The sequence below is a fragment of the Salmo salar genome, chromosome 14, assembly GCF_965601325.2.
Source record: "Salmo salar chromosome 14, fSalSal1, whole genome shotgun sequence".
NCBI lineage: Eukaryota > Metazoa > Chordata > Actinopteri > Salmoniformes > Salmonidae > Salmo > Salmo salar.
The window spans coordinates 56,225,762-56,291,271 of record NC_138304.1 but is presented as its reverse complement, the minus strand read 5'-3'; the positions used below and the strand labels follow the sequence as shown (position 1 = coordinate 56,291,271).

Below are 65,510 nucleotides of genomic sequence, written 5' to 3'. Positions count from 1 at the left end.
TAAGTTGCAGTAGGATGCAGAGCATTTTCTTGCTTATAAACTACAATCCTTTGCTGTGATTCATTCTTTTCTCACTTTTGTCTTCCATGATCTATTCAGCTGTCCTCTCCTGTGTCCTGATCCCAGAGACCAACCAGGTGCTATTCAGCAAGCATGGGCTCAGCTGATTCCCTCACCTGTGAGGAGAACCATCCTACTGCAGTTTGAACAAGCCCAGCCATCACTGTTAGACATTGAGACCACATATGGCCTTGGCCTGTTGTCTTTTCTTTGTGGGTTTTGTCTTGCACTAGACTGTGAAGAATGTGTATTTTAGAGTGCCAACTACAGAGAGGGAAAGGGAAAGGGGGATACCTCTTCAGTTGTACAACTGAATGCATTCAACTGAAATGTGTCTTCCGCATTTAACCCAACCCCAGAGAGTTGATAAAGGGGGGGGGGGGGGGGGGGGCTGAATCGACATCCACGTCTTCGGCGTGATGGGAACAGTGGGTTAACTGCCTTGCTCAGGGGCAGAACGAAAGATTTTGACCTTGTCAGCTAGGGGATTGGATCCAGCAACCTTCTGGTTACATACACATGTTCGTTACAGCATCTCGAAGACTAAATTCAATATAAAATAAATTTGACGAGGTGAAACACAGATAATTTTACTACTGTAACATGCAGTGGGTAGAATTCTGCTAAGGCACTTATCTCTCCCTGCATCGGTCAGCTACACTGGTGACCAGGGTGGGATCCTTTCGATACACCTACAGTTGAAGTCGGAAGTTTACATACACCTCAGCCAAATACATTTAAACTCAGTTTTTTTTATCGCAATCCCTGACATTTAATCCTAGTAAAAATTCCCTGTCTTTAGGTCAGTTTCAGGATCACCACTTTATTTTAAGAATGTGAAATGTCAGAATAAAAGTAGAGAGTGATTTATTTCAGCTTTAATTTCTTTCATCACATTCCCAGTGGGTTAGAAATTCACATACACACAATTAGTATTTGGTAATTTCGTTTCGTGTAGCCTTCCACAAGCTTCCCACAATACACCAGCTCGGGGTCATTGTCCATTTGGAAGACCAATTTGCGACCAAGCTTTAACTTCCTGACTGATGTCTTGAGATGTTGCTTCAATATATCCACAATTTTCCTCCCTCATGATGCCATCTATTTTGTGAAGTGCACCAGTCCCTCCTGCAGCAAAGCACCCCCACAACATGATGCTGCCACCCCCGTGCTTCACGGTTGGGATGGTATTCTTCGGATTGCAAGGCTTCCCCTTTTTCCTCCAAACATAACAATGGTCATTATTGCCAAACAGTTCTATTTTTGTTTCATGAGACCAGAGGACATTTCTCCAAAAAGTACGATCTTTGTCCCCATGTGCAGTTGCAAACCGTAGTCTGGCTTTTTTATGGCGGTTTTGGAGCAGTGGCTTCTTCCTTGCTGAGCGGCCTTTCAGGTTATGTCGATATAGGACTCGTTTCACTGTGGATATAGGTACTTTTGTACCTGTTTCCTCCAGCATCTTCACAAGGTCCTTCGCTGTTGTTCTGGGATTGATTTGCACTTTTCACACCAAAGTACATTCATCTCTAGGAGACAGAATGCGTCTCCTTCCTGAGCGTTATGACGGCTGCGTGGTCCCATGGTGTTTATACTTGCGTACTATTGTTTGTACAGATGAACGTGGTACCTTCAGGCATTTGGAAATTGCTCCCAAGGATGAACCAGACTTGTGGAGGTCTACAAAGGTCTTGGCTGATTTCTTTTGATTTTCCCTTGATGTCAAGCAAAGAGGCACTGAGCTTGAAGGTAGGCCTTGAAATACATCCACAAGGAACACCTCGAATTGACTAAAATGATGTGAATTTGCCTATCAGAAGCTTCTAAAGCCATGACATCATTTTCTGGAATTTTCCAAGCTGTTTAAAGGCACAGTCAACTTAGTGTATGTAAACTTCTGACCCACTGGAATTGTGATACAGTGAATTATAAGTGAAATAATCTGTCTGGCAACAGTTCTTGGCAAAATGACTTGTGTCATGCACAAAGTAGATGTCCTAACCGACTTGCCAAAACTATAGTTTGTTAACAAGACATTTGTGGAGTGGTTGAAAAAGGAGTTTTATTGACTCCAACCTAACTGTATGTAAACTTCTGACTTCAACTGTATGTCGCCTGGGCACACGAATGCTCCTAGAGAGAAGGGGGAATACTGAAGCATGGGTTGATGACAGTTCTACAGTCTCCATTAGCGGTCCAGCCTTTTGGCATAGATGGTAAAGCTGTCATATCTGGACAGCAACATTGTAAAGATTGTGCCTCCCGCAGCACTTCTCTCTCTATAAACTGCCTGAGACACCTTTACAATTTGTCCCCGTACTCAATAAATAGTGAAACATTAAATGTGTTTGTGTGTATATGTATGAAATGTACATTATGTTAAACAATTCTCACACTCAGTCATAGTCAGTAGAACAATGAATTGATTGGAAAGAATTTAGAAAGTCAGGATCTTTATCATTCTCGTTACCTTATAGTTCAATACATCCAGCATTATCCATTCTCACCATGGTATTGGATTATCATTATCTTTACCTTATAGTTCAATACATCCAGCATTATCCATTCCCACCATGGTATTGGATTATCATTCTCTTTACCTTATAGTTCAATACATCCAGCATTATCCATGCCCACCATGGTATTGGATTATCATTCTCTTTACCTTATAGTTCAATACATCCAGCATTATCCATTCCCACCATGGTATTGGATTATCATTCTCTTTACCTTATAGTTCAATACATCCAGCATTATCCATGCCCACCATGGAATTGGATTATCATTCTCTTTACCTTATAGTTCAATACATCCAGCATTATCCATGCCCACCATGGAATTGGGCAGCTGCTATTTGAGAACTCATCTGGTTTAGAAATCAAACTCTGGTTTTCTTTTTGCAGAGCACATTGTACAACTGTTTTTAGACAAGATTGTATTGCAAGGTATGGTTTATGTGTAGGTTATGATTTGTTGGCTAATACGCAAATGTTACTGTAGTTTTTAACCTCCATTCTAACATACACGAGACACATCATTCTATCTACATGCTTTTATTTAGGTTTCTATGCAAAGTATATGATTTAATGTTTATTTAAGCCTGCAACTAGTTACTTAAAATGAGACATATAATTATGCCAAAACATGATTCAACAATGTAATTCACTGACAGCGAGACAGCTAATGAAACACGAGCCTCCTGGGCAGGCAAATTGACATTTACAGTAGCTGGCTTGGCTAGTCAAACTAACATTGGTTAGCTTTTAATAAATTGGCTATGGCAGTGGTTTAAAGTACTTAAGTAAAAATTATTTAAAGCACTACTTAAGTCGTTTTTTGGGGGGTATCTGTAATTTACTTTACTATTTATATTTTTGACAACTTTTACTTTTACTTCACTGCATTCCTAAATAAAATAATGTATTTTATCACTCCATACATTTTCCTTGACACCCAAAAGTTCTCGTTACATTTTGAATGCTTAGCAGGACAGAAAATAGTCCAATTCACACACTTATCAAGAGAACATCCCTGGTCATCTCTGAAGAGGAAACACCGTTGACTTGTGGTGTAAAATGTCTCCAATTGTGATACTTGAGTGAAAGTATAGATACCATAATAGAAAGTTACTCAAGTAAAAGTGAAAGTCACCCAGTAAAATACTACTAAAGTAAAAGTCTAAAAGGATTTGATTGTAAATATACTTAAGTAGCAAAATAAAATGTAATTGATATAATATATTTAAGCATCCAAAGTAAAAGTATAAATAATTTCTAATTCCTTATATTAAACAAAGCAAACGGCACCATTTTCGTGTTTTTTATGGATAGCCAGGGGCACACTCCAACACTCAGACATAATTTACAAACGATGCATTTGTGTTTAGTTAGTTCGCCAGATCAGAGGCAGTAGGGCAATTCCTGTTGCATTTCACTCCAAAACAGATCTAATTTCCATCTCTGCGCACACTTACACGCACGTACAGGAAGCAGCTCGAGTTTTCATTGGAGGCTGTGTTTACATCCTACAGCCATTGGCTGTCTTCATCACGAGGGGTATGTACGAAAGATCCTATTGGTTCCAAGTTTAGCATTTTGCAAATTTGCCTGAGTAGAAAGGGTGTTGAAATATATTTTTTTATGACAAGTTAAGGTGCCAACAAATTTTTATAGTCATTATAAGAATGTTGTACTGTTATATACAAAAGATCAGGTCCTCCCTCGATGGGGATCGATCAACTTCACGTTTTTTCGGCATCGGCCCACCACCTAATTTCTATGTGACAGACCACAGAGTTTCTAAACCCAGAGACGCAACATCACGACCCTTCTGGGGACGCTTCCCGAAACGGACCAAACAGACCGGAGTTTAGGGGGTTTGAGAAGTCAATGAGAGAAGTGAAAAAAAAAAAAAAAAATTATTGTTAATTTTCTCGAAATCTAAAAGCAGAACCAAGATTCGAGCCAATGTCTTAAGTAGTTGAACATGTTATTACTCCAACGTCGTGAAAGTGACATGTTTTCATTTTTCATCAAAAACAACTTTATATCGATGGAGAAGTCCTTTGAGTTTGACGGACTGCACATGCGCAGTTGGGGCGGCGGCGAGACCCTATGACGGACTGCACATGCGCAGTAGGGGCGGCGAGACCCCGATCGGACTGCACATGCGCTGTTGGGGTGGCGAGACCCAATGACGGACTGCACATGCGCAGTTGGGGGCGCCGCATGAGTTGAATTCGCCGTCGTCACCATGACATCGCTTTTACAGACTGTGAGATTTGTCTTGGAGAAGCGGTTTTAGTCTCTCTTCATGCTGTAATCTCTTTGGACAGACTGTGAAAGGGGTCCTGACATGTCCTTTGAATGCATGTGCCGCGCTATATGTGAAACTGCACAAGAATGAGATATTGTCGAGGAGTTTGACGACTAGCGAGCACATGAGGCACATTTTATCAACACTTTATTTTTTTTTGCAAGTCGGATCAAAAAAAATCTTTATCGAAACAAAATGTTTTCAGCGGATCAAAGTTGTTGGTTCGTTCGTAAGGTAAGCACTGCCCTATTTTAAACAACTAAACCACAGTTAGCTGGTTTGCTAGTTACCCGTGGTTGTTATCCAATTACAGTAGCTAGTTAGCTAGTTACCCGTGGTTGTTATCCAATTACAGTAGCTAGCTTGCTATTAACTAACTAGTTAGCTAGTAACAGTAGCTACATTTCATTGCTAGTATAACAACAACAACAACACTAGTTGTTGCTGGCTGTCTGTAATTGTAGAAAAGCTAGCTTGATGTTCAAGTTTCACATAAGTTAGGTAACTTAGTAGTTTAACGTAGCATTCAGCTTTGACCAGAGGGTCTGGCTCCGAGCTACTATTTCTAGCCCAAACATACTACTCAAAACCCGCACAAAAGGCCTGGAAAACCAGCCCAATAGTTAGTTTCTTTTCACAGCAAGAGTGGAGTTGCCATATTTATACAATAAACCCTTTTCCATAATGTTATCGATCCAATTAGAAGGAATAACATAGTAACTTGTAACGACATTAGAAGTGTAATTCGTGTTATTCTCAAAATAATAGTTATTGCAAGCTATGACATGACTGAATATGTGGCAAGACATAAAATTATTCACCCTAATTAAACTCGCCAGATCATTTTCCATCAATGGATGGCGATTTAACTCGTTTGACTGCTATGATTAAGCAATAAGGCACAAGGGGGTATGGTGTATGACCAATATACCACTGCTAAGGGCTGTTCCTGTGCATGATGCAAAGCTGAGTGCCTGGATACAGCTCTTAGTCGTGGTATATTGACCACAAACCCCCGGGGTGCCTTATTGCTGTAATAAACTGTGTACCAACATAATTAAAAGGAAAGCTTTCTCATAGCCCATGGTATTTGGTCTGATATACCGCTGCTTTCAGTCAGTCAGCATTCAGGGCTTAAACCATGTTTATAATTGTAAATAAATCCCCTTTGCATATGTCCATAACATAGATGAATCCAACAGGAGAGTTTGAGTGATGAAAGTTGGGACAGAGGATCTCAATCTCTAAAGCAAGAACCACTTGGACTAACGTAATTTTTTTTAATGTTAGGCTATTTTCTGGCAATTTCTGTTATTATATGCCTGATGTTAATCATATAAGCTGTTATAAATGGCCCATTTCCTGAGAATGACTTGTCATTTCAATAGGTGTTTAAGCTACAGACTAAAATCTAGGTTGATGATTGTGATTCAGTTTTGCCATGGTTTGCTTTGATAAAAGCAGGTAGCCCTATAGCCCTAGATGTAAAATGAACGATTTAGCAGCTTGCTTAGTTCAAATTAAGACTAATTTATTCAACATAAATAGCAAGGCAATTTTTTGAGGTAAGAAGTGCTTGTGTTTCCCAATAGCCTGCATGAATAGGCTACTGAGGAATTGGTCATAATTTCAGTCAAAGGTTTGAACACACCTACTCATTCAAGGCTTTTTTTCTTTTATTCTTGACAATTTTATAAATTGTAGAATAATAGTGAAGACATCAAAACTATGAAATAACACATGGAATCATGTAGTAAGCAAAAATATATTTTAGATTTTTCAAAGTAGCCACCCTTTGCCTTGATGATAGCTTTGCACACTCTTCGCATTCCCTCAACCAGCTTGACGAGGAATGCTTTTCCAACAGTCTTGAAGGAGTTCCCACATATGCTGAGCACTTGTTGGCTGCTTTTCCTTCACTGCATCCCAAACCATCTCAAATTGTGTTGAGGTCGGGTGATTGTGGATGCCAGGACTACATCACTCTCCTTCTTGGTCAAATAGCCCTTACACAGGCTGGAGGTGTGTTTGGTCATTGTCCTGTTGAAAAACAAATGATAGCCCCATTAAGCGCAAACCAGATGGGATGGCGTATCGCTGCAGAATGCTGTGGTAGCCATGCTGGTTAAGTGTTCCTTGAATTCTAAATAAATCACAGACAGTGTCACCACTAGGGTTGCATGTTTTGGGGATTACTCAGAGGTGGAAAACTTCCGTGGGAATTAATGTGAATTAACAGGAATGTATGCAAATTAATATTAATGGCAATTAAATGTAGATGTTTTTTGCATTGGATATTTACCATATCGTATGGAGAAAAAACATTTTACCTTATCATAAGTAGACATAACTGCAAATGATTAAATCCTTCCAATAGAAATAAAAAAATAACCAATTTAGTTACGAATTTAACTTTAATTAAATTAGTTGACCCTTCACATGGGATGATTTCACTGAACAACAAAAGAAAGGGAATATTGAATGATCCCCAATGATCCATCACATCTCCCAGAAACGTTTAACATAAATCTGTAAAATGATAGTCTAGAAACTAAAGCTTTGGTTGTCTTCCTCTCAGGCTTCCATGTCTTCTCCCTGGACCTCCTCAATGTCCACCTCTTGAACATTAGACTCTGAGGCCTCATCTTCACTGTCACTTTCCAACCTTGTTGAGGATGGCTCGTTGTCAGGCTCAAAAAGCCTCATTTGCCCAGATGGCCACCAATTTTTCAACCCTTGTATTGGTCAGCCTGTTGTGTGCTTTGGTGTGTGTGTTCCCAAACAAGGACCAATTGCGCTCTGAGGCGGCTGATGTTGGTGGGATTTGGAGGATGATGGAGGAAACAGGGGAAAGAGCCTCAGATCCACAAAGTCCCTTCCACCAGGTGGCTGATGAGATATGTTTGGCACGACTACCATATTGTATCTCCATCCTAAAGCCCTTGCTTGGAAGTGTACTTTGCCAGACTGCCAAGAACCTTGCCCTCATCCAGGCCAAGGTGGTGAGACACGGTAGTGATGACACCCTAGGCCTTGTTGATCTATGTGCCAGACAGAATGCGCTTGCCAGCATACTTGGGATCCAACATGTACGCTGCAGCGTGTATGGGCTTCAGGCAGAAGTCTTCACACTTTTTGATGTATTTCAGAACTGCAGTTTCCTCTGCTTGGAGCAACAGTGAAGTGGGCAGGGCAGTACGGATTTCTTCTCTTAAATCTGCAAGCAGTCTGAACATCAGACAGGATGGCATTGTCTCCCTCAATCTGTGCATTGGCTACTGCTATAGGTTTCAGGCTGCTTACCACTCTCTCCCAAAATACATCATCCAGGAGGATCCTCTTGATGAGGCTGTCCATATCGGCAGACTGTGGTATGGCCATTTCTTGGAGAGACTCCTTCCCCTCCAGGAGACTGTTAAACATGATGACAACACCACCCCAACGGGTGTTGCTGGGCAGCTTCAATGTGGTGCTCTTATTCTTCTCACTTTGCTTGGTGAGGTAGATTGCTGCTATAACTTGATGACCCTTCACATTCCCAACCATTTCCTTGGCTCTCTTGTAGTGTGTATCCATTGTTTTCAGTGCCATGATGTCCTTGAGGAGCAGATTCAATGCATGAGCAGCACAGCCAATGGGTGTAATGTGAGGGTAGGACTCCTCCACTTTAGACCAAGCAGACTTCATGTTCACAGCATTGTCTGGCACCAGTGCAAATACCGTCTGTGGTCCAAGGTCATTGACTGCCTTCAGCTCATCTGCAATGTAGAGACCGGTGTGTCTGTTGTCCCTTGTGTCTGTGCTCTTGTAGAATACTGGTTGAGGGGTGGCGATGATGTAGTTAATTATTCCTTGCCCACGAACTTTCGACCACCCATCAGAGATGATTGCAATACAGTCTCCTTTCTCTATGATTTGCTTGACCTTCACTTGAACTCTGTTGAACTCTGCATCCAGTAAATGAGTAGATAAAGCATGTCTGGTTGGAGGGGTGTATGCTGGGCGAAGAACATTCAGAAATCTCTTCCAATACACATTGCCTGTGAGCATCAGAGGTGAACCAGTTGCATACACAGCTCGAGCAAGACATTCATCAGCATTTCTCTGACTACGTTCCTCTATTGAGTCAAAAAAACTTCTGATTCCAGGAGGACCATGAGCTGTTGCTATCGATAAGGTGCCTGATTCATCATTTTCACCTCCAATAGAAGTAGAGGGACTTTAGTCAGACGTTACTTGTTGTGAGCGCTGAGGGAACTTTATGCACATGGACAAATTATTCTGCATCTTTGTTGCATTGTTCACATATGATTTGTCGCGGTATTTGCAAATGTACACAGCTTTTCCTTCTACATTAGCTGCAGTGAAATGTCTCCACACATCAGATGGTGTCCGTGGCATTTTCCTGTGAAGATTAGGAATAAAATTTGTACAAAAAAAACATACAATTCCATGTACAGATAAATAGTTAAGCAGTTAGATTAAACAACTCCTCTTGTAAGATGTTTTAAAATGAAACATGTATGGAAACAGGTGAATTAACACTCCTCAGTTAGCAGGCTCAAGCAAGCTAAAACCAACATGGTAGCAAAAACTAACTAGCAGAAAGTGTTAAGAAATTAGAAATGATTTAAACACACTTTGCTGTAGGCTACTATTTACTAGCTAACAAAAAATCATATGTCATATAAAATATATTCACCCCACCCAGTATTGTAATCAACTTACCAGAAAGAATGTAGTCCTTGGCTCAGACAGTGTAGTAGTGTGGGCTCAATAGCATCTCATTAGTGTGCCAGATCTTGAGAATCAGCTGTACATGTGATGGAATAGTGCACTGCATGCAGAGTGTTGCAATTCCATTGAATAGGGGATAGTTTAACCAAAATATGCCACAAGACCTAGAATTGCCTTATGTGTATCCCACAAAAAAAAAGTTCACTGTTATAAGCTAACTTGTTTTGATGAATTTAAGCTAAATTCTCCAAATTCCCGGGCGCTTAACTTCCCATGGAATAATTCTGGAACTTTACTGGAAAGTTTCCGACCCTTTGCAACTCTAGTAGAGGGATGGGTTTATTCTAACTGAAGAACACTCAACTCTGTTCTCTTATATCGAGGTGGAGTGTAATTTACTTGCAACAACATTGAGGCACTGTCAGTCGACGCTTGTAAAAATGTCTATTTTGAAAACCCTTACCTGTACCTATGTTTGTCCTGTACGACTATGTGCCATTCACTGAGTTGCGCAACACAAAGGAGGAAAAAGTCAGTGGTTGTATTCGCAATGTTTTTAAATATATATATATTTTTTTCAGGTATGAATTTCAGCTCCCTATGGGAGGAATGTGATTGTACAGAAGAAACATAGTTACAGGTAATTGTTTTCAGAATTGGCGTTAAAAAAAAATGTATTTTTACAAGCATCAACTGATGGTGCCTCAATGTTGTCGCTAGCAAGTCACGCGACCGATGATCAGAACTCAACTCCACCTCGATGTAAGAGAACAGAGTTCAGCGTTCCTCAGCTAGGCTTATTCAGGCTAACATTTTTTTTCAGGGAACACAATTATGGCATAAGAGTCACTTCCCAATGTGATGTATGAATGGTGGTGTTTCCAGGTGATTTGTTGGAGAGCAGTAGCCAGTATGGCGTGGTCTGTCCTGCTGCTGCTTCCCACCACAGCCCTGTTTGTCGTTCTCAGCAGATTCAGCCTGTTTCACCCGATACTCTGGATCTCCGGTAAGAGAACTTTTCATACGCCAATACGCTCACCTTGAACACAATGTCAAAATGTATTAGCTTACTGTAGCCAGTCAGACTAACTTAGCTTACTGTAGTCGTTCTCTGGCTGTGTAGCCAGTCAGACTAACTTACTGTAGTCGTTCTCTGGCTGTGTAGCCAGTCAGACTAACTTACTGTAGTCGTTCTCTGGCTGTGTAGCCAGTCAGACTAACTTAGCTTACTGTAGTCGTTCTCTGGCTGTGTAGCCAGTCAGACTAACTTAGCTTACTGTAGTCGTTCTCTGGCTGTGTAGCCAGTCAGACTAACTTAGCTTACTGTAGTCGTTCTCTGGCTGTGTAGCCAGTCAGACTAACTTAGCTTACTGTAGTCGTTCTCTGGCTGTGTAGCCAGTCAGACTAACTTAGCTTACTGTAGTCGTTCTCTGGCTGTGTAGCCAGTCAGATTAACTTAGCTTACTGTAGTCGTTCTCTGGCTGTGTAGCCAGTCAGACTAACTTACCTTACTGTAGTCGTTCTCTGGCTGTGTAGCCAGCTAAGACAGTTATGTCGGAGACTGCTTGTAAGCACATTATTGTAATGTCTCGTTCCAGAATGCTTGGCCTTGTTGACCAGTGCCAGTAGGTGGGTATATATAGGTATTCAGCAGCCTATTCATTATTGTAATGTCTGCTTCCAGAATGCCTGTCCCTATTAACCAGTACCAGTGCAATCTTCTCCTTCATTCTGCTCTGTGGAGTGGTGCTGCTGGTGGGCTTCTTCAACCTGGAGTATTGTACAGGTGAGCCAGTCCATGAAGGGTTCTCCCAGGGGATCGCACTTCTGAGTGGAAGGATCCAGAGGGGATTGCTGCATGTCATCTCTTGAGAGTCAATCAGGGTCCGTGGGTGGAACCAAGACAATACAATTACTGGAGAGAAGAAAATAGATATAAATGATGCTTTCACTGTTTACACAGTCCCAACATTCACCCTGTTTATGGAGGTGCCAATGTCCTGGGACAACACAGTCCCAACATTCACCCTGTTTATGGAGGTGCCAATGTCCTGGGACAACACAGTCCCAACATTCACCCTGTTTATGGAGGTGCCAATGTCCTGGGACAACACAGTCCCAGCATTCACCCTGTATATGGAGGTGCCAATGTCCTGGGACAACACAGTCCCAGCATTCACCCTGTTTTATTTATTTATTGTTTGATTGATTCCCACCAGTCGTCCCATCCATCGCCTGTTCCAAGATCGCCCTACTGGGTCAGGTGCTCCACCCCCGTCAGTTCGTCCACTCACTGGTGCACTGCATCATGGGTGTTGTAGTAGCTTGGTGTTGTGCCTTCACCATCGGAGGGCGCTACCGGTCCTTGGGGCACCCCTGTACACAGGATGAGAGGTGAGACACCACACAACATGTTTTAGGTTTACCTGGTATACACACAGGGATGGAAATGAAGATGGTGCCAGGCTAGTACTTTTCAGACTGGGCTAGTAGAACGTGTCAAACTAGCTACCGGCTAGGGAAGTGTTGTACTTTTCAGACTGGGCTAGTAGAACGTGTCAAACTAGCTACCGGCTAGGGAAGTGTTGTACTTTTCAGACTGGGCTAGTAGAACGAGTCAAGCTATCTACCGGCTAGGGAAGTGTTGTACTTTTCAATAACAAGTAGCACATGTTGGACACGGTAAAACTTCCAGCCTGGTTGGCCAGTTCCTGCATAGATCTTTATAGCTGTAGAGTAGTAATTCCTTATTTATGAAAGAATACTTTTATTCATAATTGCCTTGGCGCTGTTTATTTGATCAATATTTTGGTTGAGGTTGGGGACCTTCAGTTAACTTAAGTGAAACATACTTGTTTTTCCCCCCTGTATGAGTGAAAAATACTATCCTCATAAGTTGAGGGTTTAGTTGCAACTTTCCTTTTATCTCAATTTCATTCAAATCAATTTAAGGGAAACATAAGTTAACTTTGCCAAAGCAAGTGAAATAGATGATAATAAACTAAAAGGAAATAAACAATAAAAAATGTACAGTAAACATTACACTCACAAAAGTTCGAGAAGAATAATGACATTTCAATTGTCATTATGTGTGTGTGTATATATACAGTGTTATGATGTGCAAATAGTTAAAGTACAAAATTGAAAATAAATAAACATAAATATGGGTTGTATTTACAATGGTGTTTGTTCTTCACTGGTTGCCCTTTTCTTGTGGCAACAGGTCACAAATCTTGCTGCTGTGATGTCACACTGTGGTATTTAATTTTAATTTAACCTTTTATTTAACTAGGCAAGTCAGTTAAGAACAAATTCTTATTTACAATGACGGCCTACAGGGGAACAGTGGGTTAACTGCCTTGTTCAGGGGCAGAACGACAGATGTTTACCTTGTCAGCAACTTTTCGGTGACTGGCCCGATGCTCTAACCACTAGGCTACCTACCTATTTTACCCAGTAGATATGGGAGTTTGTCAAAATTTATTTTCAAATTCTTTGTCGGTGTGTGTATTCTGGGGGGAAATATGTGATACTAATATGGTCATACGTTTGACCGGAGGTTAAGCTTTCCTTAAGTTTGGGTCAGTCACAGCGGTCAGGTATTCTGCCACTGTCTACTCTCTGTTTAGGGCCAAATAGCATTCTAGTTTGCTCTGTTTTTTTGTTAATTCTTTCCAATGTGTCAAGTAATTATCTTTTTGTTTTCTCATGATTTGGTTGGATCTAATTGTGTTGCTGTCCTGGGGTGTTTGTGAACGGCGCCCCAGGACCAGCTTGCTTAGGGGACTCTTCTCCAGGTTCATCTCTCTGTAGGTGATGGCTTTGTTATGGAAGGTTTGAGAATCACTTCCTTTTAGGTGGTTGTAGAATTTATTTTCTGAATTTTGATAATTACTGGGTATCGGCCTTATTCTGCTCTGGATGCATTATTTGGTGGTTTACGTTGTACACGTTCTACTCGCAGAATTCTGCAGAGTCTCAATTTGGTATTTGTCTCATTTTGTCAATTCTTGGTTTGTGAGCGGACCCCAGACCTCACTACCATAAAGGGCAATGGGTCCTATAACTGACTCAATTATTTTCGCCAGATCCTAATTGGTATGTCGATTTGATGTTCCTTTTGATGGCGTAGAAGGCCCTTCTTGTCTCAGATCATTCACAGCTTTGTGGAAGTTACCTGTGGTGCTGATGTTTAGGCCAAGGTATTTATTGTTTTTTGTGTGCTCTAGGGCAACGGTGTCTAGATGGTATTTGTGGTCCTGGCAACTGGACCTTTTTTTGGAACACCGTTGTTTGTGTCTTACTGAGATTTACTGTCAGGGCCCAGGTCTATCAGAATCTGTGCAGAAGAGCTAGGTGCTGCTGTAGGCCCTCCTTGGTTGGGGAGAGAAGAACCAAATCATCAGCAAACAGTAGACTTTTGATTTCCGTGTCTAGCAGGGTGAAGCCGGGTGCTGCAGACTGTTCTAGTGCCCTCGCCAATATTTTGATATACATGTTGAAGAGGGTTGGGCTTAAGCTGCATCCCTGTCTCACCCCACGGCCCTGTGGAAAGATGTTTTGCCTATTTTAACCTCACACTTGTTTGTGTTGTAACGGTTTTGACTTGAGGTTATCGTTTATAGGGGTGCCAGGTAGGTTGTGCCTACCAGAGAAAATATTGGTTTCTCCTTTTGGTTTGGGAGGGAATGAGTCCCATCTGGTCCGTCAAGTCTACACCAATACAAAGTACTCATGTAAAAGTCAGGATGGAAATACACTTTTCATAAACCCTTAAAACATTGGAAAGAACTTACAACCACGCAACAGAATACAGTTGTTTTGTATTACTAACAAATGATCACACACACACACACACACATAACAATATACAATAATGTGCTTTAAACAGCTCTAGTTCCTCCAGAAATGTCCTGTACCTCGGGCCTAAAAAGAGTCCAGCCCGGTAAACAAGTTCAGGGAACTCAAGTGAACTTAGTCACGCAATGTTTGTCCGTTCATCCCAGTGTAGCGTAAATCCAGTATCAATCATACAATCAAAATAACAAATATTTACCACACATCTCAATAAGTCCTCAACTACAACTAACTACATAAATCATTACCGTATACATCACACCAAAACAAATGAAATACCGTATACAAAAAGGTTGTAGTTAGTCGGTCAGTCAGACAAGCCAATCCACCGACAGATCTCCAGCGGAGAAAGGCCACGAAGAACAACGGAGAGGTGTAGTCCACGGACGCAAAGAGTGGATCCGATCCTGGGTAAAACTTGCTATTAGGCTACACAAAGCACACTTTTAAAACAACACAACAAACGGAAGAGAGACGCTTCAGAACTGAGGGTTGAACACATCCTCACGTTTCCATCACAACCCCACTTTTGCGCAGCTGATGCTGGCTATTTAATTGGGAATTAAAGGGGAAGCACCCTATTGGAAGGAGAAGCACTGAGACGGTTCAGAAACATTCAGGGCCGTCACAGTGTACATGGATTTTTTAATGTCGTATGTTTTTCCCCCAACACCACTTTCCATCAATTTCTATAGCAGGCCCTCGTGCCAAATTAAGTAGTAGGCTTTTTTGAAATCAACGAAGCATGACAAGACTTTTAGCCTTTTTTGCTTGTTTGTTTCTTCAATTACATTGAGCTGATTTCTGACGTGCTGTTCCTTCTTTCTCCGTAGTGTATTTCTGTATTGTTTTAGTGATTCACCATAGTGAAGGCGTAGACTCAGGTTTTCTTGGTCTCTGTTTTTTTCTTTCTTAGGTTTTTGCATTCTTCAACAAACCAATTGTCATTGTTAATTTTGTTGACATTTTTAGATTTCATAGGGAAGCTGAGAAGTCAAATATACTGTTTGTTTTCTACTGCCAAGTTTACACCTTCACTATTACAGTGAAACATTTTGTCCAGGAATTTGTCTAGAAGGTATTGAATTTGTTGCGAAATAGTTTTTTGGTTGATTTCTTTTTTTCCTTCCTTCCTTCCTTCCTTCCTTCCTTCCTTCCTTCCTTCCTTCCTTCCTTCCTTCCTTCCTTCCTTCCTTCCTTCCTTCCTTCCTTCCTTCCTTCCTTCCTTCCTTCCTTCCTTCCTTCCTTCCTTCCTTCCTTCCTTCCTCCTTCCTAACTTCTTTCTTCTTCGATGCCTCATCATTGAGCAAAGCTCCGTTCAAATATATATCTGTCTGTTGTTGTGTTGGTTACAGTAGTAGTGGTCCTGAGATGTGCCTGAATGAATACCACCTGGTGCTGCTGCTGGTGGGGGCCTTCATTGGCTATAGCCACAGCCTGGTGGGAGTGGTCTACAACATGAACTACGTTTCCTTCCACACCATGCAGGTACGTACTGTCTCTTTACTTCCTATCTGTTTTTATCCTGGGTCCGGTGTCCCAAAAAGCATCTTACATTTAAAGTCTACCCAAAACCACTAATTCCTGTGATTTTAGTGTTAACTTCTTGGGGCTATGTGGGACGCTAGCGTGCCACCCGTGGTGCACCCTATCAACAGCAGGTGCATTTCAAGAGCGGCAAATTTGAAACCAAATAAATGTCAAAATTCAAATTTTTCAAACATACAACTATCTTACACCCTTTGAAAGATAAACATCTCCTTAATCTAACCACGTTTTACGATTTCAAAAAGGTTTTACGGCGAAAGCATAAAGTTAGATTATGTTAGGAGAGTACATTGACAATAACTGTGTAATGTTTTGTCAATTCAAAGACAGGGTCACCAAAACCATAAAACCAGCTAAAATGATGCACTAACCTTTTACAATCTCCATCAGATGACACTCCTAGGACATTATGTTAGACAATAAATGCATTTTTAGTTCTATCAAGTTCATATTTATATCCAAAAACAGCGGTTTACTATGGCGTTGATGTTCAGGAAATCGTTTCCCTCCAATAACCGGCAATCAAGTCAGCACCACAAACTAAATAATTAGAAAACATTGGTAAAATATTATATTGTCATTGAAAGAATTATAGATTTACATCTCTTGAACGCAATCAACTTGCCAGATTTAAAAATAACCTTACTGGGAAATCACACTTTGCAATAATCTAAGCACTGCGCCCAGAAAAATACGCTTTGCTATACAGACTAGACGTCATGTTGGGGAGATCTAAAATCGAAAATACTATGTAAATAATCCATTACCTTTGATTCTCTTCATCAGATGTCACTTCCAGGTATCACAGGTCCATAACGAATGTAGTTTTGTTCAAAAAAGCTCATCATTTATGTCCAAAAAGCTCCGTGTTGTTAGCACATGATCTAAGCCAGCCGGACTTCTCGTCATGAACGAGGGGAAAAAATATATTTACGTTCGTTCAAACATGTCAAACGTTGTATAGCATAAATCATTAGTGCCTTTTTTAACCAGAACATGAATAATATTCAAGGTGGACGACTGCATTCTCTTTTATAACGTATTGGAACGAGGGTACCCAACATGAACTCGCGCGCCAGAGTCTAATCGGCCATCACCGTTCCAAGGCTCTTGTTTGGTCAGATCTCACAGTAAAAGACTCAAAACACTTTGTAAAAGCTGGTGACATCTAGTGGAAGCAATAGGAAGTGCCAAAACATTAATCAACCCCTGTGTGTTTCAATGGCATAGGCTTAAAGGTAATTCAACACATCAGGTATCCACTTCCTGTCAGAAAATGTCTCAGGGTTTTGCCTGCCAAATGAGTTCTGTTATACTCACAGACACCATTCAAACAGTTTTAGAAACTTTAGGGTGTTTTCTATCCATATATAATAAGTATATGCATATTCTAGTTACTGGGTAGGATTAGTAACCAGATTAAATCGGGTACGTTTTTTTATCCAGCCGTGAAAATACTGCCCCCTAGCCCCAACAGGTTAAATACCACTATGTGAGAACAATATTTTTTTGTGAACAGATGTTTCATTATGTCGTTTATAATAAGGTTAGTAACAATTTGTGGAAATCTGTTGCAGCTCAAGTCGTTTACAAAACCTTGAATGCTGGCTGGCTGGCTGGTTGGCTGGCTGCCTGGCTGGCTGGCTAGGTTGATAAAGTTGCTCGTTATTAATTGACTGGTTCAGACCAGCTGATTATGTCGTTAGATGCTTTTTTTTGCCCTTCAGAAGATCTCCGCTAAACATATAAACATGTACAGAAAGTATTCAGACCCCTTCACTTTTTCCACATTTTGTTACGTTACACAGCCTCATTCTAAAATTGATTAAATAAAAAATTGTCCTCGTCAATCTACACCCAATACCCCATAATGACATCACAATACCCCATAATAACAAAGCGAAAACAGTTTATTTATTTTTATTACAAATAAAAAAACATGCATTATTTACGTAAGTATTCAGACTCTTTGCTATGAGACTTGAAATTGAGCTCAGGTGCATCCTGTTCCATTGATCATCCTTGAGATGTTTCTACAACTTGATTGGAGTCCACCTGTGGTAAATTCAATTGATTGGACATGATTTGGAAAGGCACACACCTGTTTATAGAAGGTCCCACAGTTGACAGTGCATGTCAGAGCAAAAACCAAGCCATGAGGTCGAAGGAATTGTCCGTTACAACTCCAGGACAGGATTGTGTCAAGAAACAGATTTGGGGAAGGGTACAGACCTTTTTTTCCTGCAACATTGAAGATCCCCAAGAACACAGTGGCCTCCATCATCCTTAAATGGAAGAAGTTTGGAACCACCAAGACTCTTCCTAGAGCTGGCCGTCCAGCCAAACTGAGCAATCGGGGGAGAAGGGCCTTGGTCAGGGAGGTCACCAAGAACCCGATGGTCACTCTGACAGAGCTCCAGAATTCCTCTATGAAGAGGGGAGAACCTTCCAGAAGGACAACCATCTTGGCAGCACTCTACCATTAATGCCTTTATGGTAGAGTGGCCAGAAGGAAGCCACTCCTCAGTAAAAGGCACGTGACAGCCCGCTTGGAGTTTGCCAAAAGGCACCAAAAGGAATCAGACCATGAGAAACAAGGTTCTTTAGTCTGATGAAACCAAGATTGAACTCTTTGACCTGACGTCTGGAGGAAACCAGGTACCGCTCATCACCTGGACAATACCATCCCTACGGTGAAGCATGGTAGTGGCAGCATCATGCTGTGGGGATGTTTTTCAGGGGCAGGGACTGGGAGACTAGTCAGGATAGAGGGAAAGATGGACGGAGCAAAGTACAGAGATCCTTGATGAAAATCTGCTCAGGACAACACAGGAGTGGCTTCGGGACAAGTCTCTGCATGTCCTTGAGTGGCCCAGCCAGAGCTCGGACATGAACCCGATCGAATATCTCTGGAGAGACCTGAAAATAGCTGTGCAGCGACGCTCCCCATCCAACCTGACAGAGCTTGAGAGGATCTGCAGAGAAGAATGGGAGAAACTCCCCAAATACAGGTGTGCCTAGCTTGTAGCGTCATACCCAAGAAGACTTGAGGCTGTAATCGCTGCCAAAAGGTGCTTCAACAAGGTACTGAGTGAAGGGTCTGAATACTTATGTAAATGTTATATTTCAGTTTTGTATTTTTAGTACATTTGCAACGTTTTAAACCTGTTTTTGCTTTGTCATTACGGGGTAGTGTGTGTGTGTGTGTAGACTGAGGGGAGGGGAACACAATGTAATCCATTTTAGAATAAGGCTGTAACTTAACAAAATGTGGAAAAAGTGAAGGGTCTGAGTACTTCCCGACTGCATGCTGTTTATCTGTCTGTGACCGCCGATAACTTGGGAACAAAGTTGCCAATGTCTTTGCAATTGAACAGGCAAAGGATTAAAAATACGCATTATAAGAATGTATGCAGTAGACCTATAGGCCGATATATTTCCTTCATATTGAAGTAAGTGTTATGCTGAGATCTATTTGTAGGCTACTAATATCTCTGTAATATCTCTCTAGGAGCTGATCTGGCATCAGTATTGCAGCCCATTAGGTGGTAATATCTCTCTGGGAGCTGATCTGGCGTCAGTATTGCAGCCCATTAGGTGGTAATATCTCTCTGGGAGCTGATCTGGCATCAGTATTGAAACATGGCGAACGTTCTCTGCGTGTTGTTTTGGGGAAACGCACGCTACATATTCGTCCGTTGTAGGAACGCTGCATCGTTAAAAACACTCGTAAGCTTAAGCTCTATCGGGAAACTGGACCCAGGTAGGTAGAACTCCTGTCCCCTCTTCCCAGAGAAACGCCCGGTGTCTAAAACTACAAGATAATGGATGACTGTTACACTGCTGGGTTGTGTTCAGTAGATACAAAATGTTGAAAGATCTAACAGAGGTGCTACCGGAACCTGTCCAATAACAACGTGGCATATTGTTTTCAGTTGCGTAATGTTTTCCTACAGTGCGCTCTACTGAACATAACCCATCAATGTCTACTACTACTGTTGGGTATTGTAGTTTTTGTTACCTTTTTGATAGCACTATGTTGTTATGAGACATCAGGAAGTGCCATGTTCTCCTCCAAGCTGCTGAGGGGAGAACGGCTCATAATAAGGTCTGGAATGGAGTCAATGGCACGGAATTAACCACATGGGGAGAAAAAAAACACGTCTTTGTTTGCTACCATTCCATTACTCCTTTCCAGACCTTATTATCAGCCCTCCTCCCCTCAGCTGCCTCCACTGCTCTGCTTTCATGTTTCAGCAATACAAGTACCTCCGCTTCAAGGGAGCTCTGCCCCTAGTGGTGAAGGCCAGTGCTGTTCAGGCTCTTTACTGTCTCAGGAACTTCCTTCTCCTGTATTTCTTCATGGGTAAGGAACACATGGCTTTGTGTGTATGAGCATATTCAGTGGGGTGTCTCCCAACCGTTCTGTAGTCAACAGATAGTGATGTCTTTATCTCCCTGTCTTTAAGGATATGCACCACGAGCCTGGATCTGTAGAACACTAGACCTCAACATCAACAGGTTAACCTCCATAATATTATTTAAATCTGACCCCCTCGACTGCTAGGCTGCTGACAACCCCCCCCCCCCCCCCTGCCACCTGGTCTGCTAGGCTGCTGACCCCCCCGTCTGCCCCCTGGTCTGCTAGGCTGCTGACCCCGTCTACCCCCCCGTCTACCCCCTGGTCTGCTAGGCTGCTGACCCCCCCCCTACCCCTCGACTGCTAGGCTGCTGACCCCCCCCCCCCCCCCCCCCCCCCCCCCCCGTCTACCCCCCTCGACTGCTAGGCTGCTGACCCCCGTCTACCCCCTCGACTGCTAGGCTGCTGACCCCCGTCTACCCCCTCGACTGCTAGGCTGCTGACCCCCTGTCTACCCCCTCGACTGCTAGGCTGCTGACCCCCTGTCTACCCCCTCGACTGCTAGGCTGCTGACCCCCCCCTACCCCTCGACTGCTAGGCTGCTGACCCCCCCGTCTACCCCCCCCGTCTACCCCCCTCGACTGCTAGGCTGCTGACCCCCTGTCTACCCCCTCGACTGCTAGGCTGCTCTCTTTAGCCTCCTCATATTCCTTTCCTAATGTATTTTAAGTCCTACATTGATTTTCCATGTGGAAACTGGACATGTCAACAGTCCACTGGAATGGACTGGTACATGCATCAAGACAGACTAAACAGATGACAGAAGTGTTCTGGTCTTTCCCCTTTTCCCAGTTCAATCCATTCCCTGGACAGTGTGTCTAGTCTATTGGACTTGTCCCTCCTGTACCACCTGTGGATAAGTGGGACCTTCCTCCTCCTCACCTGGTACATCACAGTACTCCTCTTCAGGATCTTTGTTACCGAGGTACGTATAACTCCCATGACCCCCCCCCGTAACACCTCGATCAGACCGACGAGTCGTTGCGTTTGCCTTGCAGCGTAGCGTTGTAGAGTCAGTTGCTGTGCGTTCTGTGTGCTGCGTACGTTGGATTTATCTCGTCGTAGACATCAAATCGTATGAGTAGACTTGACAGAATTTAGTAGGAAAAAGGGTGAATGTTGAACTGTTGTCGCTCACACATCCAGTCAAAATGTTGGATTAGATAATGAAATGAGTTTGACTGCAGATTGTATTACGTAGAATTGATGCAATGACGCTGTCGGTCTGATCGGAGTGTAACCTTCACTGTACTGCTCCTCAGGACCCTAACCTCTAACCCTCCTAACCTTCACCTGGTACTATACATCACTGTACTGCTCCTCAGGACCCTAACCCTAACCTCTAATCCTCCTCCTAACCTTCACCTGGTACTATACATCACTGTACTGCTCCTCAGGACCCTAACCCTAACCTCTAACCCTCCTAACCTTCACCTGGTACTATACATCAATGTACTGCTCCTCAGGACCCTAACCTCTAACCCTCCTAACCTTCACCTGGTACTATACATCACTGTACTGCTCCTCAGGACCCTAACCTCTAATCCTCCTCCTAACCTTCACCTGGTACTATACATCACTGTACTGCTCCTCAGGACCCTAACCTTAATCTCTAACCCTCCTCCTAACCTTCACCTGGTACTATACATCACTGTACTGCTCCTCAGGACCCTAACCTCTAACCCTCCTCCTCCTAACCTTCACCTGGTACTATACATCACTGTACTGCTCCTCAGGACCCTAACCCTCCCCCTCCTAACCTTCACCTGGTACAATACATCACTGTACTGCTCCTCAGGACCCTAACCCTAACCTCTAACCCTCCTAACCTTCACCTAGTACTATATATCACTGTACTGCTCCTCAGGACCCTAACCCTAACCTCTAATCCTCCTCCTAACCTTCACCTGGTACTATACATCGGTACTATACATCACTGTACTGCTCCTCAGGACCCTAACCTCTAACCCTCACCTGGTACTATACATCACTGTACTGCTCCTCAGGACCCTAACCCTAACCTCTAATCCTCCTCCTAACCTTCACCTGGTACTATACATCGGTACTATACATCACTGTACTGCTCCTCAGGACCCTAACCTCTAACCGTTACCTGGTACTATACATCACTGTACTGCTCCTCAGGACCCTAACCCTAACCTCTGACCCTCCTAACCTTCACCTGGTACTATACATCACTGTACTGCTCCTCAGGACCCTAACCCTAACCTCTAACCCTCCTCCTAACCTTCACCTGGTACTATACATCACTGTACTGCTCCTCAGGACCCTAACCCTAACCTCTAACCCTCCTCCTAACCTTCACCTGGTACTATACATCACTGTACTGCTCCTCAGGACCCTAACCCTAACCTCTAACCCTCCTAACCTTCACCTGGTACTATACATCACTGCACTGCTCCTCAGGACCCTAACCTCTAACCTTCACCTGGTACTATACATCACTGTACTGCTCCTCAGGACCCTAACTCTAACCCTCCTAACCTTCACCTGGTACTATACATCACCGTACTGCTCCTCAGGACCCTAACCCTAACCTCTAACCCTCCTAACCTTCACCTGGTACTATACATCACCGTACTGCTCCTCAGGACCCTAACCTCTAACCCTCCTAACCTTCACCTGATACTATACATCAATGTACTGCTCCTCAGGACCCTAACCCTAACCTCTAACCCTCCTAACCTTCACCTGGTACTATACATCACTGTACTGCTCCTCAGGACCCTAACCCTAACCTCTAACCCTCCTAACCTTCACCTGGTACTATACATCACTGTACTGCTCCTCCGTGTGGAGGTGGGGGACAGACTCATATCAAACATCTCCAATCCAAAGTTAAATCTAGAATTGGCTTCCTATTTCACAACAAAGCATCCTTCACTCATGCTGCCAAACACACCCTCGTAAAACTGACCATCCTACCGATCCTCGACTTCGGCGATGTCATTTACAAAATAGCTTCCAATACGCTACTCAGACTGCATCCAATTTGCTATCACAGTGCCATCCGTTTTGTCACCAAAGCCCCATATACTACCCACCACTGCGACCTGTACGCTCTCGTTGGCTGGCCCTCACTTCATACTCGTCGCCAAACCCACTGGCTCCAGGTCATCTATAAGTCTCTGCTAGGTAAAGTCCCCCCTTATCTCCGCTCACTGGTCACCATAGCAGCACCCACCTGTAGCACGCGCTCCAGCAGGTATATCTCTCTGGTCACCCCTAAAGCCAATTCCTCCTTTGGCCGGCTTGCCTTCCAGTTCTCTGCTGCCAATGACTGGAACGAACTGCAAAAATCACTGAAGCTGGAGACTCATATCTCCCTCACTAGCTTTAAGCACCAGCTGTCAGAGCAGCTCACAGATCACTGCACCTGTACATAGCCCATCTAGAATTTAGCTCAAACAACTACCTACCTCATCCCATATTTGTTTTTCTGCTCTTTTGCACACCAGTGTTTCTACTTGCACATCCTCACCTGCACATCTATCACTCCAGTGTAAATTGCTAAATTGTAATTACTTCGCCACTATGGCCTATTTATTGCCTTACCTCTTTACTTCATTTACTTCACACACTATATACAGATTTTTCTATTGTGTTATTGACTGTGTTTGTTTATTCCATGTGTAACTCTGTGTTGTTGTTTGTGTCGAACTGCTTTGCTTTATCTTGGCCAGGTTGCAGTTGTATATAAGGACTTGTTCTCAACTGGCCTACCTGGTTAAATAAAGGTGAAATAAAATGCATAAATATCTGAGTATAGAGAGAAACCAACCTGTAGAATAAAACTTGGTCCAGCATGGCCATTTTTCTTTGGCATCACCTTCCATTAAAAGAATCGCGTACATTCTCACATCTTAAACATTTAAACCAGTCAGTCCATCATGTTACATACTAACAACACAGAGGACACGACTACGTTCGCTGACAACGCGGAGGACACGACTACGTTCGCTGACAACGCGGAGGACACGACTACGTTCGCTGACAACGCGGAGGACACGACTACGTTCGCTGACAACGCGGAGGACACGACTACGTTCGCTGACAACGCGGAGGACACGACTACGTTCGCTGACAACGCGGAGGACACGACTACGTTCGCTGACAACGCGGAGGACACGACTACGTTCGCTGACAACGCGGAGGACACGACTACGTTCGCTGACAACGCGGAGGACACGACTACGTTCGCTGACAATGACCACTGTCCCAACTGGACTAGATGGTTAAGTACATATACTGATACGATGTACTTTTTGTTTTTAGTAGTCCCAACAGCACAAGGAACGAATGAATGTTTGAACATGTTGTTCTTGGCCATGGTCATTCTGAAGCGCCGGCCAGAGGGAAGCCTCCATCTGAGGGTGTAGAGGGTGGGAGGGGTCGCCAACGATAGGTTTCAGACTGGTTGCCTTGTGGAACAGAATGCTCAAATGTGCCTGTGGTCGACCAATTACTTTGTTGGTTTTGTTTTACTATTCTGGTCAGTGTGCTTTCACTCAGATTACCAGACTGTCATATTGAACATGAGGATGTCCTGGACTGACTCGCTGCTCCTCTACCAGTCTGTTCCTGGACTGACTCGCTGCTTCTCTACCAGTCTGTTCCTGGACTGACTCGCTGCTTCTCTACCAGTCTGGTCCTGGACTGACTCGCTGCTTCTCTACCAGTCTGGTCCTAGACTGACTGGCTGCTTCTCTACCAGTCTCTGCTAATCATTTCCTCTCTCTGGCTGCAGTTCGATTCTCAACCGTTGTTCTCTGGGAAGTGTGCGCTTCTAACCTATCTGCTTAGTACCGTAGACAAGATCATTCCACGAGGAGTCTGATTTGATAATCATCATTTCTTGCAGGTTTACAGTTTTCCCGTCCAGTCCACGTTCACAGAGGAGTCTCACCAGTGTCTGCCCAAAGTTATCACTGGCATGCAACCAATGATACTGAAGGTAAGCATTTTACACCATACCCTCTGTTCTGTAGCCGTCCAGTTAGCTGTTCTGTGTTCTGTCAGATCCTAGCCCTCCGGTTAACCCTACTACCTCTGTCCTGTCAGATCCTAGCCCTCCGGTTAACCCTACTACCTCTGTCCTGTCAGATCCTAGCCCTCCGGTTAACCCTACTACCTCTGTCCTGTAAGATCCTAGCCCTCCGGTTAACCCTACTACCCCTGTCCTGTCAGATCCTAGCCCTCAGGTTAACCCTACTACCTCTGTCCTGTCAGATCCTAGCCCTCCGGTTAACCCTACTACCCCTGTCCTGTCAGATCCTAGCCCTCCGGTTAACCCTACTACCCCTGTCCTGTCAGATCCTAGCCCTCCGGTTAACCCTACTACCTCTGTCCTGTCAGATCCTAGCCCTCCGGTTAACCCTACTACCCCTGTCCTGTCAGATCCTAGCCCTCCGGTTAACCCTACTACCCCTGTCCTGTCAGATCCTAGCCCTCCGGTTAACCCTACTACCTCTGTCCTGTCAGATCCTAGCCCTCCGGTTAACCCTACTACCCCTGTCCTGTCAGATCCTAGCCCTCCGGTTAACCCTACTACCTCTGTCCTGTCACATCCTAGCCCTCCGGTTAACCCTACTACCCCTGTCCTGTCAGATCCTAGCCCTCCGGTTAACCCTACTACCTCTGTCCTGTCAGTTCCTAGCCCTCCGGTTAACCCTACTACCTCTGTCCTGTCAGTTTCTAGCCCTCCAGGACCTGGCTCTACTGTCTCAACACTCTCCTTCTAGACGTCTGGAGGTGTTCAGTCTCAGCCAACCAGGTGACCCCCGCTGCTCTGCCTGCATAAATACAACTAATGGATATTTATACTTTCACATTACAGAATGACTTCCTGTGTCTCATTACTGACAGTAAAACAATAAGAGCACTGTCTACACTCATCGACTGACTCTGCAGTATGCATAATGTTCCCTCGCCCCAGGAGGTGCCAGGGTAATGTTCCCTCCCCCCGGTAGTCCCAGGGTAATGTTCCCTCCCCCCGGTAGTCCCAGGGTAATGTTCCCTCCCCCCGGTAGTCCCAGGGTAATGTTCCCTCCCCCCGGTAGTCCCAGGGTAATGTTCCCTCCCCCCGGTAGTCCCAGGGTAATGTTCCCTCCCCCCGGTAGTCCCAGGGTAATGTAAAGGGAACATCTGGTTAAAAATGTGGTTAAGCTATAGATACAGTGCCTTCAGAAAGTATTCCTACCCCTCGACTTATTCCCCATTTTTCTTGTTACAGCCTGAATTCAAAATGGATTAAATCGGGTTTTTTTCCTACACGCAATTCCCCATAATGACAAGGTGAAAACATGTTTTTAGAAATGTTGGCGCGTTTATTGAAAATGAAATACAGAAACCTTATTTATGTAAGTATTCACAACCCTGAGTCAATACTTTGTAGAAGCACCTTTTTGGCGGCGATTACAGCTTTGAGTCGTCTTGGAATTTGTCTATCAGCTTTGTACATCCGGATTTTCTCCCATTCTTCCCTGCAGATCTTCTCAAGCAATATATATAATTTGAGTTGTTTATGAATTTTTACGATATAGCCAATTTTGACTTTAGGGATGAGGGATCTAGAGATGTTTCCCTTTCTGTATGTAGTTCCCAGAAGGTAACTTTTCTTTGTCGTTCTCTTGTTTTCCCCAGGCGGTCACCCTCACATCTGGACGGCCCTGAGTAAGGAGTGTCTCTCTCTGTTGTCTGACCTGACTGAGCGGCTGGTAGCCCACCATGACACTGTAGCTACTAACGGACGGGCCAAGTCCCAGTCTACAGGAAGCAACAAGCGGTCCACCACCTCCTCGGAAAGCTCCGGTAGCTACACCACTGCTCTGTCACTCTCTCTGAAGAACATTACACTGCATTCAGAAAGTATTCAGACCCCCTTGACTTTTTCCATATGTCGTTACAGCCTTATTCTAAAATGGAATGAAGTTGTTTTTTTTCCCCCTCTCAATCTACTCACAATACCCCATAGTGACATCACAATACCCCATAGTGACCAACAAAAACAGGTTTATAGAAATGTTTAACTTTATTATTATAATTTTTTTACATAAGTATTTGGTCCCTTTACTCAGTACTTTGTTGAAGCAACTTTTCAACTTTTGGCAGTGATTACAGCCTTGAGTCTTCTTAGATATGACGCTACAAGCTTGACACACCTGTATTTGGGGAGTTTCTCCAATTCTTCTCTGCAGATCCTCTCAAGCTCCGTCAGGTTGGATGGGAGGGTCGCTGCACAGCTATTTTCAGGTCTCTCCAGAGATGTTCGATCGGGTTCAAGTCCGGGCTCTGGCTGGACCACTCAAGGGCATTCAGAGACTTGTCCCGAAGCCACTCCTGCGTTGTCTTGACTGTGTGCTTAGGGTCGTTGTCCTGTTGGAAGGTAAACCTTCACCCCAATCTGAGGTCAGGAGCAGGTTTTCATCAAGGATCTCTGTACTTTGCTCCGTTCATCTTTCCCTCGATCCTGACTAGTCTCCCAGTCCCTGCCGCTGAAAAACATCCCCACAACATGATGCTGCCACTACCATGCTTCACCATGGGGATGGTCCCAGGTTTCCTCCATTGCTCAGTTTGGCCGGGCAGCCAGCTCTAGGAAGAGTCTTGGTGGTTCCAAACCTCTTCCATTTAAGAATGATGGAGGCTAATGTTACCTTGGGGACCTTCAATGCTGCAGATTTTTTGGTACCCTTCCCCAGATCTGTGCCTCGACCAAATCATGTCTCGGAGCTTTACGGACAATTCCTTCGACCTCATGGGTTGGTTTTTGTTGCGACATGCACTGTCAACTGTGGGACCTTTTATAGACAGGTGTGTGTCTTTCCAAATCATGTCCAATCAATTGAATTTACCACAGGTGGACTCCAATCAAGCTGTAGAAACATCTCAAGGATGATCAATGGAAACAGGATGCACCTGTGCTCAATTTCGAGTCTCATAGCAAAGTGTCTGAATACTTGAATTTATTTACATCGCTTTTATTTTTAGTAGATTTGAAAAAAATTCTAAACCTGTTTTTGCTTTGTCATTTTGGAGTGTTGTGTGTAAATTGAGTATTTTTTTATATTTTATGTAATCCATTTTATAATAATGCTGTAATGTTACATAATGTGTAAAAAGTAAAGGACTGAATAGACTGTGGTATCTGTGTATAGGGCGAGTGCATTATGTTAAAATTTTCCCAGGTTGGTAAACCCCATTCAGTAGATTCATCAAAACATATATACAGTAAAAAATTAAATTAAAAAATATTATTCTATATTTAAGCAATAAGTCACCTTTGGGGTTTGTGGTATATGGCCAATATACCACAGCTAAGGGCTGTTCTTAAGCACGACGCAACACGGAGTGCCTGGTTACAGCCCTTAGCTTTGGTATATTGGCCATATATACCACAAACCCCCGAGGTGCCTTATTGCTATTATAAACTAGTTACCAACGTAATTAGAGCAGTAAAAATAAATGTTGTCATACGGTCTGGTATACCACGCCTGTCAGCCAATCAGCATTCAGTGCTCGATCCACCCAGTTTTTATAATCATGTTTACATTCTAGAGAACATTCTGAACCAACGTCAAACCGTGGTCAGCCAATCAGCATTCAAGGCTCTAATCACGGTCAGTGGTCAGCTAATCATGGAATGTGGAACTTTTTGTTTTACAGCCTTGGATGAACACAGTCCTCTAATCAACTGCTCATCAAGACCTTGATTAGTCAGCGGTGTTAGTGCTGGGCCTGCTCACTCTATCTCCCCAGAACCAGGGTTGCGGCCAGATCACCTTTTTTTAAAATAGTATTTTAGTCCTTTAAAAAACACCCCTCTGACTCCCTCTCCTCCTCCAGTAGGTATGGACGATATGAAGACTCCTCGGCCCAGCGCCCTGATCAGAACCCCTGGCTCAGTGTTCTTGCGTTCCTCTGGGCTGCGAACTCCCCTGACCACCCCTTTTACCCCGGACCAAGACAGCCCTTTCTCCTCCCCCGCCCTGCGGCGCCTCACTGGCCCTCTGGAGCCTCAGGGGCCCCTGTCCCCCGGCTTCAGCTCCATCCAGAGCCCTCACGTCATGAGGAGGGGCCCCAAACTCTGGTCTGCTTCTACAGGTGAGGGCCAGCCCAGGGGCCACATATGGCTGATTTTTACTAATGGACTAGTGTAGTATTTCACTAGCAATACTACTATTACTACTATGAGCCAATGGAGTGTATAGTATGAGTGGTATCATATTTAAGCACTTTAATTATTTGTAAATATTGCATCACCCATCTCATATGTATGTACTGTTTTCTGTACTATGCCACTATCTTAGTCCAATGCCGCTCTGAGATATATATATATATATATATATATATACAGACAGACACACAGACAGACAGTCATGGCCAAAAGTTTTTTGAGAATGACACAAATATTTATTTTCAAAGTCTGCTGCCTCAGTTTGTATGATGGCAATTTGCATATACTCCAGAATGTTATGAAGAGTGATCAGATGAATTGCAATTAATTGCAAAGTCCCTCTTTGCCATACAAATGAACTGAATCCCCCAAAAACATTTCCACTGCATTTTAGCCCTGCCTCAAAAGGACCAGCTGACATCATGTCAGTGATGCTCTCGTTAACACAGGTGTGAGTGTTGACGAGGACAAGGCTGGAGATCACTCTGTCATGCTGATTGAGTTCAAATAACAGACTGGAAGCTTCAAAAGGAGGGTGGTGCTTGGAATCATTGTTCTTCCTCTGTCAACCATGGTTACCTGCAAGGAAACACGTGCCGTCATCATACTTTGCACAAAAAGGGCTTCACAGGTAAGGATATTGCTGCCAGTAAGATTGCACCTAAATCAGACATTTTATCGGATCATCAAGAACTTCAAGGAGAGCGGTTCAATTGTTGTGAAGAAGGCTTCAGGGCGCTCAAGAAAGTCCAGCAAGCGCCAGGACCGTCTCCTAAAGTTGATTTCAGCTGCGGGATCGGGGCACCACCAGTACAGAGCTTGCTCAGGAATGGCAGCAGGAAGGTGTGAGTGCATCTGCACGCACAGTGAGGTGAAGACTTTTGGAGGATGGCCTGGTGTCAAGAAGGGCAGCAAAGAAGCCACTTCTCTCCAGGAAAAACATCAGGGACAGACTGATATTCTGCAAAAGGTACAGGGATTGGACTGCAGAGGACTGGTGTAAAGTCATTTTCTCTGATGAAGGCACTGTCAGATTGTTTGGGGCATCTGGAAAAAAGCTTGTCCGGAGAAGACAAGGTGAGCGCTACCATCAGTCCTGTGTCATGCCAACAGTAAAGCATCCTGAGACCATTCATGTGTGGAGTTGCTTCTCAGCCAAGGGAGTGGGCTCACTCACAATTTTGCCTAAGAACACAACCATGAATAAAGAACGGTACCAACACATTCTCCGAGAGCGACTTCTCCCAACCATCCAGGAACAGTTTGGTGACGAACAATGCCTTTTCCAGCATGATGGAGCACCTTGCCATAAGGCAAAAGGTGATAACTAAGTGGCTCGGAACAAAACATCGATATTTTGGGTCCATGGCCAGGAAACTCCCCAGACCTTAATCCCATTGAGAACTTGTGGTCAATCCTCAAGAGGCGGGTGGACAAACAAAAACACACAAATTCTGACAAACTCCAAGCATTGATTATGCAATGGGCTGCCATCAGTCAGGATGTGGCCCAGAAGTTAACTGACAGCATGCCAGGGCAGATTGCAGAGGTCTTGAAAAAGAAGTCAACACTGCAAATATTGACTCTTTGCATCAACTTCATGTAATTGTCAATAAAAGCCTTCGACACTTATGAAATGCTTGTAATTATACTTCAGTATTCCATAGTAACATCTGACAAAAATATCTAAAGACACTGAAGCAGCAAACTTTGTGGAAATTAATATTTGTGTCATTCTCAACTTTTGGCCACGACTGTATATAGTAATTCTTAATCTCACTTACTTAGATTTATGTGTATTTTGGGTATATGTTGTGAAACTGTTACACGGAACCTCTACTCAGACAATTAATCCACATAAAACGGTCAACTGAATCGTTTCTAGTCATCTCTCCTCCTTCCAGGCTTTTTCTTCTCTGGACTTTATATTGCGATTGGCAACTTTCATAAATTAGGTGCATTTCCGCCACCGACCTCGTTCGTCTTTCAGTCACCCACGTGGGTATAACCAATGAGGAGATGGCACGTGGGTACCTGCTTCTATAAACCAATGAGGAGATGGGAGAGGCAGGACTTGCAGCGCTATCTGCGTCACAAATAGAAAGGAGTTCTATTTTAGCCCTTGGCAATGCAGACGCTCGTTGGCGCACTCGCGAGCAGTGTGGGTACAATAATTGAATAATATAGATTTCTAAATGTATTTTGCAGCGCTCGGGATGCGAGCGGTGTAGTCAGCCTGTTAGATATTTCTTGTTAGATATTACTGCACTGTCGGAGCTAGAAACTCAATCATTTCTCTACACCCGCAATAACATCTGCTAAACACGTGACCAATAAAATGTGATTTAGATATTATCATTCACCTTTCAGCATGGATTTGTTTTCATATTGACGAGTTAACAACAGCGATGTTTATTGACCTATGAATTCAGACCATTCTCTGTTTTATGGCTGTCTAGACTCCCAGCTGAACGGCAGTCCATCTCCTGGTCCCGCCACCAGCCTGTCCCAGGCCCAACTCAAACCCTCCTTCCTTGTTACCTTCCTACAGAACAGGAAGGACCAGGTACTGTCTTGTTTCTAAAAGTGTTCTCCCATTTGGGAGCTACTGACTAATGGTGTATTATTTTAGCTATTATAAAACTTCGGTCCTTTTTTTATTATCTTTGTAATTGTCCCATTCAGGTTAAACAATTCTTGGCAAAGCGGGTGCTGATAATGTATCTGTTTAACAAGGTAAGGGTGTGTGTACCTGCACGCTGTCTCTGGGTTGTGGGGCTAGGACGCCGTCTCTGGGTTGTGGGGCTAGGACGCCGTCTCTGGGTTGTGGGGCTAGGACGCCGTCTCTGGGTTGTGGGGCTAGGACGCCGTCTCTGGGTTGTGGGGCTAGGGCGCCGTCTCTGGGTTGTGGGGCTAGGGCGCCGTCTCTGGGTTGTGGGGCTAGGGCACCGTCTCTGGGTTGTGGGGCTCACTGCATGCTCTTCCCCAAATCATCCTTAACAAATCATCTACTTAAGGCTGGAAGTTACCTGGTCTAATTCAACTGAGAGAAGAGCTCTATCATTCAGGCATACAACATATCTGGGTTGTGCCAAAAGACCACTTTGTGGAGAAGCTATGTTTTCAAAATTGTTTACATTAATTCTGATTATTTCCAGGGATACACAACATCCTGAAATATATGTAGATGTCTTTGTTAGAAAGAATACTATATTTCCCTTGACAGAATGATGCTGAATGTAAAAAAAAATATGCTTAATTTACCCACCCTCCCCTACTAATTGAGCTGTTAGCCCCGCAGTAGGAAGTGTTAGCCCCGCAGTAGGAAGTGTTAGCCCCGCAGTAGGTAGCACCGCAGTAGGAAGTGTTAGCGCAGCTAATCAGGTCAATAGTATGCTGTTCATGGTTGTGGTTATTTGAATCACTTCCAACTGAAGCAAACCGGTCATCTTCTCCACCTTCCTCTGTCCTGTCTGTCCCAGCATGCTGTCATTATGTGTGGTGTTAATAGGGCTGTGATTGGCCAGGGACCTCCCCATAACATATCACCATACGTAGGCGCTGATACCATATGTATTGCGATTCTATATGTACTGCGATTTTGTTGTGAATATATTGGCAAATTATAACGTCCCAGTTAGCCGTGTGATTGCTGCCGTCCCAGTTAGCCGTGTGATTGCTGCCGTCCCAGTTAGCCGTGTTATTGCTGCCGTCCCAGTTTGCCGTGGCTAACGCCGTATGATTGCTGCCGTCCCAGTTTGCCGTGGCTAATGCCGTATGATTCCTGCCGTCCCAGTTAGCCGTGGCTAATACCGTGTGATTCCTGCCGTCCCAGTTAGCCGTGGCTAACGCCGTGTGATTGCTGCCGTCCCAGTTAGCCGTGGCTAACGCCGTGTGATTGCTGCCGTCCCAGTTAGCCGTGGCTAACGCCGTGTGATTGCTGCCGTCCCAGTTAGCCGTGGCTAACGCCTTGTGATTCCTGTAATGTAACTTGAGTTTCCTCACTCATTGTTATCTCTCCCTGCAGCTGCCAGAAGCCTCCAGTCAGGCCCTGTTCGCTGACAGCCAGGTTCACATATGGGCTCTGCAAGGTATTTTCATTCATAAACTCAGAATTCTTTGTAGAAAACAACAGATTTTCACATTTTGTCAAGATTGAGATTTTATCCTAATTTCCTCCCTCCTTACTGTAGGTCTGTCTCACCTGGTGGCAGCGTCGTTCTCTGAGGACCAGTATGGAATAGTTCAGACCACCCTGCCTACCATCCTCAGTACCATGCTGGTGTTACAGGAGGTAGGAAATACACCAGTACCACGCTGGTGTTACAGGAGGTAGGAAATACACCAGTACCACGCTGGTGTTACAGGAGGTAGGAAATACACCAGTACCACGCTGGTGTTACAGGAGGTAGGAAATACACCAGTACCACGCTGGTGTTACAGGAGGTAGGAAATGCACCCTGCCTACCATCCTCAGTACCATGCTGGTGTTACAGGAGGTAGGAAATACACCAGTACCATGCTGGTGTTACAGGAGGTTAGACATGGGTGAAGCATGTGCAGTTAATTTTACAGCTTCAGACCTGCGTACGTCTCACTTTAAAGTAAATCTGTTTTAATCTAATAATGGTCCAGTATCTGCTGCTTCCCGCTGACCTCACCTTAGCTTGTAATGTTTCACTAAGTCGTTTGATCGACTATGGGGGGAAAATCAACATGTTAGTTAGCACAAACCCATCCATACCAAGGCTGCTTAGTGCCTAACTGTCTTCCTTCCTTAATTCCTTCCCTCTCTTCACCCCCTTCCCCCTCTCCTCACCCCCTCCCTCTCCTCCAGGCTGTGGATCGTCACTTCAAGCTACCCCATACCTCCTCTAAACCAGGTCACTGTTCCTGCGGTATGGGAGATGACAGTTACAAGACGCTCCGCTTCGCTCTGCGATCCACCCTCAAGACCGCCGTCTACAGGATCACAGCCACCTTCGGAGGACACCTCCAGTAAGAATTGCAGATGTAGTTAAACACCACTTTAATGCGGTCCTGGACCTGAAAGATATGGTAATATGGGATGGGGGGGCTGGACCTGAAAGATACGGTAATATGGGATGGGGGGGCTGGACCTGAAAGATACGGTAATATGGGGGGCTGGCAGTTGAGCACACTGAAGTAGAGGCTAAACACTCAATTGCTCCAACACATTACTTTAATGTTCTGGTCCCACAATGAATCATCTACTACTGCTATAGAATAGGTGTATCATGTTTTGCCATTGTGAAGGTTAGTTTATCTTTGTCCTACTCCTGTGAACACTGATCTGATTGGTGTGTCCCTGGTGTCCAGCGCTGTCCAGATGTCAGCAGAACATCGGAAGAGACTGCAGCACTTCCTGGAGTATAAAGAGTGAAGGCGTGAGCGAGATGGCCCAGGAGTGCGTCTGTCACTTAGCTGATGACAATGGTAGTGTGACTGAGTTGATATTAGCTCTGTGTGTGTGGCTGTGTGTGTGTGTGTGTGTGTGTGTGTGTGTGTGTGTGTGTGTGTGTGTGTGTGTGTGTGTGTGTGTGTGTGTGTGTGTGTGGCTGGGTGTGTGTGTGTGTGTGTGTGTGTGTGTGTGTGGCTGGGTGTGTGTGTGTGTGTGGCTGGGTGTGTGTGTGTGTGTGGCTGGGTGTGTGTGTGTGTGTGGCTGGGTGTGTGTGTGTGTGTGGCTGGGTGTGTGTGTGTGTGTGGCTGGGTGTGTGTGTGTGTGTGGCTGGGTGTGTGTGTGTGTGTGGCTGGGTGTGTGTGTGTGTGTGGCTGGGTGTGTGTGTGTGTGTGGCTGGGTGTGTGTGTGTGTGTGGCTGGGTGTGTGTGTGTGGCTGGGTGTGTGTGTGTGTGTGGCTGGGTGTGTGTGTGTGTGGCTGGGTGGGTGGGTGTGTGTGTGTGGCTGGGTGGGTGGGTGTGTGTGTGTGGCTGGGTGGGTGTGTGGGTGGGTGTGTGGCTGGGTGGGTGGGTGTGTGTGTGTGGCTGGGTGGGTGGGTGTGTGGGTGTGTGGCTGGGTGGCTGGGTGGGTGGGTGTGTGTGTGTGTGGCTGGGTGGGTGGGTGTGTGTGTGTGTGGCTGGGTGGGTGTGTGTGTGTGGCTGGGTGGGTGGGTGTGGGTGGGTGGGTGTGGCTGGCTGGGTGGGTGGGTGGGTGTGGCTGGGTGGGTGTGGCTGGGTGTGTGTGTGTGGCTGTGTGGCTGGCTGTGTGTGTGTGTGGCTGGCTGTGTGTGTGTGTGGCTGGGTGTGTGGCTGGGTGTGTGGCTGGGTGTGTGGCTGGGTGTGTGGCTGGGGGTGTGGGTGTGTGTGTGTGTGTGTGTGTGTGGCTGGGTGTGTGTGTGTGTGGCTGGGTGTGTGTGTGTGTGGCTGGGTGTGTGTGTGTGTGGCTGGGTGTGTGTGTGTGGCTGGGTGTGTGTGTGTGGCTGGGTGTGTGTGTGTTGCTGGGTGTGTGTGTGTGTGGCTGGGTGTGTGTGTGTGTGGCTGGGTGTGTGTGTGTGGCTGGGTGTGTGTGTGTGGCTGGGTGTGTGTGTGTGTGGCTGGGTGGGTGTGTGTGTGTGTGGCTGGGTGTGTGTGTGTGTGTGTGTGGCTGGGTGTGTGTGGCTGGGTGTGTGTGGCTGGGTGTGTGTGGCTGTGTGTGTGTGTGGCTGGGTGTGTGTGTGGCTGGGTGTGTGTGGCTGTGTGTGTGTGTGGCTGTGGGTGTGTGTGTGGCTGGGTGTGTGTGTGGCTGGGTGTGTGTGTGGCTGGGTGTGTGTGTGGCTGGGTGTGTGTGTGGCTGGGTGTGTGTGTGGCTGGGTGTGTGTGTGGCTGGGTGTGTGTGTGTGGCTGGGTGTGTGTGTGTGGCTGGGTGTGTGTGTGTGGCTGGGTGTGTGTGTGTGGCTGGGTGTGTGTGTGTGGCTGGGTGTGTGTGTGTGGCTGGGTGTGTGTGTGTGGCTGGGTGTGTGTGTGTGGCTGGGTGTGTGTGTGTGGCTGGGTGTGTGTGTGTGGCTGGGTGTGTGTGTGTGGCTGGGTGTGTGTGTGTGGCTGGGTGTGTGTGTGTGGCTGGGTGTGTGGCTGGGTGTGTGTGTGTGGCTGGGTGTGTGGCTGGGTGTGTGTGTGGCTGGGTGTGGCTGGGTGTGTGTGTGTGTGTGTGGCTGGGTGTGTGTGTGTGTGTGTGGCTGGGTGTGTGTGTGTGTGTGTGGCTGGGTGTGTGTGTGTGGCTGGGTGTGTGTGTGTGGCTGGGTGTGTGTGTGTGGCTGGGTGTGTGTGTGTGGCTGGGTGTGTGTGTGTGGCTGGGTGTGTGTGTGTGGCTGGGTGTGTGGCTGGGTGTGTGTGTGTGTGTGTGTGTGGCTGGGTGTGTGGCTGTGTGTGTGTGTGGCTGGGTGTGTGTGTGGCTGGGTGTGTGTGTGTGTGTGTGTGGCTGGGTGTGTGTGTGTGTGTGGCTGGTTGTGTGTGTGGCTGTGGCTGGTTGTGTGTGTGGCTGTGGCTGGCTGGGTGTGTGTGGCTGTGGCTGGCTGGGTGTGTGTGGCTGTGGCTGGCTGGGTGTGTGTGTGTGTGGCTGGCTGGGTGTGTGTGTGTGTGGCTGGCTGGGTGTGTGTGTGGCTGTGGCTGGCTGGGTGTGTGTGTGGCTGTGGCTGGCTGGCTGTGTGTGTGGCTGGCTGGCTGTGTGTGTGTGTGGCTGGCTGTGTGTGTGTGTGTGTGGCTGGCTGTGTGTGTGGCTGGCTGGGTGTGTGTGTGTGTGTGGCTGGCTGTGTGTGTGTGTGTGTGTGGCTGGCTGTGGTGTGTGGCTGGCTGGCTGGCTGGCTGGCTATGTGTCTGGCTGGCTGGCTGTGTGTGTGTGTGTGGCTGGCTGTGGTGTGTGGCTGGCTGGCTGGCTGGCTATGTGTCTGGCTGGCTCTGGGTGGCTGTGTGTGTGGCTGGCTGTGTGTGGCTGTGCTTCCTATTGAAAGATCTTAAAAGTGCCAAATTCGAATTGGATGCCTAGACTACTGTTCGTAGGAAACGAGGTTGCTGCCAAGTTCTTGTTTGTTGGTTTTTGTTTGTAATAGACATTTATTTGTAATCAGCTTGTCAATAATGTTTTGTCCATCTGACAAATTGCTTCAAAAGATGCTTGTGAATGTTGTTTTCTGCTTTAACTCAAATTAACGGGATTGTGACATACGTCTAGGAAGTCTTTTGAAATGTCGCCTCCAGCAACTTGAGTTCACGTATGATCGATGACTACGTAGTGAATGAATAAAATGTTTTGTAAAAATGCTTTGGTCTCATTTTGGTTGATGCGTATACATCTGTAGAGACGTGTTTTGCCCAGCAGAGGGCGCTGCCACACAGACCACACCAGGTACAGGCCAGTGTTATCCTCAACACCACCTGTGAGGTTTCCACTGCTGTAGTAGATTATTATTGGCGCATGTCGCAGGAGAGAACCCAACTCTGAAATATGTGGAAGTCTTATTCCTTGAAGGGATATTAAACTCGACAAGAGAACAATACTTTAATAAACAAATAACTTTCTTTTTTTTATTCTATGCTGAGTGACTATCCTATTCTACAGTCGTGGCCAAAAGTTTTGAGAATGACACAAATATTAAGTTTGCTGCTTCAGTGTCTAGATATTTTTGTCAGATGTTACTATGGAATACTGAAGTATAATTACAAGCATTTCATAAGTGTCGAAGGCTTTTATTGACAATTACATGAAGTTGATGCAAAGAGTCAATATTTGCAGTGTTGACTTCTTTTTCAAGACCTCTGCAATCTGCCCTGGCATGCTGTCAGTTAACTTCTGGGCCACATCCTGACTGATGGCAGCCCATTGCATAATCAATGCTTGGAGTTTGTCAGAATTTGTGTGTTTTTGTTTGTCCACCCGCCTCTTGAGGATTGACCACAAGTTCTCAATGGGATTAAGGTCTGGGGAGTTTCCTGGCCATGGACCCAAAATATCGATGTTTTGTTCCGAGCCACTTAGTTATCACCTTTTGCCTTATGGCAAGGTGCTCCATCATGCTGGAAAAGGCATTGTTCGTCACCAAACTGTTCCTGGATGGTTGGGAGAAGTCGCTCTCGGAGAATGTGTTGGTACCGTTCTTTATTCATGGTTGTGTTCTTAGGCAAAATTGTGAGTGAGCCCACTCCCTTGGCTGAGAAGCAACTCCACACATGAATGGTCTCAGGATGCTTTACTGTTGGCATGACACAGGACTGATGGTAGCGCTCACCTTGTCTTCTCCGGACAAGCTTTTTTCCAGATGCCCCAAACAATCTGACAGTGCCTTCATCAGAGAAAATGACTTTACACCAGTCCTCTGCAGTCCAATCCCTGTACCTTTTGCAGAATATCAGTCTGTCCCTGATGTTTTTCCTGGAGAGAAGTGGCTTCTTTGCTGCCCTTCTTGACACCAGGCCATCCTCCAAAAGTCTTCACCTCACTGTGCGTGCAGATGCACTCACACCTTCCTGCTGCCATTCCTGAGCAAGCTCTGTACTGGTGGTGCCCCGATCCCGCAGCTGAAATCAACTTTAGGAGACGGTCCTGGCGCTTGCTGGACTTTCTTGAGCGCCCTGAAGCCTTCTTCACAACAATTGAACCGCTCTCCTTGAAGTTCTTGATGATCCGATAAAATGTCTGATTTAGGTGCAATCTTACTGGCAGCAATATCCTTACCTGTGAAGCCCTTTTTGTGCAAAGTATGATGACGGCACGTGTTTCCTTGCAGGTAACCATGGTTGACAGAGGAAGAACAATGATTCCAAGCACCACCCTCCTTTTGAAGCTTCCAGTCTGTTATTTGAACTCAATCAGCATGACAGAGTGATCTCCAGCCTTGTCCTCGTCAACACTCACACCTGTGTTAACGAGAGCATCACTGACATGATGTCAGCTGGTCCTTTTGAGGCAGGGCTAAAATGCAGTGGAAATGTTTTGGGGGGGGATTCAGTAAATTTGCATGGCAAAGAGGGACTTTGATCAGATGAATTGCAATTCATCATCACTCTTCATAACATTCTGGAGTATATGCAAATTGCCATTATACAAACTGAGGCGGCAGACTTTGAAAATTAATATTTGTGGTGTTCTCAAAACTTATGGCCACGACTGTACATTGTCGAACATAACATTTTAACAATAATTTAATGACTACTGAAAAACGGACGTTTTAAAACATTTTCTTATCACTACACCAGGTTACTACTAACTGCTTCATCATTAATGTAGGTACCATGTTAGTTTCCCTCATAACATCTAAGTGGGGCACCTCAACACATATGCGTGTTTCATAATAGCCTACATTAAGTTTGTCAACAATCTACAGTATGTTTAGGTTACATGGTCTACATGACAAACCATGCAGAAAGGTCGCAAAGATCTCCCAGGTGACTACAGGTGTCTTCCCAGGTGACTACAGGTGTCTTCCCAGGTGACTACAGGTGTCTTCCCAGGTGACTACAGGTGTCTTCCCAGGTGACCCCCTTTAGATCTATTCTCTAAAAAAATGTCTGGGGTTCACCTGTAATGGGTTCTAACCATAGGAACCCTTGTTAAAGCTACCGCTAGATCTAGAACAAACTTGAATAGATTAACTTTCATACACAGACATTCTCAGGCATCAATATGTTTGATAGTAAAGGGCTTTAGGTAAGTGGAGGAGAAAGTATTCAGCTACTCACTTCATTTTTTACACATTTTGTTACGTTACAGCCTTATTCTAAAATTGATTAAATAAATTGTTTTCCTCATCAATCTACACACAATACCCCATAATGACAAAGCAAAAACATTTTTTTTAAAGGTATTAAAAATAAACAAATACCTTATTTACATAAGTATTTAGACCCTTTGCTATGAGACTTGAAATTGAGCTCAGATGCATCCTGTTTCCATTGATCGTCCTTGAGACGTTTCTACAACTTGATTGGAGTCCACCTGTGGTAAATGCAATTGATTGGACATGATTTGGAAAGGCACACACCTGTCTATATAAAGTACCATAGTTGACATTCACTGTCCTCTTGGTAAGCAACTCCAGTGGAGATTTGGCCTTGTGGTTTAGGTTATTGTCCTGCTGAAAGGTAGATTTGTCTCCCAGTGTCTGGTGAAACGCAGAATGAAGCAGGTTTTCCTCTAGGATTTGGTCTGTGTTTAGCTTCATTCCATACATTTTTTTTATCCTGAAAAACTCCCCAGTCCTTAACGATGACAAGCATACCCATAACATGATGCAGCCACCACTATGCTTGAAAATAGGGAGAGTGTTACTCCGTAATGTGTTGTGTTGGATTTGCCCCAAACATAACACATTGCATTCAGGACAAAAAGTCAATTTCTTTGCTATATGTTTTGCAGTATTACTTTAGTGCCTTGTTGCAAACAGGATGCATGTTTTGAAATGTTTTATTCTGTACAGGTTTCTGTCTTCTCACTCTGTCAATTAGGTTAGTATTGTGGAGTAACTACAATGTCCCTGTTGTTGATCCAGCCTCCGTAAGAGACATTTACTGTAACGTGGTGAGGTTGGACACAGGTGCAGAGAAAAGACCAGATGAGGAATCAGTGGTTAAGAAAAAAACATAATACTTTACTGAGAAACTAGTCTCAGGAGCTCAGTAAACTTGAAAAACAACAAACACTAAGTCTCAAACTCACTCAGGAAAGGACCACACACGGAAAACAACTGAATCTTCTGCCAAAGACAACAGAAAACAACTTTCTTTTAACAGGGACATAATCCTACAATCACACACCTGAGTCCAATAAAAGTCTCTAGGTTGGTCTCTGCTGCCCTCCGGTGACAGGAGGAACCATGACAACAATATACTGCACCATCCAGAGGACTCTCTTCATTCTAGCCAGTAGAGACCAAAGCCAGTTCTCTGTCGACGGTCCAATATACTGCACCATCCAAACTGTGTTCTCCACGTTTGGTACCTATACTGAATACATTATTCTAGTCAACTTGACCCTGTGAAGAATAGAGTCAATTCTTCTATAACCAGGTCCTCCTTGTCTGTCTTCTCCATGCTTTGACATGGTACAGGACCTTCAGGAGGTGGTGGAGGTAGAGGGGAGGAGGAAGAGGTGGGTGTCAGATAGGTGGAGGAGAGGATAAGGAGGTGGGTGTCTTCCAGCCAGGAGTGTTTGACCGCTGCCTGGGTCAGTTCTGATGATGTCCAGTACCAGTCTCACTCCAGACTCCCTGCCCTTTCAGACTCCCTGCCCTTTCAGACTCCCTGCCCTTTCAGACTCCCTGCCCTTTCAGACTCCCTGCCCTTTCATCCCAACAGCTCAGAGAGGAACGCGACTTGGGTAACACAAGACTAGTACCAGCCAAACTGTGCTGTGCCACCATTGGAGGGATTTAATAGCTGATGTGGCAGTGCATTTCGTCGACTTGACTGGCACAAAGACTTCTGGACTGAACTAACCAATGGACTAAGCCAAAACTACTCGACTGTCGTGATGCTCTGTTAGACTGAGCTTTGCCACCATGGAGGACAATATAGACTGGACCAAACCAAATGGCCTTTCTCAAGCACCTTTAGACTATCAAACAACCATGGTTGTTATTTTTCTTCTTGTCTCTCTTGTCACCTCCTTTTGCTGTTTTACATGAATTCACACTGTTGGATCAATGTTATCTTCTCTCTGTCCACGCTGTAGAGTTTATTGTGTAATAATGTTGTCTTCTCTCTGTCCACGCTGTAGAGTTCATTGTGTAATAATGTAATATTATGTTTTACTTTGAGAGTAGAAGTGTTGTTCACATTGTATTTTACATGTTATTGTTTTTATGTATTATTATTTCTAATAATAAAATTAGCAAACAAAGAGGTCATGTTTACATTCCTCAGCAAGTAAAGAATGTGTAAGTTCAATGCCTAGGTTTACCTCCACTGTATTCACATCCTACCATACCCTTGTCTGTACATTATGCCCTGAATCTATTCTACCGCGCCCAGAAATCTGCTCCTTTAATTCTCTGTTCCGAACACACTAGAAGACCAGTTCTTATAGCCTTTAGCCGTACCCTTATCCTACTCCTCCTCTGTTCCTCTGGTGATGTAGAGGTTAACCAAGGCCCTGCAGCCCCCAGCACCACACCTATTCCCCAGGCGCTCTCATTTGTTGACTTCTGTAACTGCCAACCCGAATGTCCTAGCCGTGTCTGAATCCTGGCTTAGGAAGGCCACCAACAATTCTGAAATTTACATCCCCAACTACAACATTTCCCGACAAGATAGAACTGCCAAAGGGGGCGGAGTTGAAATCTACTGCAGAGATAGCCTGCAGAGTTCTGTCATACAATCCAGGTCTGTGCCAAACAATTTGAGCTTCTACTTCTAAAAATCCACCTTTCCAGAAACAAGTCTCTCACCGTTGCTGCTTGCTATAGACCACCCGGTGCCCTGGACATCATATGAGAATTAATTTCCCCCATCTATCTTCAGAGTTCGTACTGTTAGGTGACCTAAACTGGGATATGCTTAACACCCCGGCCATCCTACAATCCAAGCTAGATGTCCTCAATCTCACACAAATTATCAAGGAACCTACCAGGTACAACCCTAAATCCGTAACCATGGGCACCCTCATAGATTTTATCCTGACCAATTTGCCCTCTAAATACACCTCCGCTGTTTTCAACCAAGATCTCAGCGATCATTGCCTGCGTTCGTAATGGGTCCGCGGTCAAACGACCACCCCTCATCACTGTCAAACACTCCCGTAAACACTTCAGCAAGCAGGCCTTTCTAATCGACCTGGCCCGGGTATCCTGGAAGGATATTGCCCTCATCCCGTCAGAAGAGGAAGCCTGGTTGCTCTTTAAAAGTGCTTTCCTTGCCATCTTAAATAAGCATGCCCCATTCAAAAAATGTAGACCTAAGAACAGATATAGCCCCTGGTTCACTCCAGACCTGATTGCCCTTGACCAGCACAAAAATATCCTGTGGCGTTCTGCATTAGCATCGAATAGCCCCCGCAATATGCAACTTTTCAGGGAAGTCAGGAACCAATACACACAGTCAGTTAGGAAAGCTAAGGCTAGCTTTTTGAAACAGAAACTTGCATCCTGTAGCACTAATTCCCAAAAAGTTTGAGACACTGTAAAGTCCATGGAGAATAAGAGCACCTCTTCCCAGCTGCCCACTGCACTGAGGCTAGGAAACACTGTCACCACTGATAAATCTACAATAATCGAATTTCAATAAGCATTTTTCTACGGCTGCGCATGCTTTCCACCTGGCTACCCCTACCCCGTCTATCTGTTCTGCAGCAATTTGCCCAAGCCCCCCCCCCCCCCCCCCCCCATGATTCTCCTTTACCCAAATCCAGACAGCTGATATTCTGAAAGAGCTGCAAAATCTGGATCCCTACAAATCAGCCGGGCTAGACAATCTGGACCCTCATTTCTAAAATTATCAGCTGCAATTGTTGCAACCCCTATTACTAGCCTATTCAACCTGTTTCGTATAGTCTGAGATCCCCAAAGACTGGAAAACTGTCGCGGTTATCCCCCTCTTCAAAAGGGGAGACACTGGTGAGTCTCTGATCCACCTCTACGCAGACGACACCATTCTGTATACCTCTGGCCCTTCTTTGCACACCCTGTTAACAAACCTCCAAATGAGCTTCAATGCCATACAACTCTCCTTCCGTGGCCTCCATCTGCTTTTAAATGCAAGTAAAACTAAATGCATGCTCTTCAACCGATCGCTGCCTGCACCTGCCCGTCCGTCCAGCATCACTACTCTGGACGGTTCTGACTTAGAATATGTGGACTACTACAAATACCTAGGTGTCTAGCTAGACTGTAAACTCTCCTTCCAGACTCACATTAAGCATCTCTAATCCAAAATTAAATCTAGAATCGGCTTCCTATTTCGCAACAAAGCCTCCTTCACTCAAGTTGCCAAACATACCCTCGTAAAACTGACTATCCTACCGATCCTTGACTTCGGTGATGTCATTTACAAAATAGCCTCCAACACTCTACTCAGCAAATTGGATGCAGTCTATCACAGTGCCATCCGTTTTGTCACCAAAGCCCCATATACTACCCACCACTGTGACCTGTATGCTCTCGTTGGCTGGCCCTCGCTACGTATTCGTCGCCAAACCCACTGGCTCCAGGTCATCTACAAGACCCTGCTAGGTAAAGCCTCGCCTTATCTCAGCTCACTGGTCACCATAGCAACACCCACCTGTAGCACGCGCTCCAGCAGGTATATCTCACTGGTCACCCCCAAAGCCAACTCCTCCTTTGGCCGTCTTTCCTTCCAGTTCTCTGCTGCCAATGACTGGAACGAACTGTAAAAGTCACTGAAGCTGGAGACTTATATCTCCCTCACTAACTTTAAGCATCAGCTGTCAGAGCAGCTTACCGATCACTGTACCTGTACATAGCCCATCTGGAAATAGCACACCCAACTACCTCATCTCCATATTATTACTTACCCTCTTGCTATTTTGCACCCCAGTATCTCTACTTGCACATCATCTGCACATCTATCACTCCAGTGTTTAACTGAGAAATTGTAATTATTTCGCCTCTATGGCCGATTTATTGCCTACCTCCCTAATCTTACTACATTTGCACACACTGTACATACTTTTTCTACTGTATTATTGATTGTATGTTTGTTTATTCCATGTGTAACTCTGTGCTGTTGTTTTTGTCGCACTGCTTTGCTTTATCTTGGCCAGGTCGCAGTTGTAAATGAGAACTTGTTCTCAACTGGCCTACCTGGTTAAATAAAGGACTTGTTCTCAACTAGCCTACCTGGTTAAATAAAGGACTTGTTCTCAACTGGCCTACCTGGTTAAATAAAGGTGAAATAAAATGTAAAGTTAAACTGTACATAACTTTTTTTCTGATTTTCCCTATATCGCTTGTATGTGCCGGACTCAATTTCTTGCGATAGCTGACTTTTTCCAGCTGTAAATTGAACCATATTTTCTATATTGCTTTGTTTATGTGAACTGAGCACCAGGTAATAGCATCTCCAACACTACCATCTAGTGTTCACAGGCAGTAAAGTCATTTCACGTTAGAAAACTTGTAACGTTGCGCAAAAGACGACCACGAGAGCGCGCACTACTACTAGCCTATAATATTACTGGGGCGCGGGAATGGTGTACCGTGAACTATACCGGAGATGCGTAAAGGGGAAGTTTGCTCTCTTTAATCCTCTGTCAATGTTTCTAAACTCGCGCGCACACACACACACGGGAAGCAGAATTTCCACATTCCGTTTGGAGTTGTACAGTACTGAGAAGGAGGGACACACCTTTACTGGAGAGCCCCAGGAGAGAGGAGGAGAGGAGGGATTAGTTAGTTACTTAGTTAGTTAGCTTGACGTGATTAGGAGGGCTTGGCTTCTGTGTCTGCCGTTGTAAACGTTTTACACTTGGATACGTACAGTACGGGCTGTGGAGGACAGGTTGACAGCCATGTGTTGTTGGCTATGCCTGGACATTTATTAAAGACAAGGCAACAGGTCGTTAAAAAGGTAAGAAAAATAATACACTCATTTACATACATATAACTTCATGTGTTTATTACAAATGGGGAATAACAAGAAGGTAAATTGTGATAGTTAATGAATGTGTTATTATAGTTTGTAATATTATTTTCAGCGCTGAATTATCTTCTTTTTTTTTTTACAGTACCTGCTGCATCTGCAAGTAATTCGTTTGTTTTGGTTTATTGTCATATATATATATTTTTAAAGTAACATCTAACTTCAGTTATTGTGAAGTACTTTTGGTAACCATTTGGTAAAGCAGTTATGATGTCCTTGTAATGTAGCTAAAGTGTTTCACTTGTTAATTTATGTCTCTCTAACATTCAGTCCAGTGAATGTAATGAAGAGTGTATAAATCTAGTCTAATTAGGGGTTCCGCAGCTAAATTGGTCAAACCTTATTGTTGTTACAAAAAATGCAAGTTCCTGTGAGATGATGTGGCCTAGGAGGGTGTAACCTTGTATGACGGTTACTGGCCAAAGACCAGACCCTCACATGCAGTCCCATGCCAACTGGCCAAATGGTGGCGCTATAACAAGTGGTTAAACATGCACAATTTGAAAGCTCACGCCCCTCACACCATTTGACCTAGAGTCGTGAAATTTTGTACATCGTTCTCTCGCCTCTCAAGGAAGACATTTGCCTCAGAAACCATAAAGTCCGCTTTGATGTATTTCCCCGCCATTTTGAGAAAAACACTGACAACGGTACTTCCCTGGCACCGAATGACCAACGGCACAAAACTTGATACATGGCATGTATTTTAACTAGGCAAGTCGGTTAAGAACAAATTCTTATTTACAATGACAGCCTAGGAACAGGGGGTTAACTGCCTTGTTCAGGGGCAGAACAACAGATTTTTACCCTGTCAGCTCAGGGATTTGAACTTGCAACCTTTCGGTTACTAGTCCAACACTCTAACCACTAGGCTACCTGCTGGTTACTAGTCCAACGCTCTAACCACTAGGCTACCTGCTGGTTACTAGTCCAACGCTCTAACCACTAGGCTACCTGCTGGTTACTAGTCCAACGCTCTAACCACTAGGCTACCTGCTGGTTACTAGTCCAACGCTTTAACCACTGGGCTACCTGCTGGTTACTAGTCCACCGCTCTAACCACTGGGCTACCTGCTGGTACTAGTCCACCACTCTAACCACTGGGCTACCTGCTGGTTACTAGTCCAACACTCTAACCACTAGGCTACCTGCTGGTTACTGGTCCAACGCTTTAACCACTAGGCTACCTGCTGGTTACTGGTCCAACGCTTTAACCACTAGGCTACCTGCTGGTTACTAGTCCAACACTCTAACCACTAGGCTACCTGCTGGTTACTAGTCCAACACTCTAACCACTAGGCTACCTGCTGGTTACTAGTCCAACACTCTAACCACTAGGCTACCTGCTGGTTACTAGTCCAACACTCTAACCACTAGGCTACCTGCTGGTTACTGGTCCAACGCTCTAACCACTGGGCTACCTGCTGGTACTAGTCCACCACTCTACCCACCTGCTGGTTACTAGTCCAACACTCTAACCACTAGGCTCTAACCACTAGGCTACCTGCTGGTTACTAGTCCAACTCTCTAACCACTAGGCTACCTGCTGGTTACTGGCCCAACGCTCTAACCACCTGGCAACATGCTGGTTACTAGTCCAACACTCTAACCACTAGGCTACCTGCTGGTTACTAGTCCAACGCTCTAACCACTAGGCTACCCTGCCGCCCCGTATTGACCAAGGTCTCTCAACGCTAAATTGGTGCAGGCCAGTATTTCAAACAACATGGCCGCTACTGACCAATAAACAATCACGCGGGCGTGGTCTGCCACATAAATGCAATTAAATCAGACGCCGGTTTTCATATTGTAACAGAACGTATTCCAGACGCGGTCAAGACTAAACAAATGCGAGCATGTTCAGATCGACCACACGGGGGCTCTATAATGGACACACGATTATATCTCTTAATCTGTTTGATTCAGAGTGATATAAATTTGCCACATATGCTAAGGCATATATGAGTCTAGCTAACCTGTAAAGTATGGTTCAATTATGCCACAAGGTGGCGCTGTTGAAACCATTCATGCAAGCTCATTGGCTCATTGCGGCCATATTGTTTGAGCTCGAGTCCTGGAAAATGTTTCATTTAAAGACATGGTTACATAGATGATATATACCAAATTTTCCAATCGGTCCAGTGGTCCTGGAGAAGAAGACGTTGAAAGTAGTTTCAACATCATTGGAAATGGTCCAAAAATTGCTCAAAAGTATTCTGCAAGATCTGTTCGATGTTGAGTTCTGATATTTGGCAAGCGTGGTAAACAGTACAGCAATAGCTCATCCTAGGGCAATGTGTCCAATTTGTCCTGATGGTGGCACAGTAGGCACACAGCTGAACCCCGGCAACGGGGTCATACTGTAACACCATACTGTAACACCATACTGTTAGACCATAGTGTAACACCATACTGTAACACCATACTGTTAGACCATAGTGTAACACCATACTGTTAGACCATACTGTTAGACCATAGTGTAACACCATACTGTAACACCATACTGTTAGACCATAGTGTAACACCATACTGTTAGACCATAGTGTAGCACCATACTGTTAGACCATACTGTAACACCATACTGTAACACCATACTGTAACACCATACTGTTACACCATACTGTAACACCATACTGTTAGACCATAGTGTAACACCATACTGTAACACCATACTGTTAGACCATAGTGTAACACCATACTGTTAGACCATACTGTTAGACCATAGTGTAACACCATACTGTAACACTATACTCTTACACCATACTGTTAGACCATAGTGTAACACCATACTGTTAAACCATAGTGTAACACAATCAAAAGAGATTTCCATTTTTTGTGCAAAAAGGGTTTAGAACTCCAGAGATTTCCAGAATATAATAACACCGTTATCTTGGAGGAAACTTCCAGATAGAAAGAGAGAGCGAGAGAGAGAGAGACAGAGAGAGAGAGGTAGAGGGAGGCTGTGAGAGAGAGGAAGAGGGAGAGGGAGGCTGTGAGAGAGAGAGGGAGAGGGAGGCTGTGAGAGAGAGAGAGAGAGAGAGAGAGAGAGAGAGAGAGGGAGGCTGTGAGAGAGAGAGAGAGAGAGAGAGGGAGGCTGTGAGACAGAGAGAGAGAGATAGGGAGAGGGAGGCTGTGAGAGAGGTAGAGGGAGGCTGTGAGGGAGAGAGAGAGGGAGAGAGAGAGAGGCTGTGAGAGAGAGAGAGAGAGAGAGAGAGAGAGAGGTAGAGGGAGGCTGTGAGAGAGAGTGGGAGAGGGAGGCTGTGAGACAGAGAGAGAGAGAGGGAGGCTGTGAGACAGAGAGAGAGAGGGAGGCTGTGAGACAGAGAGAGAGAGAGGTAGAGGGAGAGGGAGGCTGTGAGAGAGGTAGAGGGAGGCTGTGAGGGAGAGAGTGGGAGAGAGAGAGAGAGAGGCTGTGAGAGAGGGAGAGAGAGGCTGTGAGAGAGGGAGAGGGAGGCTGTGAGAGAGGGAGAGGGGGACTGTGAGAGAGGGAGAGGGAGGCTGTGAGAGAGGGAGAGGGAGGCTGTGAGACAGAGAGAGAGAGATAGGGAGAGGGAGGCTGTGAGAGAGGTAGAGGGAGGCTGTGAGGGAGAGAGAGAGGGAGAGAGAGAGAGGCTGTGTGAGAGAGAGAGAGAGAGAGAGAGAGAGAGGTAGAGGGAGGCTGTGAGAGAGAGTGGGAGAGGGAGGCTGTGAGACAGAGAGAGAGAGGGAGGCTGTGAGACAGAGAGAGAGAGAGGTAGAGGGAGGCTGTGAGAGAGGTAGAGGGAGGCTGTGAGGGAGCGAGTGGGAGAGAGAGAGAGAGAGGCTGTGAGAGAGGGAGAGAGAGGCTGTGAGAGAGGGAGAGGGAGGCTGTGAGAGAGGGAGAGGGGGACTGTGAGAGAGGGAGAGGGAGGCTGTGAGAGAGGGAGAGGGAGGCTGTGAGAGAGGGAGAAGGAGAGAGGAGGGGGCTGTAAACGATCTAAGAGACAAGGCAAGTAGGGCTTCCTATGCCATAAATAGGAACATAAAACTCGACCTCCCAATTAGGATCTGTCTAAAATGACTTCAATCAGTTATACAACCCATTGTCCTTTATGGTTGTGAGGTCTGGGGTCCGCTCACCAACCTAGAATTCACAAAATGGGGCAAACACCAAATTGAGACTGCATGCAGAATTCTGAAAAATATACTTTGTGCAATGCAAAACCCCAAACAATGCAGAGCAGAATTAGGCCAATACCCACTAGTTATCAACATCCAGAAAGTACCTGTTAAAATTCTACATCCGCCTAAAAGGAAGCGATGCCCACACATTCCACCACAAAGCCCTCACCTACAGAGAGATGAACCTAGAGAAGAGTCCCCTCAGCCAGCTGGTTCTGGGGCTCTGTTCACAAATACAAACAGACCCACAGAGCCCCAGGACAGCAACACAGTTAGACCCAACCAAATTATGAGAAAGCAGAAAGATAACTATTTGACGCACAGGAAAGAATCAACCAAAAACAGAGCAAATTAGCATGCTATCTAGCCCTAAACAGAGAGTCCACAGTGGCAGAACACCTGACCACTCTGACTGACCCAAACTTAAGATGTACAGACTCAGTGAGCAGAGCCTTGCTATTGAGAGACCCAAACTTAAAATGTACAGACTCAGTGAGCATAGCCTTGCTATTGAGAGACCCAAAATTAAGATATACAGACTCAGTGAGCATAGCCTTGCTATTGAGAGACCCACACTTAAGATGTACAGACTCAGTGAGCATAGCCTTGCTATTGAGAGACCCAAACTTAAGATGTACAGACTCAGTGAGCATAGCCTTGCTATTGAGAGACCCAAACTTAAGATGTACAGACTCAGTGAGCATAGCCTTGCTATTGAGAGACCCAAACGTAAGATGTACAGACTCAGTGAGCATAGCCTTGCTATTGAGAGACCCACACTTAAGATGTACAGACTCAGTGAGCATAGCCTTGCTATTGAGAGACCCAAACTTAAGATGTACAGACTCAGTGAGCATAGCCTTGCTATTGAGAGGCCGCTATAGACAGACCTGGCTCTCAAAAGAAAACAGGATATGTGCACACTGCCCTCAAAATGAGGTGGGAACTGAGATGCACTTCCTAACCTCCTGCCAAATGTATGACCACATTAGCAACACATATTTCCCACAGACCCACAAAGAATTTGAAAACAAATCACACATTGATAAACTCCCATATCTACTGGGTGAAATACCACAGTGTTCCATCACAGCAGCAAGATGGATGAGCTGTTGCCACAAGAAAAGGTTAACCAGTGAGACAACAACACTGTAAATACAACCTGTATTCATCTCATTACTTATCTTCCCCTACTATTCATACTACAACTATTTACACATTGTTAAAAATACTGTACACAGCTGATAATATCCTATTTGAAGCGTCGTTACCCTTGTGAATCCTTTATGATGTTATGTTTACTGGACATTTTATGTGTTTTTGTTGATGTTGTTTTTTTGTGTTTCTTCTCACTTTTGTTTCTTGTTTATTTCACTTGTTTTGGCAATGTAAACATATGTTTCCCATGCCAATAAAGCCCCTTGAATTTAATTGAGAGAGAGACAGAGGAGAGACAGAGGAGAGAGAGAGAGAGGATGTAGCAGCTCACATTGTTCTAGAATGAGATCACCCCAGAGTTCTCAGAATAAGCCTTCCTCCTCTGTCTCAGTGAACACACACACACACCAATAAACATATCACTCCACACACACCCTAAAATACAGGAAGTGGTCATTATTATGCTGATTATAATCAATGGATATTTTTGTAGAGGTTGATACATTTTTTGTTAGGGCAAATCAAGTCTGACATTTTTAGGTGAAAATTATAAACTTTAGAAACCTTTTTAAACCTTTCAGATAATCAAAGACCACAGCTTTCATGTTATATAATCTAAACTCCAGCTTTCCTGTTATATAATCTAAGACTCCAGCTTTCCTGTTTTATAATCTAAGACCACAGCTTTCCTGTTATATAATCGAGGACCACAGCTTTCCTGTTATATAATCTAAGACTCCAGCTATCCTGTTATATAATCTAAGACCACAGCTTTCCTGTTATATAATCTAAGATCACAGCTTTCCTGTTATATAATCTAAGATCACAGCTTTCCTGTTATATAATCTAGGACCACAGCTTTCCTGTTATATAATCTAAAATCACAGCTTTCCTGTTATATAATCTAAGATCACAGCTTTCCTGTTATATAATCTAAGATCACAGCTTTCCTGTTATATAATCTAGGACCACAGCTTTCCTGTTATATAATCTAGGACCACAGCTTTCCTGTTATATAATCTAGGACCACAGCTTTCCTGTTATATAATCTAGGATCACAGCTTTCCTGTTATATAATCTAAGATCACAGCTTTCCTGTTATATAATCTAGGACCACAGCTTTCCTGTTATATAATCTAAGACCACAGCTTTCCTGTTATATAATCTAGGACCACAGCTTTCCTGTTATATAATTAGGACCACAGCTTTCCTGTTATATAATTTAAGACCACAGCTTTCCTGTTATATAATCTAGGACCACAGCTTTCCTGTTATATAATCTAAGACCACAGCTTTCCTGTTATATAATCTAAGACTCCAGCTTTCCTTTTATATAATCTAGGACTCCAGCTTTCCTGTTATATAATCTAAGACTCCAGCTTTCCTGTTATATAATCTAGGACCACAGCTTCCCTGTTATATAATCTAAGACCACAGCTTTCCTGTTATATAATCTAAGACCACAGCTTTCCTGTTATATAATGTAGGACCACAGTTTTCCTGTTATATAATCTGAGACTCCAGCTTTCCTGTTATATAATCTAAGACTGCAGCTTTCCTGTTTTATAATCTAAGACCGCAGCTTTCCTGTTATATAATCTAAGACCGCAGCTTTCCTGTTATATAATCTAAGACCACAGCTTTCCTGTTATATAATCTAAGACTCCAGCTTTCCTGTTATATAATCTAAGACTCCAGTTTTCCTGTTTTATAATCTAAGACCACAGCTTTCCTGTTATATAATCTAAGACTCCAGCTTTCCTGTTATATAATCTAAGACTCCAGCTTTCCTGTTTTATAATCTAAGACTCCAGTTTTCCTGTCATATAATCTAAGACTCCAGTTTTCCTGTTATATAATCTAAGACTCCAGCTTTCCTGTTATATAATCTAAGACTCCAGCTTTCCTGTTATATAATCTAAGACTCCAGCTTTCCTGTTATATAATCTAAGACCACAGCTTTCCTGTTATATAATCTAAGACCACAGCTTTCCTGTTATTTAACCTGTTATGGCTAGGGGGCAGTATTTTCACAGCCGGATAAAAAACGTACCCGATTTAATCTGATTATTACTCCTGCCCAGAAACTAGAATATGCATATAATTATTAGCTTTGGATAGAAAACACTCCAAAGTTTCTAAAACTGTTTGAATGGTGTCTGTGAGTATAACAGAACTCATTTGGCAGGCCAAAACCTGAGAAGATTCCATGCAGGAAGTGGCCTGTCTGACAATTTCTTGCCTTTCTTGATTATCTCTATCCATTACAGAGGATCTCTGCTGTTACGTGACACTTCCTACGGCTCCCATGGGCTCTCAGAAGGCGGCAAAAAGCTGAATCGTAGCTTTGCAGGCTCTGGTTGAAAAAAAGTAGCGCGTTTGGGTAGTGGCTGGTTACAGTACTGTGAGACTCAGGCTCGTGCCCGCGTCGACAGAATGCTTTGTTTTCTTTCGTCTGTTTACCTAAACGCCGATTCCCGGTCGGAATATTATCGCTTTTTTACGAGAAAAATTGCATAAAAATTGATTTTAAACAGCGGTTGACATGCTTCGAAGTACGGTAATGGAATATTTAGAAATCTTTTGTCACGAATTGCGCCATGCTCGTGACCCTTATTTACAATTCGGATAGTGTCTTGAACGCACGAACAAAACGCCGCTATTTGGATATAACGATGGATTATTTTGGACCAAACCTACATTTGTTATTGAAGTAGCAGTCCTGGGAGTGCATTCTGACGAAGACAACAAAGGTAATCAAACTTTTGTAATAGTAAATCGGAGTTTGGTCAGGGCTAAACTTGGTCAGTGTCTAAATGGCTAGCCGTGATGGCTGGGCTATCTACTGAGAATATTGCAAAATGTGCTTTCACCGAAAAGCTATTTTAAAATCGGACATATCGAGTGCATAGAGGAGTTCTGTATCTATAATTCTTAAAATAATTGTTATGTTTTTTGCGAACGTTTATCGTGAGTAATTTAGTAAATTCCCCGGATGTTTGCGGGGGGTATGCTAGTTCTGAACGTCACATGCTAATGTAAAAAAGCTGGTTTTTGATATAAATATGAACTTGATTGAACAAAACATGCATGCATTGTATAACATAATGTCCTAGGGTTGTCATCTGATGAAGATCATCAAAGGTTAGTGCTGCATTTAGCTGTGGTTTTGTTTTTTGTGACATTATATGCTAGCTTGAAAAATGGGTGTCTGTAAAGCCTTTTTGAAATCGGACAGTGTGGTTAGATTAACGAGAGTCTTGTCTTTAAAATGCTGTAAAATAGTCATATGTTTGAAAAATTGAAGTTTTCGGATTTTAGAGGAGTTTGTATTTTGCGCCACGCCCATCATTGGATATTGGAGCAGGTGTTCCGCTAGCGGAACGTCTAGATGTAAGATAATCTAAGACCACAGCTTTCCTGTTATATAATCTTATCACAGAACAGATGTTGAAATAGAATCCATCATTCAAACCTTTAGACTCTGTAGCCATTAGTAACCAGAGTCTCTAAGGCAGCGTTCCCAAGTGTTACCCTATTCCCTATGTAGTGTACTACTTCGGACCAGGGCCATTTGGTATGTAACCAGGATCACTGACGTCATAGTACATCAGGCTGCTACACGCAGATGGGTAACAAGCATCAGGCTGTCTGCTATGGCTTTGAAGTTGGACTGATTAACTAACTGTAAGCACAATTTAGGAATCATTTGAACAAGTGTTATGATATGAAGGTTAGTGTTAGAACATAGAAAAGCACACTATCCAGGATACAGTTCCACACTCTATCCCCCAGGGGGCAGCAGCAACCTTGTCTATATGCTGAGCCTGCAGGATAAGCACATCAGGTGCTGTCTCTCTGGACCAAGGTAAGGTGCTGTCTATCTGGACCAGGGTAAGGTGCTGTCTATCTGGACCAGGGTAAGGTGCTGTCTCCCTGGACCAAGGTAAGGTGCTGTCTCCCTGGACCAAGGTAAGGTGCTGTCTCCCTGGGCCAAGGTAAGGTTGCTGTCTCCCTGGGCCAAGGTAAAGGTGCTGTCTCCCTGGACCAAGGTAAGGTGCTGTCTCCCTGGACCAAGGTAAGGTGCTGTCTCCCTGGGCACATGTGGATTCAACACGGTCCTCAAACGTTGATTTCTCACAAAAATGCACACATTAATTTAAGTTAGAGACCAGTTAACTAGTCCTAAGACACTTAGCGAGTACAACAATATTAACAGGCTACTTATTGGTTTTGTAACACAAGGAATTCATGGAATTCGTAGATGAAGCAACTGTTAACTATAACTGTTCATTGATCGTTTTATTGATACAACAGGCCCGTTTTAGACCGTGTTCATTCAGGGGTCCACCACAACCCAACCCTCTCATTGACGTAACAGGTGATCAATTCATTTCAATCAATGATGAGGTGAATGAATGACTGGCCTATCTGCTATCTATGCTGTTGAACAGCATTCAAAGCCCCATAGATAGGCTGATCCATTTTTGAACAGCCTTCAAAGCCCCATAGATAGGCTGATCCATTGTTGAACAGCCTTCAAAGCCCCATAGATGGGCTGATCCGTTGTCGAACAGCCTTTAAAGCCCCATAGATAGGCTGATCCATTGTTGAACGGCCTTCAAAGCCCCATAGATTGGCTGATCCACTGTTGAACGGCCTTCAAAGCCCCATAGATAGGCTGATCCATTGTTGAACGGCCTTCAAAGCCCCATTGATAGGCTGATCCATTGTTGAACGGCCTTCAAAGCCCCATTGATAGGCTGATCCACTGTTGAACGGCCTTCAAAGCCCCATAGATAGGCTGATCCACTGTTGAACGGCCTTCACAGCCCCATAGATAGGCTGATCCACTGTTGAACGGCCTTCAAAGCCCCATAGATAGGCTGATCCACTGTTGAACGGCCTTCAAAGCCCCATAGATAGGCTGATCCACTGTTGAACGGCCTTCAAAGCCCCATTGATAGGCTGATCCACTGTTGAACGGCCTGCAAAGCCCCATTGATAGGCTGATCCACTGTTGAACGGCCTTCAAAGCCCCATAGATAGGCTGATCCTTGTGGTCCATGTGTATCAATGAAGGTTTTTACTGCTTAAATCGTGTTGACAATATAGCCTGGTCCCAGATCTGTTTGTATTCTTGCCATCTCATTCCTATCATTGTCAAGCCAAACATGGCATGACAGTTTCATAAGAAGTTAGCAAGAGAGCAGAAAAACAGACCATTTGAGATGCATGCCAAGTCTAGATAAACAGTGACTGTCATAGTCTTCGGTGTCTACGGCACGGTTCCCCAACTGGTACCCCCCCCCCCCCGGTTGAATCTATATAGCTGCTGATTGCTGGTCTAAAGGATAATATCTTTGGTAGAGAGTGTGTGGGATAATGCTTCACTCTTCATAAACAAATCAACTTCCTTCCTCTAACTCTCCAGTGCTTTCCTAAGAATATACAGTACACAAATACACATCCTCATGTTGGTAAATAACTACAATGAAGTCTCATTTGGATATACTGTACCAGCAGCCAAAGACTGACAGACATCCCAGCTAACAATTGTAGGGAGAGAGAACGTTTTTGTAATGTTACTTGTAATGTCCCTCGTAATGTTTGCGTCCAATTTTCCGTTAGTTAGCGGAACATTCTATCTATGTTAACAAAAAACTATCCGAGAACCTTTTTAAAATGTTTTGTCAATAAGTACATCTCACCTCTGTTAAAAGTACACTCAATTAAAACTGTTCTATTGATCATAGTGATTCAGGAGTATCATTAAAACAGGTAAACATGATCATACTGATTCAGCAGTATCATTAAAACAGGTAAACATGATCATACTGATTCAGCAGTATCATTAAAACAGGTAAACATGAACATACTGATTCATTAGTATCATTAAAACAGGTTCAATAGATCATTCTGATTCAGCAGTATCATTAAAACAGGTTCAATAGATCATTCTGATTCAGGAGTATCATTAAAACAGGTTCAATAGATCATTCTGATTCAGCAGTATCATTAAAACAGGTTCAATAGATCATTCTGATTCAGGAGTATCATTAAAACAGGTTAACATGCCCCACCAATATCAGACAACTATACAGAAAGCCCTTCAATTGTTGAAATAAGATGATTAAATCAATGATGAGAATAGTCAGATTAACTGATACCTGACTTGATGGTGTAGCGGGAAGAAGTAGCCCCACACCATCACACCACCTCCTCCATGCTTCACGGTGGGATCCACACATGCAAAGATCATCCGTTCACCTACTCTGCATCTCACACGGCGGTTAGAACCAAAAAATCTAAAATTTGGACTCATCAGACCAAAGAACAGATTTCCACCTGGTCTAATGTCCGTTGCTCGTGTTTCTTGGCCCAAGCAAGTCTCTTATGGGTGTCTTTTAGTAGTGGTTTCTTTGCAGCAATTTGACCATGAAGGCCTGATTCATGCTGTCTCCTCCGAACAGTTGATGTTGAGATGTCTCTGAACTCTGTGAAGCATTTATTTGGGCAGTAATTTTTGAGGTTGCTATCTCTAATGAACTTATCCTCTGCAGCAGAGGTAACTCTGGGTTTTCCTTTCCTGTGGTGGTCCTTATGAGAGCCAGTTTCATCATAGAGCTTGATGGTTTTTGTGACTGCACTTGAAGAAACGTTCAAAGTTTTAGAAACTTTCTGCATTGACTGACCTTCATGTCTTAAAGTAATGATGGACTGTTGTTTCTCTTTGCTCATTTGAGCTGTTCTTGCCATAATATGGACTTGGTCTTTTACCAAATAGGGCTAACTTCTGTATACCACCCCTACCTTGTCACAACACAACTGATTGGCTCAAACGCATTAAGAAGGAAAGAAATTCAGCAAATGAACTTTTAACAAGGCACACTTAATTGAAATGCATTCCAGGTGACTACCTCATGAATCTGGTTGAGAGAATGCCAAGAGTGTGCAAAGCTGTCATTAAGGCAAAGGGTGGCTACATTGAAGAATCTCAAATATTAAACACACTTTTTTGGTTACTACATGATTCCATATGTGTTGTTTTATAGTTTTGATGTCTTCACTATTATAGTAGAAAATAGTAAAAAATAAACAAAAACCCTTGAAGAGTAGGTGTGTCCAAACTTTTGACTGGTACTGTATATAAATGAACATGCGCAATGTAATCATCTATGTCAGTGCGTCAAATATTTAAGTTGAAAACAATATTATTATTATTATTATTATAAAAGCAGTGTGAGAGACTGTGGAGGCTGGTGGGAGGAGCTTATAGGAGGACGGGGCTCATTGTAATGGCTAGAATGGAATAAATGGAACGGAACAAACATGCGGTTTCCATGTGTTTGGTACCATTCCATGTATTCCATTCCAGCCATTACAATGAGCCATCCTCCTATAGCTCCTTCCACCAGCCTCCTCTGATACCAGTCTTCCAGAACAGTACTGTTAGGGACGGACTGGGACCAGAAATCATCACGGGCATTTCTAACACACAGCCCAATTTTTTTCCTCGAGGCCACCACACAGGCCCATTTTTCTTATTAAAGACCTAATTATTAGCCAAATAATTTTGTGCAAAAACCCCAATTTAGACAGACCCACTTTGCTAAAAAAATAGACCAGCCCATCTGGCAATTGCCCAATCTGGCCCATGGCCAGTCCGCCCCCGAGTACTGTAAAGTTATCTTCTCAATGCAGTCAATCACAGGGTATGTCTGTTTATTTCACATGGCAGGGTTTGGAAATTAATTTAAAGAAACCACATTTAAAGAAACCACGTTGGACTCCATTCCATGTATTCCATTCCAGTCATTACAATGATCCCGTCCTCCTATAGCTCCTCCTACCAGCCTCTGGTGTGGGAGTATCCCTAACCTCGTCAACAGACAAAGAGCCGTGAATGGATCAGTGGTTCACCAATCAGGGCCTTGGTTGGCTTGGCAACAATAACAAGGCGTGATGTGTAATGAAAACATATTTTCTGGGGGGGTGACGGAAACACAGAGGAGAGGCAAGGGGGGGGGGGAAACACAGAGGAGAGGCAAGGGGGGGGGGACACAGAGGAGAGGCAAGGGGGGGGACGGAAACACAGAGGAGAGGCAAGGGGGGGGAAACACAGAGGAGAGGCAAGGGGGGGGGGACGGAAACACAGAGGAGAGGCGGGGGGGGGGGAACACAGAGGAGAGGCAAGGGAGGGGACGGAAACACAGAGGAGAGGCAGGGGGGGGACACAGAGGAGAGGCAAGGGGGGGACGGAAACACAGAGGATAGGCAAGGGGGGGGACGGAAACACAGAGGAGAGGCAAGGGGGGGGACGGAAACACAGAGGAGAGGCAAGGGGGGGACGGAACACAGAGGAGAGGCAAGGGGGGGACGGAAACACAGAGGAGAGGCAAGGGGGGGGGACACAGAGGAGAGGCAAGGGGGGGGACGGAAACACAGAGGAGAGGCAAGGGGGGGGGGGAAACACAGAGGAGAGGCAAGGGGGGGGGGACGGAAACACAGAGGAGAGGCAAGGGGGGGACGGAAACACAGAGAAGAGGCAAGGGGGGGGGGACGGAAACACAGAGGAGAGGCAAGAGGACGGAAACACAGAGGAGAGGCAAGGGGGGGGGGGAAACACAGAGGAGAGGCAAGGGGGGGGACATTTCTTTGCGACCATCAGGCGACTTCCTGACAACTGATACACAGAAATGTTCTAGCTACGTTCACATGAAACGGTGTCTAGAACATTCAAATCATTAATATACATATAATATGAATATTTAGTCCTAGCCAAGCGGTATCACACCGGATTCTTCTTGTCAACTAAATCAATACTTATTTTTTGTCAGTACATTTTATTTGATCACAAGAACATACAAAAAGGTATAATAATTGATATGTACAAGAGCTGCTTCAACAAAATATAGAATTAATGTAGAATATCAACAGAAATAGTTTGTTTTCCAAGATGGCTTAGCATACAAGAGAGGAAACAGAGAAAAAACAGATAGTCGCTTATAACAGAGCATTAGTATCTAAAATACCACTAATAAATTGTGATATTTTTCTTTTTTTACACCATGTGTCCAAATCCCTCCCTCCCTCCTACCTACCTGAACCTCCCATATTTGGTCGTGCGTTGAAACGCCAGCCTGATACTTCAGATTTATACATCTGGTGAAAACATCTGGCTCATTGTTACTATCTGTGGTTGATACACTGTGGCAGGAAAGCTGTTGGTGCATTAGGATACAGAGTCCTTCCTTTTCCAACTCAGTATTTTCTTCATAATCACAGTGTGTACTACAGAGAGAGGTTGGCCTTTTTCCTCCTCCAACCTCACTTTGCAGGAGAACTTCATGTCATTGACCAGAATGTCTACAGCTCAAGTCCCCCCAACCACTCAGTCAGACCAAGGGAGCCTGGTCATAGGCCTGTACAGAATCCTCTAATGGCCTTCAAACACAACATAGCTGGACACGCCCCTGACAGTACCCATAGGCCCAAGTCTAGCTCTTCCTTAGCCAGCCAGCAGGTAGGGGACAGAAACACAGAGCAGAGGCAAGCCCTGTGCACAGCAAAACCATAAGTTCTGACTTCAATAAGGTGGAGGTGATGGTCTGAAGACCAAACATTCGAGAGGAAGGAGGACTGGTGGGTGGTCATCGTTCATAATTCCTTTTGAACGTCTAGCACAGAAATACTACTGGGACTCAGGAGAGAAACTTGGCAGGCTGCACGAGTGTCTGAGGGATCACGTCATCCGTTTTGTGTTCTCCCTCCCAGAGTACGTTAGGGAAGACTACGACCAGCTGGTCACGCACTTGCAGACAAGGTTTGGCCAGAAGTAACCACCCACGACTGTGAGGAGGAAGCTAGGGGATTTTAGGCAGGGGATGGAAACATCTACTGACTTTGCCGAGGAGATCAACCTCCTAGTTTCTCTTGCTTATACTGGTGTTGGCTTGGTGCTTCAGGATCAGCTTGCCACTGACGCTTTCCTTAAAGGACTTACAAAAACCAAAAGGTGATGAACCGAGACCCCGGGACCCTGGCTCAAGCGCAGCAGCTCTTGGGGATGTATGAGCACAACGTCAAAGCAATCGTTGGCTGTGACAGTGAGTCAAGGCACAGGGCTCAACACTTATAGGGGTCTGACTCAGACGACAAAGCAGCAACATACAGAGTTCAAGGAACAGCTTGGTGGTACAGAGAGTGAACATTTAATGGCGACGGACATAGGACAGGACAGCATCTGGACGTGAACACATAACAACATTAATGCAGACACAGGGAACAAACGGGGGAGCCGACAGTTATAGACGGGACAATCAACAAAGGGTAGGAGTCCAGGTGAGTCCAATGATGGCTGCTGCGCGTAATGATGGTGACAGGTGTGCGTAATGAAGGGCAGCCTGGCACCCTCGAGCGGCAGAGAGGGAGAGCGGGAGCAGACGTGACAGGGGTGCTGTCGTGATGTCTTCCTCCGGCAGGTTGCTGAACTCTCACAATAGTCAAGGATTTTCTTAATTTTGGGTCAGTCACAGTGGTCAGGTATTCTGCCTCTCTATTTAAGGCCAGATAGCATTCCAATTTTCTCTGTTTTTTGGTTGATTCTCTACAGTGTGTCAAATAGTTATCTTTATGCTTTCTCATAATTTGGTTGGTGTTTAGACCCCAGACCTCACAACCATAGAGGGCAATGAGTTCTGTAACTGATTTAAGTATTTTTAGCCAGATTGGGATGTCAAGTTTTATGTTTCTTTTGATGGCATAGAAGGCCCTTCTTGCCTTATCTCTTAGATGGTTCACAGCCTTGTGGAAGTTATCTGTGATGTTGATGTTTAGGCCAAGGTAATTATAGTTTTTTTGTGTGCTCTAGGGCAACGGTGGCTAGATAGAATTGGTATTCATGGTCCTGGCAACTGGACCTTTTTTGGAACACCATTCGTTTTGTCTTACTGAGATTCTTCTACATAGATTCTGACACAAGTCTGACAGAATCTGTGCAGAAGATCTAGGTGCTGCTGTAGGCCCTCCTTGGTTGGTGACAGAAGCACCAGATCATCAGCAAACAGTGGACATTTTGATTTCTGAGTCCAATAGGGTGAGGCCGGGTGCTGCAGACTGTTCTAGTGCCATCGCAAATTTGTTGATATATATTTTGAAGAGGGTGGGGCTCAAGCTGCATCCCTGTCTCACCCCACGGCCCTGTGGTAAGAAATGTGTGTATTTATTGCCAATTTTAACTGCACACTTGTTATTTGTGTACATGGATTTTAGAATGTCGTATGTTTTCCCCCCCAACAATGCTTTCCATCAATGTGTATAGCAGACCCTCATGCCAAATTGAGTCAAAGGTTTTTTCGAAATCAACGAAGCATGACAAGACTTTCTCTCTCTCTCTCTCTCTCTCTCTCTCTCTCTAGATGCTAGGAGTGTTGGTGCATGCTGGGAATTGTATGAGTGGTGTCTGGAGTTAGATCACCTGTGTTTTGGTGTTTTTTTAAAAATCAAATCAAATTGTATTTGTTACATGCGCCGAATACAACAGGTGTAGACCTCACAGTGAAAGGCTGAATACAACAGGTGTAGACTTCACAGTGAAATGCTGAATACAACAGGTGTAGTCCTCACAGTGAAATGCTGAATACAACAGGTGTAGTAGACCTCACAGTGAAATGCTGAATACAACAGGTGTAGTAGACCTTACAGTGAAATGCTGAATACAACAGGTGTAGTAGACCTTACAGTGAAATGCTGAATACAACAGGTGTAGTAGACCTTACAGTGAAACGCTGAATACAACAGGTGTAGTAGACCTCACAGTGAAATGCTGAATACAACAGGTGTAGGTAGACCTTACAGTGAAATGCTGACTTACAAGTCCTTAACCAACGATGCTTTAAGAAGTTTTAAGAAAAATAAGTGTTAAGTAAAAAATAGATAAGTAGAAAATAAAAGTAACAAGTAATTAAACAGCAGCAGTAAAATGACAATAGCGAGAATATATACAGGTTTAGTCAAAGGATTGTAGTTCTCTTACTTAACTTTAAGCAATTTGGAAGACATGAAAGAACAGTATTCGTGGACAGGGGTCTGTGGATGTGCTGGGCATGCTGGAGGGGATGTTGGCAGCGAGACTGAGGGTTGAGTTTGCCTGTTACAAACTGGTTAACAATACTGATCAGTTTATGAGTATATGGGGTATTCAGGGGTCGTTGTGTTTAGTTACTGTGGAGGAAGATTTGGTGTTCTGTTTTTAATTGATGTTTAACCATCTTTTTATCGTGTAGTGACTTTCCAGATCCAATAAAGTTTTTTTTAAATCTCTCTCTCTCTCTCTCTCCTCTCCTCTCTCTCTCTTCTCTCCTTTCTCTCTCTCTAGAGATGTTCTCTCAGTGGGCTCTACTGTTGTTGTGTACTCTCCCTGTGATGGCTGTCCACTCAGAGGGATGTCAGTGTCCAGGAGCCACCATTTTGGACCAGTTTCCCTCTGTCCTACCCGCTGAGACCTGCTGTCTGAACTACTCCGGCTCCACGTTCGGCCATGTTCCCTGGGCCAGGCTCACCAATGGGACCAGACTACAGCTCCTGGACCTGTCACACTGTAACATCACTCAGATCGACCTGGAGGACACAGAGACCACACTCTCTCCTCTCCAGGAGGTCTACCTGGGTCACAACAGACTGACCTCCATCCCAGGGGACTTCCTGTCAGATCTACCCAGCCTGAAGGTGCTGGAGTTGGGCATGAACCAGCTCAGGGAGCTACCTGAGGATTTCCTCCAGGGATCTGATGGCCTCCGGGAGCTGGATTTCAGTGGGAACCTCCTCCGCTCCCTCCCCATCTCTGTCCTCTCCCTGCCGGGCCTGGCGAGGCTGGAGCTGGGGAACAACACCTGGGACTGCTCCTGTTCTCTGGTGGAGGGGCTGGAGGCCGGTGGGGGGCAGGGAAACAACAACAACAACACCAGCCTGCAAGGCATCGTGGGTAACATCACATGTGCATCTCCTGGGAATCTGGCGGGGTGGCTCGTGTGGTCGGTGGCAACGGGAGACGTCTGCCGCTCTCCAGGTCTCACCGCACTTTTCATCGTCCTGCCCCTCCTCATCCTCACCGGTCTGGTCCTCTGCCTGTGCTGCGGTAGGAAGAGCAAAAGCAAGGAGGCGCCCGCGTTCGGCTCTTCCAAGAAGAAGGCCTCTCACTCCCATTCATCCAACGGCCACCGACACCACCACCGCTCTAAGCCCCCAGTAGGAGGAGGAGGAGGAGAGGGTAACGTCCCCATGGTGGGGGACAGCAGCAGGGACGGCATTTTGAAGAGCCAGCTCCTCCTACGATCCTCCACCACCCTCCTGAGCTCCACCAGGGACATCTATGAGGAGGTGGAGATGAAGCTAGGTGGCTCTGTGGAGTGTCTTCCCTCTCCCTCTCCTGGGTCCTCCTTCGCAGTGGGGATCTCGGCCTGGCCGGCGTCCCAGACAGAGGGCCCAGAGATGGGTACGTGCAGACAGGCAGAGCTTGACACGGTGAGTGTGACAGAGGTGATGAAGGATTCGGCAGACAGGGAGAAGGCTTATATGACCCAGTCCACTGAATACTACAGTCTGGTGCCTGGGATAGACCTGGAGGACTCCGACCACGACTCTGATCACGGCTAGGACCAGGCAGCGTACGTGGGCGTCAACCTGTCGTGAAAACGGACATAGGTTCACTAGAGAGAGTGTATGTGTTGTTACAATTCCAAATCAACCCCTAGCTCACCACCCCCTTGGTATGTTACACCTTGACTGAGATATCTGGTCAGGAGGAAGACAGAATGATATGTTACACCTTGACTGAGAAATCTGGTCAGGAGAAAGACAGAATGATATGTTACACCTTGACTGAGAAATCTGGTCAGGAGAAAGACAAAATGGCATGTTACACCTTGACTGAGAAATCTGGTCAGGAGAAAGACAGAATGATATGTTACACCTTGACTGAGATATCTGGTCAGGAGTAAG

At 44.7% G+C, this 65,510-nt stretch overlaps 2 protein-coding genes across 6 annotated transcripts in view; both read left to right on the top strand.

The window, feature by feature from the left end:
- Positions 1-4,794: 4,794 nt before the first annotated feature.
- ndc1 (NDC1 transmembrane nucleoporin) lies at positions 4,795-35,539 on the top strand. Of its 5 annotated transcripts, XM_014141474.3 has the most exons (19): positions 4,796-5,109; positions 10,194-10,252; positions 10,498-10,618; positions 11,297-11,398; positions 11,832-12,006; positions 15,825-15,957; positions 20,275-20,383; positions 20,487-20,538; positions 21,230-21,362; positions 25,320-25,412; positions 26,150-26,231; positions 27,101-27,268; positions 29,303-29,560; positions 32,093-32,199; positions 32,319-32,369; positions 33,661-33,724; positions 33,827-33,927; positions 34,471-34,631; positions 34,974-35,539. In XM_014141474.3, exons 3-19 carry the CDS (start codon positions 10,525-10,527, stop codon positions 35,035-35,037), a joined length of 1,947 nt encoding a protein of 648 aa, XP_013996949.1. In that variant the 5' UTR covers positions 4,796-5,109; positions 10,194-10,252; positions 10,498-10,524; the 3' UTR covers positions 35,038-35,539. The 5 variants fall into 5 exon arrangements, with proteins under 5 accessions (XP_013996946.1, XP_013996947.1, XP_013996949.1 ...); XM_014141471.3 differs by lacking the exon at positions 10,194-10,252 and having other exon boundaries at positions 4,795-5,109; positions 15,828-15,957; XM_014141472.3 differs by lacking the exon at positions 10,194-10,252 and having other exon boundaries at positions 4,795-5,109; positions 29,306-29,560.
- A 10,241-nt stretch (positions 35,540-45,780) lies between these two features.
- The window catches only part of si:ch211-106k21.5 (uncharacterized), a 21,365-nt gene continuing 1,635 nt past the window's right edge, over positions 45,781-65,510 (top strand). The window contains exons 1-2 of the mRNA XM_014141468.3: positions 45,781-46,139; positions 63,889-65,510. The exon at positions 63,889-65,510 is cut by the window's right edge and continues 1,635 nt beyond it. Of these exons, the coding sequence (XP_013996943.1) occupies positions 63,891-65,165 (1,275 nt within the window). The 5' untranslated portion in view covers positions 45,781-46,139; positions 63,889-63,890 and the 3' untranslated portion in view covers positions 65,166-65,510. The remainder of the gene's footprint in view (positions 46,140-63,888) is intronic.

Bases quoted from the DNA above. Each gene is read 5' to 3' on its own strand.
- ndc1 (XM_014141469.3), top strand. From the start codon at position 5,071: ATGTTTTCAGCGGATCAAAGTTGTTGGTTCGTTCGTAAG. The intron at 21,363-25,319 runs GTACGTATAACT...CATTTCTTGCAG, and splicing joins TCAGGATCTTTGTTACCGAG to GTTTACAGTTTTCCCGTCCA. The intron at 27,269-29,302 runs GTAGCTACACCA...CTCCTCCTCCAG, and splicing joins CACCTCCTCGGAAAGCTCCG to TAGGTATGGACGATATGAAG.